The sequence below is a fragment of the Coregonus lavaretus genome (genome assembly GCF_964263955.1).
Source record: "Coregonus lavaretus genome assembly, chromosome: 13".
NCBI classification, from domain to species: domain Eukaryota; kingdom Metazoa; phylum Chordata; class Actinopteri; order Salmoniformes; family Salmonidae; genus Coregonus; species Coregonus lavaretus.
This window is the reverse complement of record NC_140000.1, coordinates 13,476,524-13,548,612: the sequence shown is the minus strand read 5'-3', so window position 1 is coordinate 13,548,612 and position 72,089 is coordinate 13,476,524. Positions and strand designations below refer to the sequence as shown.

At 44.9% G+C, this 72,089-nt stretch overlaps 2 protein-coding genes, 1 long non-coding RNA gene and 1 pseudogene across 6 annotated transcripts; 1 reads left to right on the top strand and 3 right to left on the bottom strand.

Annotated features, from left to right (window-relative positions):
* Positions 1-12,650: 12,650 nt before the first annotated feature.
* On the bottom strand, positions 12,651-40,856 carry LOC311139187 (B-cell receptor CD22-like). 3 transcript variants are annotated; one of them, XM_084174081.1, is made up of 10 exons: positions 40,795-40,838; positions 19,985-20,060; positions 18,604-18,966; positions 18,127-18,417; positions 17,619-17,870; positions 17,209-17,469; positions 16,996-17,092; positions 16,808-16,894; positions 16,593-16,668; positions 12,651-13,249 (listed from the first exon to the last, which is right to left on the bottom strand). In XM_084174081.1, the coding sequence occupies exons 2-10, from the start codon at positions 20,037-20,039 to the stop codon at positions 13,184-13,186; spliced, it is 1,548 nt and encodes a 515-aa protein (XP_084030207.1). In that variant the 5' UTR covers positions 20,040-20,060; positions 40,795-40,838; the 3' UTR covers positions 12,651-13,183. The 3 variants fall into 3 exon arrangements, with proteins under 3 accessions (XP_084030207.1, XP_084030206.1, XP_084030208.1); XM_084174080.1 differs by lacking the exon at positions 40,795-40,838 and adding an exon at positions 26,989-27,059; XM_084174082.1 differs by lacking the exon at positions 18,604-18,966 and having other exon boundaries at positions 12,654-13,249; positions 40,795-40,856.
* Positions 40,857-51,655: 10,799 nt separating this feature from the next.
* LOC311139597 lies at positions 51,656-52,132 on the bottom strand. Its single transcript, XR_014614096.1, has 3 exons — positions 52,055-52,132; positions 51,867-51,950; positions 51,656-51,727 (listed from the first exon to the last, which is right to left on the bottom strand). It is a non-coding gene; the product is annotated as an uncharacterized lncRNA (long non-coding RNA).
* Positions 52,133-52,200: 68 nt separating this feature from the next.
* On the bottom strand, positions 52,201-54,006 carry LOC311139242 (B-cell receptor CD22-like; the record flags this gene model as incomplete). The annotated part of the gene is made up of 4 exons (XM_084174139.1): positions 52,201-52,526; positions 52,657-52,908; positions 53,163-53,453; positions 53,646-54,006. The coding sequence occupies 4 exons, from the start codon at positions 54,004-54,006 to the stop codon at positions 52,201-52,203; spliced, it is 1,230 nt and encodes a 409-aa protein (XP_084030265.1).
* A 6,949-nt stretch (positions 54,007-60,955) lies between these two features.
* Positions 60,956-62,724, top strand: LOC311139241 (interferon-gamma-inducible GTPase 10-like; annotated as a pseudogene). The gene is made up of 3 exons: positions 60,956-61,022; positions 61,282-62,186; positions 62,712-62,724. The product of its transcript is annotated as an interferon-gamma-inducible GTPase 10-like (transcript).
* Positions 62,725-72,089: the final 9,365 nt, after the last annotated feature.

The following is a 72,089-nucleotide window of genomic DNA, read 5'->3' as shown; positions in this document are numbered from 1 at the left end:
GATTATATCTGAGCCTCAATTTCACAGTTTAAAACAAACAAACATGGTTAAAGAATGTGTGATTGAACCTACAATCTTCAACTCTGCAGCAAAATATTTTCAATCTAATGTGGTAAATCAGGACACAGAACACAATTTCTGAGTTATTAAAATGTTCCCATTCTCATATGCTGTGTACTAGTAACTTTTTAATGAAAAAACGCACAACATATAATTCCTAATTTTAGATGCTTGATATGGTCCCCCCTGTCCATTTTTTTATGATCTGAAAAGCAAAAGTGATTCTAGATCAGCACTCATAAACCCCATTTACACCTGGTTCTAACTTGCATCCTTTGTCCTGATCTTGTCCACATTCTGATTGTGCCCACATTTTTAGACGGGTGTAGACAATCAAAAGACACATTGTGATCAACTTTGGGTTGACAATTAGACTATAACTTAAAGCTGGGCAATAAGGACAAAAATCCATATCGGGATAAATTGACCAAAGTTTTGTGATAACGATAAATCAGAGATAAATTATGCTAAACTATATTTTGGGGAAGTGCTAGAGCTGGGTGATATGGACAAAACGTGATATCGTGATACATTTAGCTATTCTGTAATAAAAAATTGACAGTTACTTTACATTAGCGGCAGTGCTCAAGACAAACATTTTCCAGTGCCAAGTAAGATACCTGAGACAGTAGTTCATGATTAAAAAAGAAAGCTATTTCATCCAACATATCCAGGGAATGCATGAGTGATATTTTGATGTGCAACCTGTCAAAATAGGATCCAGAATGATCAGATATATTTTTGGCTCTTCAAAGAATTTGCCGACATCTTTGTGCATATCTGAATATAATACCCACTACTAGCCATGTATTTATCCAACAGTAAATGTAATGTCCTAAAAAACTTTGCAGTTGTGGGCTACTATCCATGAGGCCTATAGGCATATGTCCTTGTAACTGCCAGTGCGCATTTTGCACACGAGCCACTCCATATCTCAAAGCCTTATCAATTATATTTTTTGTAAAATAGTTGCTCTTGAGCTGAATATTGAAAATTGAGAAATAAAAATTATACCTACAGAAAGTTGAGACCCTCCTCTCCTTGACAAGAACAAAGGGATGAAGTTTCCAAAGCTGTGTTTTTCCCACAATTGCATTTTGAACTGTTAGAAATTCAAAATGCATTTTTCTCTTGAACACATCGGGGGAGAGGAGAGTGGCTCACTCATCACAGCAGCAGGCCCCAGCGAGGGCACAGGCACAGCAGCAGGGCAGAAACTGTTAGGTTGGGTGGGGGACTCAGGTGCAGAGACGGACACACGGACAAAGAGGGTGAATTAGGATGTAGTTTATTCAGCGTGTTTTGGCAGAGAGAAGCAGTTCAAGGTGGAGTAGCTTCAGGCCGGGGTAGGAGCTGAGTGGGGTGGAGAGCCAGTAGTCCTGAGAGCTGGATGACGAGGATATCAGACAACAGAGGAGCAGGTTGCGGCGTGGGAATGGCAGGCAGGCAGGCAGCAGGAACAGACGGGATCTGGTCGAAGGAGAGACAGGTTACAAACGTGGCAGAAACAACTATAATACTGAGAGAGTACAACTAAACTGAGATTTGCTGTACAGGGCCAAGTTACCACAGGTGGTGTAGGAACGAACTGCCGCTGGAGAGGTGTCCAGCCCGGGTAGATAACTGCTGTTTGATTGATGACAATGAGCCGCAGCTGGAGGTAACGGAGCATGATAGAGAATGGCCACGCCCCCTGACCTAGATCCTCTGACTGGTCTGCACAGCAGGGGGAGACAGACACAGACAACACACACACACAGGGAAAAAAGGAAAAGGGAAACAAACGGAAACAGGACCAACAGTGCCGAACCATAACAGTACCCCCCCCTCAACGGGCGCCACCCGGCGACCCACCCGGCTTGTCAGGGTGGTCCCTATGGAAGTCAGCCACTAGCTGTGGATCCAGTATAAATCGTCGGGGAATCCAGGACCTCTCCTCGGGACCGTATCCCTCCCAGTCCACCAGGTACTGAAGCCCTCTACCACGCCTCCGGACGTCCAGCAGTCTCCGCACCGTGTAGGCTGGATGGTCGTCAATAATACGCGGTGGCGGAGGGGGATCCACAGGCGGACACAAAGGGCTGGAGGAGACCAGCTTCAGCTGGGACACGTGAAATGTAGGATGGACTCTCATGGCCTGGGGAAGCTTCAACCGAACAGCCGAAGGGTTGATGATGGAGTCGATCTCGAAAGGACCCAAATACCGGGGCGACAGCTTACGGGAGTCAGTGCGCAGGGGGATGTTGCTGGAGGAGAGCCAGACTCGCTGACCAGGCTGGAACTGGGGAGCGACTACCCTGTGCCTGTCCGCCACCCTCTTGTTACGCTCTGCTGTCCGTAGAAGGGCCTCACGGGTGTCCACCCACACCTTGCGGCAGCGACGAAGGTTATCCTGAACTGACGGGACGGTTAACTCCTTTTCCTGAGACGGGAACAATGGCGGTTGGTACCCCAAAGCCGCCTCAAATGGTGAAAGGCCGGTGGCAGATGAGGTGAGGGAATTGTGGGCATATTCGACCCACGGGAGGTGTTTGGCCCAGGTGGACGGGTTTTGGGATGTCACACAGCGTAGAGCAGCCTCCAGGTCCTGATTGGTCCTCTCAGTCTGGCCATTGGACTGGGGATGGAAACCTGATGAGAGACTGACAGAGGCACCCAGAGCAGAACAAAACTCCTTCCATACCCGAGAAATGAACTGTGGACCTCTATCGGACACTATGTCCACAGGTATTCCATGGGGACGGAATACATGTAGGACAAAGAGGTCGGCTGTCTCACTGGCAGACGGTAATTTTGGTAATGCAACAAAATGGGCAGATTTAGAGAATCTGTCCACGATGGTGAGTATGGTGTCATTACCCTCAGACATAGGAAGTCCAGTGACGAAGTCCAAAGCCACGTGAGACCAAGGACGACTCGGGACTGGGAGAGGCCGCAGCAGGCCCGAAGGAGCCCGGTGGGAAGCCTTATTTTGGGCACAGATGGAACAGGCCGCCACGTACTCCCGGACGTCAGTCTCGACGGATGGCCACCAAAAGTGCCTCTTCAGTAGCGACAGTGTACGGTTCATACCAGGGTGGCAGGAGAAGCACGAGGGGTGGATCCAGTTGAACACTTGTGGCCACACGGCTGCGGGAACATAGAGAAGGTCGGGGGGGCCATCGGCCGGTCCAGGTTCCGACTCTTGTGCCGATCGGACGAGGGACTCGATTTCCCAGCGAACAGCCGCCACCAAACAGGAAGCGGGCAGAACAGGTTCAGGATTGCTGGAGTCTTCATTGTCTGTAAACTGGCGAGAGAGAGCATCAGGCTTGACATTACGTGTGCCAGGACGATATGTTAAAATAAACTTGAACCTGCTGAAGAACAGAGCCCATCTGGCCTGACGGGAGTTTAGCCTCTTGGAGGACTGGATGTAAGCCAGGTTCTTGTGGTCTGTCCAGACTATGAAGGGTTGCTCTGCTCCGTCTAGCCAGTGCCTCCACTCCTCCAACGCCAACTTGACAGCAAGCAACTCCCGGTTACCCACGTCGTAGTTCTTCTCAGCAGGGGTCAATCTCCTGGAGAAAAAGGCCACAGGATGGAGCTTCTGGTCCGTGGGGGAACGTTGTGACAGGACAGCCCCCACCCCCGAATCAGAGGCGTCCACTTCCACAATAAACTGCAAGCTAGTGTCTGGATGAATAAGAACAGGTGAGGTGGTGAACAATTCCTTCAATGTACTCACGGCTGACTCGGCCTCAGGCGTCCACAGGAATGGCACCTTTGGGGAGGTGAGCTTGGTCAGGGGGGCAACCACTCGGCTGAAACCCCTGATGAAGCGGCGGTAGAAGTTGGCGAAGCCCAGGAAGCGTTGTAGCTGCTTCCGAGACGTGGGTGTGGGCCACTCCACAACCGCTCTGATCTTGTCAGGGTCTGGTGACACTTGTCCCCGCTCAATAACAAAGCCCAAAAAGGGGACGGACTGCCGGTGGAACTCACATTTTTCTGCTTTCACATACAGTTTATTTTCCATGAGGCGTTGGAGAACCAGACGGACGTGGGAGACGTGTTCATCCTGTGACTTAGAGAATATTAGAATGTCATCCAAATAGACAAACACAAAACGGTGTAGAAAATCCCTCAACACATCGTTAACCATGGCCTGAAACACTGCTGGGGCGTTAGTGAGACCGAATGGCATGACTAGGTATTCAAAGTGTCCGAGAGGGGTATTGAACCCAGTTTTCCATTCGTCTCCCTGCCTGATCCTAACGAGGTGGTAAGCGTTACGCAGGTCGAGTTTGGTAAACACGGTGGCACCATGAAGGGGTTCAAATGCTGAGTTGATGAGAGGCAGGGGGTATGTATTTCTGACTGTGATGTTATTTAGTCCTCTGTAGTCAATGCAGGGGCGTAATGTTTTGTCCTTCTTCTCTACAAAAAAAAACCCCGCACCAACAGCGGAAGATGAGGGACGAATGATGCCAGAGGCTAGGGAGTCGCCTATGTAGGTTTCCATAGCTTCTCTCTCAGGACGGGACAGATTGAAAAGCCGACTGGACGGCAAAGGGGCTCCAGGCAGTAACTCAATAGCGCAATCGTATGGCCTATGAGGTGGTAGTGAAAGTGCCTTGGACTTACTGAATACCTCGGCCAGGTCCAAGTACTCCTCAGGGACTGAAGAGAGGTCTGGGGTTTTGACAGGGGAAGCAGGGGAACCTACCGAGGGCGGAATAGCCGACCCAAGGCAAGCAGAATGGCAGTGAGTGCTCCAACTGTGTATCTTGTGGTTTTGCCAGTCAATATGGGGATTGTGAAGGCTAAGCCAAGGGAAACCGAGGATAAGGGGGGAGGCCGAGGAGGAGACCACTTTAAACTGGATGGTTTCTTTGTGATTGCCGGACAGCATGAGAGAAACGGGGACAGTTTGGTGGGTGATGTTGGCAAACTGATGGCCGTCTATAGCGGTTACTGTAATAGGCTTAGGCAGGGGCTTAACAGGGATCTCAGCCTGAGTGACCAGGTTAACGTCAAGGAAACTATCCTCAGCACCAGAGTCAATGAGGGCAGCTAATGGGAGAGACAGATTCCTGAACTGGACTGTAGCTGGGATAACTAGACGGGGTGCTGTGGGCATTGAGTCAGGTGTAGCACTCGCAAGTACGCCCACCTTTACTTGCGAGCTTGGTCTTTTGGGCGAACCGGACAGTTAACCAGGAAATGAGTGCGGTCCCCACAGTAAATGCACTCACCAGCCCGCACGCGCCGTTCCTTTTCGGCAGGGGACAGACGAGCACGGCCCAGCTGCATGGGCTCGTCTAGTTCCGTGGAGGGATCCGCTGAGGTGTGTGGGCGGTGTCCGAGTGGTGGTGTTGCTCGGGTTGCAGAAAGCGAGGGGGCCCCGCCTGTGGTGCGGACCCGACCGCCCCTCTCCTGTCTCCTCTCCCGTAGCCTGTTGTCTATTCGTGTAGCAAGGGAAACGAGAGAATGAAGGTTAGCAGGCTCATCACGAACAGCTAGTTCATCCTTGATCGTGTCACTCAAACCGTTAACAAACGCTCCCTGAAGAGCTTCGTCATTCCACTTGGAATCGGCTGCCAAGGTCCAAAAATCAATGGCGTATTCAGCCACGCTACCCGTGCCCTGTCGTAGCTTCAACAGTCTCTTTGTGGCGGTCCCGGCATAGTCCGGGTGATCAAACACAATTTCCAATTGAGAGGAAAAATCGTCAAACGACAGGCTGGCAATCTGCTGAGTAGAACAAGCCGCTTCTGCCCAAATCAAAGCTTTGCCCCTCAGTAACCCCAGAGCGTAATGTACCTTTGAGGATTCCGTGGAGAAGGACAGGGGCTTCTGTTGGAACACCAAGCGGCACTGAAGCAGGAAACCACGGCACTTGTTCAGGTCCCCGGTGAAAGGTTCGGGTGAGGTTGTAGGGGGTTCCCGAAGGGCAGGAGCGGAAGCCGAGCCTGGAGCCACTGTAGGAGGAACAGGTGGAGGAGAAACAGAGGGAGGAAGGGTAGTGAGTGTTACCAGGTTAACTACCTGAGAGGTGAGATGAGATACTTGATCCAACAACTGCTGGTTGTTATCCAATAGAGTCCGGATGAGTTGGTCGTGTTGTCCCAATAACATTCCCTGTGAATGGAGGGCGCGTTGTACGCCATCACCCGTTGTTTCATGTGGCATCTCTGCTGAGTCCATGTTTGGCCAGTTCGTTCTGTTAGGTTGGGTGGGGGACTCAGGTGCAGAGACGGACACACGGACAAAGAGGGTGAATTAGGATGTAGTTTATTCAGCGTGTTTTGGCAGAGAGAAGCAGTTCAAGGTGGAGTAGCTTCAGGCCGGGGTAGGATCTGAGTGGGGTGGAGAGCCAGTAGTCCTGAGAGCTGGATGACGAGGATATCAGACAACAGAGGAGCAGGTTGCGGCGTGGGAATGGCAGGCAGGCAGGCAGCAGGAACAGACGGGATCTGGTCGAAGGAGAGACAGGTTACAAACGTGGCAGAAACAACTATAATACTGAGAGAGTACAACTAAACTGAGATTTGCTGTACAGGGCCAAGTTACCACAGGTGGTGTAGGAACGAACTGGCGCTGGAGAGGTGTCCAGCCCGGGTAGATAACTGCTGTTTGATTGATGACAATGAGCCGCAGCTGGAGGTAACGGAGCATGATAGAGAATGGCCACGCCCCCTGACCTAGATCCTCTGACTGGTCTGCACAGCAGGGGGAGACAGACACAGACAACACACACACACAGGGAAAAAAGGAAAAGGGAAACAAACGGAAACAGGACCAACAGTGCCGAACCGTAACAGAAACTTTCATTACAGGCATCATGATGATAGTGCACTTTACTGTTTGACCAAATCATTGTTTTAGCCACCCAAAAAATAGGACGTTTTGAATGACGTGACAATGTAGAATGTGCTCTTTCTACGTTTCTAGGCACCCTTTCCATTTTTTACCATCCATGATCTTGGCTGTCTAAGTGGACAGAGTCGGAGCAAATTTCTTTGCTGATGCCATGTTTGAATTTGAATGTGAGTTTGAATGACCTCAGCTCAGCCCATCTTGGTATGGGAGCCGGCCATGCCCACTGACCAGCCAAAAGCTCATCATAGTTAGTATAACAGAGAAATTGTGCAAAAAGCTAAAACAGAATATCTGTTTTAACAGGCCCATGGGCTGCCAGCCATGTCACCTTTTTCCATTGTTTTATTTGTATATCAAAAATACATTTTAGTGTGTGTCAATTTAGACCAGCCCACCCAACAAAAATTGCCATGTGTGTCTATATCACCTTTTAGTGTCCCTACAATACAGTCCTCAAATGTGAATTGCCATTAAATTTGCAGAGAAACATACTGGGGATGTATTCCAATATGCTTTAAGTAGCTACACATTTGCATGCTGAGAATGGTTTGGTAATTTTATGTAAAAATATTTTCTAAATGTTCTTTAAATGTTCTGATGACCTCCAAGACAAGTTAAAATGTATATTGCGTGACCATCAACAGAATATTATGTTAAACCTAAAACAAATATTATATGAAAGTCATAAAAACTGACTTATTTGGAAATTGTGGAACATTGTGCAACTTGGTGGGAATGTTCTGTGCAAACTTTTTCTAATATCACAAGAATATTCTTGCAACATCCCAGACAACTCCCATTACTGAATTAAACGTTCTGGGAACCTTTAAAGAACTTAGGCCAGGTGTTCTGTCAATTCTTAAAATATTATAGGAATGTTCTGTGCAACTTCAATTAAACATTGTATGAATATACCCACACTATTCCCACAAAGTAATTACATGTTCTGGGAACCTTTAAAGAACTCAAAGGCAACTCATTCTTGCAACATCATAGGAATGCTTTGTGCACCCTACTACAAATATTATCTGAATGTCAGCACAACTGGACAGTTTAAGTGTTTTGGAAAGCTATCTCTTGTCATGTCAATTACAATGTTCGCAGAACCTAAAAACATTTATTAAGAACTTTTAAAGAACATAAATGTTTTCTGGGAACATTATTTTAACATCAGGTTAATGTTTTTTGCACCCTAAAATAAACATTGTATAATCATCCGCACAACTGGACAGTTTTTGTGTTTTGGAAACATATATTTTGTAAGGTCGCTACAATGTTCGCACCAGACTGTTCCCACAACCTAATGAAACATTCTTGTAACCTTTTATAGAAGAGACAAAATGTGCTCTGTGAACATTCTTGCAGCATCAGTCGAATGTTTTATACAAACGTATTATAATCATCAGCACGACTTGACAGTTTTTGTGTTATGAGAACATTTGCCGCAACCTAACGAATGTTCTGGGAACTTTCACAGAACCAATTTTGGTTTGCTGGGAAAACATTACTGGCACATTGTGTTATTATCTTACAACCTAATGAGAACTTTTGGGGAATGTTCTGTGGTGGTTGTTACAGGTGTTGTGCACAACATTTTAGAGAATGTTTGGAGAACATTCCAAGGACATTTCATGTAAAACATATATTTTATATACATTTATATATTTACCTTTTTTGGTTTTTGTCATCAAAAGTATTATTTTAATGTTTTTGGTATGTTATCATCCTAATGTTAGATAAAACCCTAACTAGAACTTAATGGGAATCTAAGCTAATGTTCTGGGAATTTTCCCGTTTGCTGGGTGTATGCTAGTCATGGCTCATACTATATAACTACTGCTGTACACAACTTTTCTATTCACATACTGCCCATACTGTCTATACACACCATTCACATACATATATTTTTTATTTTCCGGGCTCAGGTCCGGATGCTAATTATCTGTAGTTCTATCCATTTGCCATGGGTTTTATACTGTGTATTTAATTACTGTTTTCTCAACATAGCTCATTTTAATATTTATTCTACTATAAATTGCATTTTAGTTACGCTATTTATACACACAGCATATTTACTTTAATACCGGATTCTTGACATAGCTCACTTTAATATATATGTGTAGAAAACATTAGGACCACCTGCTCTTTCCATGATGACAGAGAATGACCAGGTGAATCCAGGTGAAAGCTATGATCCCTTATTGATGTCACTTTAATCCACTTTAATCAGCATAGATGAAGGGGATGAGACAGGTTAAGCTCTTAAGGATTGGACCCTTTTTTTCAATTTTCGCCTAAAATGACATACCCAAATCTAACTGCCTGTAGCTCAGGACCTGAAGCAAGGATATGCATATTCTTGATACCATTTAAAAGGAAAGACCTTGAAGTTTGTGGAAATGTGAAATTAATGTAGGAGCATATAACACATTAGATGTGGTAAAACATAATACAAACAAAAAAATTTTTTTTATTTTCTTCTTTTTTTGTTCCATCATCTTTTAAATACAAGAGAAAGGCCACAGTATCATATAGGAGTTTAGGCGCAATTTAGATTTTGGCCACTAGATGGCAGCAGTGTGTGTGCAAAGTTTCAGATTGATCTAGTGAAGCGTTGCAATACTGAACTATTTTGCATCAAGTCTGCCCAAATGTGCCAAATTGGTAAATTCATACATTTTCAAGTACATAACTATAGAGAACATAAAACAATTATATGGTAATACAAAATGTAAGTTTACACACTCCCAGAAATGTCATACATGATGGATCATTAGCTTATACACTAACTTTCACACAACTAGATGGCCGGGCAGGGTGGGTATGTAGCCAGAGACAGCAAGGGTTCAAACTGTAGAACCCAGTTCCTACATTTGAATATGAAAATTGATTTTATCAAACAAAACTATGCTACATTTAATTTCTGGGACCCTCAGGATGACAAATCAGAGCAAGATTACTGAAAGTAAGTACATTATTTACCTTCAGAGGTGAATGTATCAAACCAGTTGCCGTGATAAGTGTTTTGTTTTTGTGCACTCTCCTCAAACAATAGCATAGTATTTTTTCACTGTAATAGCTACTGTAAATTGGACAGTGCAGTTAGATTAACAAGAATTTAAAGAAGGATGTTTAAGCCTTGAGACAATTGAGACATGGATTGTGTATGTGTACCATTCAAAGGTCCAATGGGCAAGACAAAGATTTAAGTGCCTTTGAACGGGGTATGGTAGTAGGTGCTAGGCGCAACGGTTTGAATGTGACAAGAACTGCAACGCTGCTGGGTCTTTCATGCTCAACAGTTGCCCGTGTGTATCAAAGAATGGTCCACCACCCAAAGGACATCCAGCCAACTTCACGCAATTGTGGGAAGCATTGGGGTCAACATGGGACAGCATCCCTGTGGAACGTTTTCGACAGCTTGTAGGGTCCATGCCACGAAGCTGTACTGAAGGCAAAAGGGGGTGCAACTCAATATTAGGAAGGTGTTCCTAATGTGTACAACACTTTTGGATTGCTGTTACAGTGCTATTTGGGTTGGTAATTTTGATTTCTTTTGACATTTCACATATATACTGTATTTCTAATTATATGGCAATATTGAAGGTTAACAATAATTCTGTTAACAGTTTCTGATACAACACACACCTTACTTTTATTTTCCTGCATAAGTAAAAGCAGGAAATGCATCACCTATGCCTCTACTGCCATTCATTCCAAATAGACTGGGTTGGATTTCTCCCTGACCACAATGGCTGCCATTTTCATACATTCTGGAACTTTGAGAGTTTATGACATAGCCCATCTAGTAATTTAATAGGATCTCTATACCTGTGACTAGGTAGACATATTTCACTAATCTATCCCTTAATATTGATAAAGATCATTAGTCACTCCCAATTCTAAATACAGTAACAGTTCCAAGCAAAAATGCTGCATATATCCTACGCTAACATAATACTAAAACAATGTCTGTTCTTCAAGTGGACATGTGTATGGTGAGAAAGTGTTGGTTCAACATAGAGCGCCCCTCCCTCGCTTGTCATGTAGGGCTTTTCTGATCAAGTTGAGCAGTGACTCATTCAGGAAGCAACAAGTGGTCTAGCTGTAGGACCTCATTCATAGAGAGTGGTTATAGCACCTGAATGCATATTGTTGGGGAGTGAGTGAGTACACTCTATGGAGAGAACAGTAGAGAATCAGACCAAAGGCCTTGTGTAAGTCTACTCTTTTCACACCACCCCTTGCTCCCTCTCATGGTCTGTCTATGTAACATATCTGATATATTCATATTCTGGGTACTGTAGTCATATAGTCAAGAGGAAAGCCTGACTTCCATGTGCAAAGTGGAGTTGGGTGGGAAATTCCAACTCAAACAAATGGGGGAAAATAAAATTGCCAGTGTGTAAAATCTCATTGTAATACTGCAAAATGTACATATTTAAATAGAGTAAACACAAGTGTATAGTAAGTCCTGACATAAAGGCATTGCTGTCAGGTGTTGGTAAAATCACTGGGGAAGAATATGATGTGGCTGTCCATGGTTCTGATTTCTGCGTGTGTATGTGTGTGTGTGCATTCGTGCAAGTAGACAAACATGTTGACTCACCCTACTTGTAGAGAAACCAATGCAATCCTCCTCTCTTTCATGTTGATGAAACGGTCTATCACTCTGTCATACAATACAAGCTTTTTTGTCCTAGGCTACCTGGCTAAAATGCTTGCTCACTAGCCTAACTTCCATTCATGGGACACGTTACCAAGTTAACATTAGCCTTCTACATCTAGCTACACATTGAACTTCCATCCTCTTAGGCCAGGGGCACAACAACGTACGTATTAATGGTTGGATCAGAATCGCCATAGAGATCCTATTAAATTACTATCGGGGCTATGTCATGAACCCTCAAAGTTCCAGAATGTATAAAAAAAATTGAAAATATTGTAAAATACCAAAATAATGATTTGAGTGCAGCATTTCCCTTGTGTATCTTTTACATCGTAGTTGTTTTATGCTGTTTGTACTCAGAGTATATAACTTCATAGGGGATCACTTTGGGATACATTGTCTAGATGGGCTTTTACTGCAAAACCATGTATTGTGATCCAGATCTACAACACAATTGTCATGACAATCTTTGATGTAAATCTATAGCAGACCAGATATAACTGGTGGTGCATTGGGTTTGTTCACCTTTCAGCCCTCTACTCCTATTGCTCATCATTCCTATTTCATATAAACACATGATGTAATACCTTCTACAAACCAACAGGAGGAGATGTGGTGATTTACAGAGGCCACCATGACCTGAGAAGAGTTTCAACCAGATAACACAGCCACAAATGCAATGGGCTATATCGTAAAAAATCTATAAAAACAAAAATGTGCTTTTTGGTCTTAATTGAAGGTTAGAGTTAGGTTTGAAATCAGATTTTAAGAAGATAATTTGTAGATATATGTTGGTTTATGACTTTGTGGGTGTGTTAACTAGTGAAGACCCCTGAGAAGAGGTAGACAAGGGGAGACTTCTGCTTGACCTTTAAAAAATGTTGTACTTGATTTATGAAGTTGATTTATGATGATAATAGATGTTTGTTTTTCCCCACACAGCAGATCAATGTGGAGCAGAGTGTCACAGTAAGAACATAAACTGTGGTAGAAAATAAGGATGAAAAATAACTCAGTAGTAGATTGGGAGATTCAGGAACAAACATTACAGACTATATTAAAATGCAATGAAACACATTGTTTTTTAATTTGATCTATGCTGTTGTTGAAAAATTACACATGTTCATATTTCATCTGAAGCAGATTTTCAAGGTACTGTAGTTTATAATTCTACATCTCAAGTACATACAGTATATCTCAATCTGGCCTGTTTTGACAAATGACACTATACTGTATCTGTCTGTACATTTAAGGGGGCCACAGAAGCACTGTGCTGACCTGAGTGTCAGTTACACATAAGTGAATTACAGGTGACTGTTTTTTCAAAGACAATCATATATATTTACTTCTCGAATATTATAACTGTATAGCCATCCATATCAGGTTCATTCTGAATCACCCAACCCATAGATAAAAACAAAAGCCTTGTAACATCCATAACACAAAGCCGCAACCCAAATAAGAATGTACCATATTCTTTAGCCATGAGAACCATATAGCTAACAAATATAAGCAGTCGCCAGCTCAGCTACATTAGGTTAAAATATTTTACTGGAACCTCTGAGCCAGACTCCCACATGCTTCCTGTTGTGTTCACATGTTAGCATAGACTCCATCATCTCCACCATCACACTCGAATGGGTCACCATCCTCTTCAGACTATAGGAAACCAGATCAGAGATATCATCAACAACAACAACAACACCTCTATTGTTATTTTAATCCTTTGTATTTAGAGCAAAGTTCTTCTCACATCTCTACAGTAGCTGTAAACATATGCAGTAGGCCTACAGTCAAGGTGTGAATTAAAGGGGAGCCAGGGGGGCTCAGCTCCCCTGAATGAGATATTAGCTCCCCTAAATGCAACAAAAGTCCAACTTTGAGGGGGTCTCTAATAAATGCTAATTTAACCATTCTCCTATTTGTTTAAACTGTAGTGGTAAATATGTTTTACAGTGGTAAATATGAAAATAAAAGCTTCCAAATGAAATGAACATTCATGGCTGTCATGGTTTAAACTATTTATTACTATGTGGCAGTGCTGTCCACCCAGTAGTGTTGAATTTTGGCCTCGGCTGAGCTCCTTGCGCATAGATTTTCCTTTGTATTTCCTGATTTTCACAATTTCTTTGCCATGCGTCCTTGATAAAAATAGCTTTTATTCCAATGCATTAGATCTATCCGTTGATTTATCATTGTTTGATTTTGTCAGTTGTTTAGAGCACTAATTGCTTTGTTTTTCAGGTGCGCATGGGTACTGGTGTTCTCTGTGCCATCTGTGGCCAGAAGTAGTACAACATTTATTTAGCTTTATCATTTTCTATTCATATTGTTTTCTTTCCTGGATCAGCTGATGATGGTCGACAATATCACTAGACAACTAGCCTACAGCTAGACACAAATGCGCATTAAATAAGGTGACTCTTTCGGTTAGAAGAGTTTAACGTTCGGTTAGAAGCATTCGATTTTGCAATGCCATAGGACAAACATTATTTTGGATTTGTGTGTCCATGAGAACTGTTTTCACGGCGAAACATAATGAAATGTTACGTAGGCATAGTTACACTTACAGTGCATTTTCCGAGACCTCCAAGATTCATGATTCATACAGGGTTTAAGTTCAATGTTCTAATTCAATTGTTAAATGCTTAATAATGACAAATAACATTGTCATAAATGTCATTAATGTAAGGAAAAGAAAGGTAGTGTTATATGTCACATGATCTATGAAGAATCAAAGAATTAACTAATGAATTATGGACAACTCATGAACTAGGGTGTAAAACATGTTTTGATTCAATTATATTGAATGTAGGCTACCTGTTCTGCGTGTGTTCGAACATGTGTGTAAAATTGCCTCGACTGAGAGGGTAGGCTAGGTGGTGTAGGCCTAGTGGAGGGTAAACGCAAGTAAACGCCGTTTACCCACCTTTTTCCGAACAATTCATTGAAAATATAGGGAGCGTTACCAATTTCTTTACCCCTTACCGGCAATCAGAGTTTACCCACATATTTTTTTATCACTACATAACTGGCTACTGGTAGGCCTATTTCAAGTTTATGGTAATACACATTGTAACCTAGTCTAGTAAGTTGACTTTGTATGTTAGGCAGTGGAGGCTCCTCAGAGGAGGAAGGGAAGGACCATCCTCCTCAGTGAATTTCATAAAAATAAAAATAGTGAAACAATAAAAAAGGTGTCCTTTTTAGATAAAACTATTCTAAATATATCCATGTCACCAAATAATTGATTAAAACACACTGTTTACTGTGAAGGTCTACAGTAGCCTCAACAGCACTCTCCAGGGTAGTACCATGGTGTAGCCGGAGGACAGCTAGTTTCCTTCCTCCCCTGGGTACATTGACTTCTAAAACAAAACCTAAGAGGCTCATGGCTCTCACCCCCTTCCATAGACTTACACAGTAATCATGACAACTTCTGGAGGACGTCCTCCAATCTATCAGAGCTCTTGCAGTGTGAACTGACATGTTGTCCACACAATCAAAGGATCAGAGAATTAATCTAGTACTGAAAGCATAAGCTTCAGCTAGCTTGCACTGCAGCGCATAAAATGTTGTGAGTAGTTGACTCAAAGAGATAGAAAGACAATAGTTGAACAGTTTTGAACAAATACATTTCTTCAAAAATGAAGGAGAAGAGAGAGATAGCTATATTTCATTATATTTTTTGTTTCACTTTCACTTACCTAGCCAGTGAATGCAGCTAGCTAGTTTAGCCTACTCAAACACCTGGCTCAAACAGAGAGGGATGCTATGTTAGCTAGCTGGCTATGGCTATCCAACACTGGAACTCTTCCAAGTCAAGGCTTTTGGTTTTATTAATTTATTGCCACCGGGGCCCGCCGGTGTAACTGCTAAACTGCTTGATTTACATTGTACTGCATGATTGTAGCGGGTTTATTAACACATTAGTTCTAGTAGCTAATGTTAGCTATGTTAACTATGATGTTAACTAATATGTTGACAACGATGTAGGCTGTGTGTTGCGGTTATGGTATGAAGCTGTTGTATTGCGTAATGAAGTTCACAAGCGAAGGGAAAAGGTGAGAGGAGGAGAGCGTGTAGATGCGAGAAGGAAATATATAATGAGAAAATTATCAAGCTGTTTGTATGTGGCTGCTATGAAAGTAAACTGTGTTTGCGGTGATCATGGGTGTATTCATTCAGTCCATAATATTGAAAAACATTTCTTAAATGGAAGCAAACGGAACGAAACAGGGATAAACATACCTGAATTTGTCCAATAGAAACTCTTGTTTGCAACTGCTGGACTAATGATTATACCTTAGATCAGCTAGATGCAGGCAAGTGTGCAAGGCGGTGTTGACTGTGTCAATGTCTGTCACCTTGATTACTCACATTATTCTCTCGACCTGTGCAGCTAGGTTGTAAACTTTCATTCATATTTTAGATTGTAGCAACCTCATGATGGGTATAGGGAACATTTTAGTATCATGTAGTAGCCTAAAATGGACTATGAATGACAGTCATCCAATATGCTGTAATAGAAATAAGACCATGCTCGTACAAAAATTAAACAATCGTCCTCCCTCATCTTAAACGGCACTGACCGCAACTGATGTTAGGGTGACCATCCCGTTTTTTCTAATAATGTAGTCCTAATCATTGGCAATCGCTGAATGTCATTGGCAAACTTTTTGGTGTTTTGTAAGAGATGTATATTTCCATTCATCAAATGGGGCAATTATAGACTACATACAGTTTGGATGCTGTAATTATTTTTGAGTGGACCAACATGCACAGGTAGCTTACTTTTTGAAGTGATTTGTTTGACAATCAGAGGAAAATATCATTACTGGTTGTGTTCATGCCACATTGCAAGGTAATACATTTTGACTGTTTAATTTACGTCTTTATTATTTATTGAAAAAAACTCTGCACGGGCAAGCGAATGCACTCAATAGAGGCCCCCCTGAATGTTATGGTGTAATTCACACTCTGTCTACAGTACATACAGTACCTCTATGTTGCCGTATAGCTGATCGTTGGTGTAGTAGTTTGTGTGGATTTCACTGCTGGAGTCTTTCTGCTCTTTCCTGTGGATAGAGTTAGGGCCACTATGTGATGCATTCTCTTTATATGACACAACAAGAGTGAATGTAGGCTAATAGTCTTTAGCAACTCAGCAGGATGTATACATTATGATCACAGATAGAACAGCCTGTAGAAAAATACCTTGATGGTGAGGGATCTGAGGAAGCACCCTTTGCTGCATCCATGTCCTGCATACTGGTTATTGGCTGGTTACTATGACTCCTTCCACTGATGAGAAAAATGCCAAGATATCAAAACAGAACAAAACAGCTATCAAGAAACACAAATCTACATAACTCCCTCCAAAAATAAATAAAAGTGTAACTTACCCCTTCTTGGTCGACAGGCAAGCTGACATGATAATTAGTATTACTACCACCACTAATGCAGCAATACCAATTGAAACGTACAGCATGAACATCTTATCTGTCCAAAAACAGATAAATATGATTTATTCAATGTACCCATACTATTCCTTATGATATAAATATAGCATAATAATAATTAATTATTGATACACTTCCCTCCACTGTTTCCCTTACCATTTGTGGGCACAGTGAAGGACAAGGTGGCATTGCCCTGTGTGTTGCTGGCATTGCAGTGGACGGTCTCTGAGAAGCCTAGTGCCCTCTGTAGGGTCACCATGGTAACTGACCCATGCATCTCTACCCTGGTACTGGGCAGGGGTCCTGCTGGAAGAGACCACTCCACAGTGCCGGGGGGCTCCGAATCCACAATGCACAGACAAGTTATCATGGAGCTGTCTGAAGTGCAGGCAGAGCCCACTTTGATCACAGGGGGGTCTGGGATGAGAATGATGAACAGTTGTTTCAACTGAACATGTAGTGCTAACTACATCCTCAAGAGCATTGTCTTAATATTATATACACAGACATGACATGCCCCTTAGTGACAACATGTGGATGAATCAACTAACTCTGGATCTACTTACACTCTACACTGAGCTTCAGTGAGCTGGATTGGCCTTGTCCCTCTGTGTTGATGGCAGTGCAGTAGAGGGCTTCAGTGAGTCTGGTCACATTCTCCAGTGTGATGGTAGGTCCCGTGGTGGGCAGAGGCCCTCTGCTGTTGTGCCATCGGTAGCTGTGGACAGCAGGGTTACTGTCACTGGAGCATCTCAGCTCTACAGAGTCTCCTTCCTTCACACTGGACACTCCCTCCACCTTCACGTCCACTGGGGCATCTATGAATAACATAATTAGCAAGAATTCCATTACTATGTAATAAACATCTTAGGACAGATTCAGTGGATCAACCACATGCCCTCAATCTATTTTAATTTCCAAAGGTTAAGAGTGGACAAAGTTTTAGTTTCCTTATCATGTAAGTTTAATTCTAGTTTCACTTTCCTCATATTCACAGAAATATTCTGTTTTCACAGAAGTGAAAGTGAAAATCTTCCGAACAGTGTTGTTAACACACAGGTGTGGACCACTTACATTTTACATTTAGCGTCTTGGAGCTTCTCACTGTCTTCCCTCCCCTGTACGCTGCTGTGCAGACCAGAGGCTGGTTGTTATCAGCGATGGTGGATCTAATAGTCAGGGATGATGTCACTTCCCACTGGCCGTTGGTCTGCTGCTGTGATTGGATGCTGGGTGTTCCAGAGTGGCTCCAGGTGAGGAGAGGGGGATCAGATGGGCAGGAGTGAGACACAGAGCAGGAGGCAGATACCTCCTCCCCCACCTTCACCTCCTCCCTCACTGACAGAGAGGGGGGGTCTGGAGAGCCTGAAATTAAGAGATGACAACAGTTATAGCAGTGTGCTTCCACTTATTCTTGGGTCTGTCCTTTCTGTACCATTACAATTATAATCAACAAGAAGCTATAGCTAATAAGATAACATTAGGTTAAATAGGATACTATAATTAATACATTTGAAAATCTTCCTTGTCAATTTTCCACGGGAAACTTACTGCTCACTGCAATGGAGACTGTGTCATCTTTGTATGAAGCTTTGCTATGATCTTTGATTTCAAGCCTGAAAGTAAATGGTCCTTTGTCACTGTGATGGAGGGGGTCGATTCTGAGTGAGCAGTTATTCTGCCGGAGGTCTCCCACCAGCTCTGTACGACCCTTGTAGTCTTTGATGACGCTGGAGCTGTCTGGGTGGTATATAACCTCATAAGCGCCTTTGAACCAGATGCCAGTGAGTTCAAAGGGCTTTATCTTTGGTTCTGGGTAGTTGAATGAGCAGGGAATCACGATGCATGAGCCATATAGGCCGGAGACTGAGCTGGGCACCTCAGCAGTCCATGACGAGGCATCAACTCCCATCACTCAAATAGCAGTGGGGGAAATGTTAGTCAGAGGTGTTGGACACAGTCAAGGAATATGAGTAAATGAATGGAATGCAGCTAGTTAGTTCAGCCTACTCAAACACCCGGCTCAAACAGAAAGGGATGCTATGTTAGCTAGCTGGCTATCCAAGGCTGGAACTCTTCCAAGTCAAGGTAAGCTTTTGGTTTTATTAATTTAAAGCCACCAGGGCCCGCCGGTGTAAATGCTAACTGCTTGCTGCTGACTGTACACTGTAGTCCATGATTGTAGCGGGTTTACTAACGCGTTGGTTCTAGCAGCTATGTTGACTATGACGTGACAACGATGTAGGCTGTGTGAGGTTAGTAGTCATGATATGAAGGTTAGGCTTGGAAAGTTTTTTTCACCTGGTCACAGACAGCTGATGTGTTGTGCACTGAAGTCCACAAACAAAGGGAAAAGGTGAAAGGAGGAGAGTGTGTAGATAGAGAAGGAATTGTATATACAATGAACTGTTTGTATATGGCTGGTATGAAAGTTAACTGTGTTTGCGTGTGATCAGGTGTGTATTCATTGTGGCGATTCTGTTGAAAAACGTTTCTTAAATGGACACAAACGGAACGAAACAGGGATAAACATACCTGAATTGGTCCAATAGAAACTCTCATTTGCAACTGTTGGACTAATGATTATACTCTAGATCAGCTAAATGCAGGCAAGAGTGTGCAAAGCGGTATTGACTGTGTCACTGTCTGTCACCTTGATTACTCAAAATTCTCTCAACCTGTGCACCTACGTTGTAAACATGAATTCCTAGGCTAGGTTGTATCAACCTCATGATGGGTACAGGGAAAACTTGAGCATCATGTAGTAGCCTAAACCAATCGATGTTACATTGAGCTGGGTGAATGGAATGTGAATGACAGTCATCCAATATGCTGTAATAGAAATAAGGCCATGTTCATAAACGGCACAGACTGCCACTGCATTTGACTACAATATTTTTTACTGTATACAGAATCTATATTTGTAGCCTACCTCCAAGCCAAATGCAATGAATAAGAAAACGGTGTGGTAATTTCTCACTCCCCATCTCCTCCCCTCAGTGCTGGACCTGAAGGAATAAGGAACATTTTATTATCACTAGAAAGTTAGCATTGCATTTGATACTTTTAATATCTAAACTCCAAATCACTTACTTGCGTAGTTTGACAATTCTTGCTCGTTCATGTCAGATAACCACCCTCCTTCAGAGACTAAGGTCTCCTTCAGAGACATCTAAAATGATTTCTTTATTTTTGCCATCACGACTTCCCATATTTTGTCTCTGACTGATGGTAGGTGAGTTAACAATTCCCTTGATGGTTAACCGGCCTCCGCTCAGTACCCTGCCCTGAACCTTAGACACCGTCACTAGCCAGCTACCACCCAGTACTGCTGCCCTATGTACATAGAGTCATTGAACACTGGTCACATTAATAATGTTAACATACTGTTTTACCCACTTTATATGTATATACGGCCCAGCATTTCAAAACTTGTTCTGTGAAAGTTCCCAAATATTCTCACAACACAAAAACTGTCCAGTCGTGCTGATGATTTTTGAATGTTTGTATAAAACATTCGCCTGATGTTGCAAGAACGTTCCTAGAACATATTTAATCTGTTCTTTAAAGGTTCCTAGAATGTTTCATTAGGTTGTGGGAACAGTCTGGTGAGAACATAGTGGGGACATCAAAAAATATATGATCCCAAAACTGTCCACTTGTGCGGGTGATTCTACAATGTTTATTTTAGGGTGCAAAAAAGCCTTTGTATTCAGGACAAAAGTTAATTGCTTTGCCAAATTTTTTCAGTATTACTTTAGTGCCTTGTTTCAAACAGGATGCATGTTTAGGAATATTTTTATTATGTACAGGCTTCCTTCTTTTCACTCTGTCAAAATGGTTAGTGTTGTGGAGTAGCTACAATGTTGTTGATCCATCCTCAGTTTTCTCCTAACATAGCCATTAAACTCTGTAACTCTTTTAAAGTGACCATTGGACTCATATTGAAATCCCTGTGCGGTTTCCTTCCTCTCCAGCAACTGAGTTAGGAAGGACACCTTTATCTTTGTAGTGACTGGGTGTATTGATATACCATCCAAGTGTAGTTAATAACGTCACCATGGTCCTCTGTAGCTCAATTGGTAGAGCATGGCGCTTGTAACGCCAGGATAGTGGCTTCGATCCCCGGGACCACCCATACGTAAAAATGTATGCACACATGACTGTAAGTCGCTTTGGATAAAAGTGTCTGCTAAATGGCTTACTATTATTATGCTCAAAGGGATATTCAATATCTGTTTGTTTTTTACCCATCTACCAATAGGTGCCCTTCTTTGCGAGGCATTGGAAAACCTCCCTGGTCTTTGTGGTTGAATCTGTTTGAAATTCACTGCTTGACGGAGGGACCTTACAGATAATTGTATGTGTGGGGTACAGAGGTAAATTCAAAATCATGTTAAACACTATTATTGCACACAGAGTGAGTCCATTCAACGTATTATGTGACTTAAGCAATGTTTTACTCCTGAACTTATTTAGGCTTGCCATAGATGTCACAGATATTTTGGGGCAGCGTGCAATTGTCATGATGACTGAAGGAATGTCCACCAGAGCTGTTGCCAGAGAATTCAATGTTCATTTCTCTACCATAAGCCATATCCAATGTAATTTTAGAACATTTGACAGTACGTACGTCCAACCGATCTCACAACTACAGATAAAATGTAACCACGCCAGCCCAGGACCTTCACATCCGGCTTCTATACCTGCGGGATCGTCTGAGGGGAGAGGGGGGGAGGGGTGCTGAGGAGTATTTCTGTCTGTAATAAAACTATTTTGTGGGGAAAAACTCATACTCATTGGCTGGGCCTGGCTCCCCATTGGCTGGGCCTGGTTCCCATGTGGGTGAGCCTATGCCCTCCCAGGCCTACTCATGGCTGAGCCCTGGCCCAGTCATGTAACATCCATAGATTAGAACCTAATTTATTTATTTCAATTGACTGAATTCCTTATATGTACTGTAACTCAGCTAAATCTTTGAAATTGTTATGTTGTGTTCAGTATACTTATTGACTCAAGACATTTAAGCTTTTAATTTTTTGTTAATTTGTAAACATTTTGAAAAACATAATTCCACTATTACATTATTTTGAATTGGCCAGTGACAAAAAAAATCTTACTTTAATCCATTTTAAATTCAGGCTGTAACACAACACAATGTGTAAAAAGTCAAGGGGTGTGAATACTTTCAGAAGGCACTGCAATTTGGCTGAATAGGCTTGTGCACATTTACATGAGTGTTTCATTAGTTAGTTAAGTTACTGACTGACTAAGCTAATTCTTATTAATGTTTTTGGTGTTGCATTTCAGGTGATGGGCCCGTTTTCATGAAGCATCTCAGCGTAGTACTGATTTAGAATCAGTTTTGCCTTTTAGACCACAATGAATATGATTAAATTGACAAGGGGGAGCTGGTCCTAGATCACTGTTCCTAATCTGAAGACTCTTTGTGAATATGGGCCCGGGAAGAAAGTTGTTGCCCAATACCTTGCACAGCAGTCGTTTCACCACAGGACCCTGGGGGTATTACAGTTAATGCTTATGAACTGAATATTCTATGTTAATTTTCATATATCAATCACACTAACAAAAGGGTTCAATTGTTCATGCTAACATTGCTTTGGTGATGAAAAGCACATAATGCATTTATGGTCATCTCACTATCATGCCACTGCATGCTGTTACATGGGCCTGGATGGTAACGCACATCCTCTTCAAGCTGCCTGACTGAATACTGGGGCCTATAGTGGTATCGAAAGCAAGGGCCTTACCTGGGAGTACAGCAACAGTCCCTCTCTCTCTCAAATCAAATTGAATGACATTTTATTTGCCACGTGCTTCATAAACTACAGGTGTAGACTAACAGTGAAATGCTTACGGGTCATTTTCCAACAATGCAGAGATAAAGATAAAGGTACAAAATGAATAATAATAGAAAGTGACATGAGGAATAAAAACACAGTGAATAATGAATAACAGTAACGAGTAAAGCCATTCTGCCAATGTATTGTATGTAACCTCTCAAATTCATACAATCTAATACAAACACAAGCACTGACTTATATACAATTTGTCTACTTGTCCCATTCTTTATTCTTGTATTGGATATATATATATTTTGGTTGACACACGTGTGATGTGTCTAATATACACTACCAGTCAAAGGTTTGGACACACCTACTCATTCAAGGGTTATTATTTATTTTTCTTACCATTTTTTACATTGTGGAATAATAGTGAAGACATCAAAACTATGAAATAACACACATGGAATCATGTAGTAACCAAAAAAGTGTAAAACGTATAACTTTGAAAGTTTCTTCAAGTGCAGTCACAAAAACCATGAAGCGCTATGATGAAACTGGATCTCATAAGGACCGCCACAGGAAAGGAAGACCCAGAGTTACCTCTGCTGCAGAGAATAAGTCATTAGAGTTACCAGCCTCAGAAATTGCAGCCCAAATAAATGCTTCACAGGGTTCAAGTCACAGACACATCTCAACATCAGCTGTTCAGAAGGGATTGTGTGAATCAGGCCTTCATGGTCGAATTGCTGCAAAGAAACCACTACTAAAGGTCATCAATAAGAAGAAGAGATCTGCTTGGGCCAAGAAACACGAGCAATGGACATTAGACCGGTGGAAATTTGTCCTTTGGTCTGGAGTCCAAATTGGAGATTTTTGGTTCCAACCGCCGTGTCTTTGTGAGACGCGGTGCGGGTGAACGGATCATCTCTGCATGTGTAGTTCCCACCGTAAAGCATGGAGGAGGAGGTGTTGTGGTGTGGGGGTGCTTTGCTGGTGACACTGTCTGTGATTTATTTAGAATTCAAGGCACACTTAACCAGCATGGCTACCACAGCATTCTGCAGCGATACGCCATCCCATCTGGTTTGGGCTTAGTGGGACTCTCATTTGTTTTTCAACAGAACAATGTCCCAACACACCTCCAGGCTGTGTAAGGGCTATTTTACCAAGAAGGAGCGTGATGGAGTGCTGCATCAGATGACCTGGCCTCCACAATCACCCGACCTCCACCCAGTTGAGATGGTTTGGGATGAGTCGGACCGCAGAGTGAAGGAAAAGCAGCCAACAAGTGCTCAGCATATGTGGGAACTCCTTCAAGACTGTTGGGAAAAGCATTCCAAGTGAAGCTGGTTGAGAGAATCCCAAGAGTGTGCAGAGTTCATCAAGGCAAAGGGTGGCTATTTGAAGAATCTCAAATACAAAATATATTTTGATTTGTTTAACACTTTTTTGCTTACCAGATGATTCCATATGTGTTATTTCATAGTTTTGATGTCTTCACTATTATTCTACAATGTAGAAAATAGTCAAAATAAATAAAAACCCTTGAATGAGTAGGTGTGTCCAAACTTTTGACTTGTACTGTACATGGATAAAAATGTTTTCACACTGGACATGAGACTTGCATTTGTTGTATTTTAGACCTGTTGAATCATAAGCTCTAAGTGTATTTGTCTTGATGTTTAAGTTACCACAGAAGTTAGTAAACGTGAAGACCAATGTGACAAACATGCTATGAAAAAGTTATTGTTTTATTAAAATTAAAATTAAAATTAGTTCTTTAAACAAAACTTTACTGCATTTGGTCATCCCCAAAATGTGGCCTTTGAAAGCCTTGATAACACCATCCTTCCTCAGTGAATGGTCTGCGGGAAGCTGACAACAGGGTGGCAGGTTTGTTGATGCGCTGCGCTAGAGTTTCATAGCCCAGTAGACTCACCTGGGGATAGGGGGGTGGACACATGTACAGTGGGGAAAACAAGTATTTAGTCAGCCACCAATTGTGCAAGTTCTGCCACTTGAAAAGATGACAGAGGCCTGTAATTTTCATCATAGGTACACGTCAACTACGACAGACAAAATGAGGGAAAAAAATGCAGAAAATCACATTGTAGGATTTTTTATGAATTTATTTGCAAATTATGGTGGAAAATAAGAATTTGGTCAATAACAAAAGTTTCTCAATACTTTGTTATATACCCTTTGTTGGCAATGACACAGGTCAAACGTTTTCTGTAAGTCTTCACAAGGTTTTCACACACTGTTGCTGGTATTTTGGCCCATTCCTCCATGCAGATCTCCTCTAGAGCAGTGATGTTTTGGGGCTGTCGCTGGGCAACACGGACTTTCAACTCCCTCCAAAGATTTTATTTTATTTATTTTATTTTATTTTCTATGGGGTTGAGATCTGGAGACTGGCTAGGCCACTCCAGGACCTTGAAATGCTTCTTACGAAGCCACTCCTTTGTTGCCCGGGCGTTGTGTTTGAGATCATTGTCATGCTGAAAGACCCAGCCACGTTTCATCTTCAATGCCCTTGCTGATGGAAAGAGGTTTTCACTCAAAATCTCACGATACATGGCCCCATTCATTCTTTCCTTTACACGGATCAGTCGTCCTGGTCCCTTTGCAGAAAAACAGCCCCAAAGCATGATGTTTCCACCCCCATGCTTCACAGTAGGTATGGTGTTCTTTGGATGCAACTCAGCATTCTTTGTCCTCCAAATACGACAAGTTGAGTTTTTACCAAAAAGTTCTATTTTGGTTTCATCTGACCATATGACATTCTCCCAATCCTCTTCTGGATCATCCAAATGCACTCTAGCAAACTTCAGACGGGCCTGGACATGTACTGGCTTAAGCAGGGGGACACGTCTGGCACTGCAGGATTTGAGTCCCTGGCGGCGTAGTGTGTTACTGATTGTAGGCTTTGTTACTTTGGTCCCAGCTCTCTGCAGGTCATTCACTAGGTCCCCCCCGTGTGGTTCTGGGATTTTTGCTCACCGTTCTTGTGATCATTTTCACCCCACGGGGTGAGATCTTGCGTGGAGCCCCAGATCGAGGGAGATTATCAGTGATCTTGTATGTCTTCCATTTCCTAATAATTGCTCCCACAGTTGATTTCTTCAAACCAAGCTGCTTACCTATTGCAGATTCAGTCTTCCCAACCTGGTGCAGGTCTACAATTTTGTTTCTGGTGTCCTTTGGCAGCTCTTTGGTCTTGGCCATAGTGGAGTTTGGAGTGTGACTGTTTGAGGTTGTGGACAGGTGTCTTTTATACTGATAACAAGTTCAAACAGGTGCCATTAATACAGGTAACGAGTGGAGGACAGAGGAGCCTCTTAAAGAAGAAGTTACAGGTCTGTGAGAGCCAGAAATCTTGCTTGTTTGTAGGTGACCAAATACTTATTTTCCACCATAATTTGCAAATAAATTCATTAAAAATCTTACAATGTGATTTTCTGGAAAAAAATGTCTCAATTTGTCTGTCATAGTTGACGTGTACCTATGATGAAAATTACAGGCCTCTCTCATCTTTTTAAGTGGGAGAACTTGCACAATTGGTGGCTGACTAAATACTTTTTTCCCCACTGTAAATTTTTCTTAAAGTCTGGGAGACATTTTCAGGGAGGAGAGAGCATGAGTACCTTCAGGCTCTGATCAGTCCCTACACCCAAACGAGGGCATTGCGTTCATCCACCTCTGGCCTGCTGGCCCCCCTACCTCTGCGGAAGCACAGTTCCCACTCAGCCCAGTCAAAACTGTTCGCTGCTCTGGCACCACAAGCTCCCTCACGAGACACTTGAAACCCCACCTCTTTAAGGAATACCTGGGATAGGATAAAGTAATCATTCTAACCCCCCCTTACCCCACCCCAAAGAATGAAAGAAAAAAAAACATATTGTAAAGTGGTTATCCCACTGGCTATAAGGTGAATGCACTAATTTGTAAGTCGCTCTGGATAAGAGCGTCTGCTAAATGACGTAAATGTAAATGAGTTTTGGAGTGAGTACAGTAAATCCAACCAATGGCCCTGGATAATATGCTATGTCATCATCACAAAGGCAGACTGCCATAGCGAAGGAGGTTTACATAGTGCATCAAGTATACTATTATGAGTGGAGCTTACTTCTCTGTGCTCGTGAGAGATTGCAGGTATTTGGTGAAAGGCACTGGAGGTCCTTGGAATATGCTGTCTTTGTAGCATCTGGAGAGAGACAAATAGAGGTAGCATGTCCTTGAAAGAGAGAGAGTCCTCATCCTTGACCTCCCACTGGCCCAGGGCCTTCTGCCTAACCCTCTAATCACACTTTATTCTGACAGGGAGTTACTCCAGGAGTAGACAGGTGTATGGTGCCTAGAGCCTCTCCACTCCTTATATGAATGGACTATTAGCTCTTGTAGTGTCGAGATAACGATGCTAATTATGCTGTGATGACAAGAAATCCGCTGACACTGTCCTTGATTATAATAGTTTATTACATCAAAGATTTCAGCGTCAATTTACAGACTCCTGCAGACATCTGGAGAACAACTGACCCAATCTCTAATATGTTGTTCCTCTCCGTCCTTTGTTCCAACCATGGTATTTATAATATGTAACATGATATGGGTGGTTCTCCCATAAACCAATCCCAGGCCTTCACATAACAGACTTCCTCTATTTTAGGGGGCCCCTATAATGCTTTCCAGATGCTTCCGCAAGCTGAGTCAACTTCCTCTAACACACCATTTGCAAACGTCAGCAAAGTCATAAACTGTTTAGACACTACACTCTTGAAATGGTATTATGCAATGTAAAGGAAACAATAATAAGCTCCATGTTCCTGTTGGTAGCAAGTCTCAACCTGGATGTGTCCTGCCTTAGAGTGGTTGCATCTATCTCCACCAGGCTATAATAAATCAGATTACAAACCTGCAGAGATAAAACTAAATAAAATGGTACCTGTATTTAGGATGTATTTAGGATAAGTTTACCAACTTCATGATTCATGTCTTTTATCCTCTGAACCAACAAGGACACTCTATTACATTTTATTTTTTCAATATATAGCCATGGCAGTACGGTCAATCAGGAATTCCATGCTTCCTTTTTAGCCTTCTTAGACATAACTAACAGGGAAATACTGGTAACTGGGTTATTCAACATCACTTCACCCGTCCTCTTTATATGCTGTGTACTTCTGGGCTCATATTTACAAAGTATCCAAGACTATGAGTGCTGATCTAGGACCACTTTTGCTTTCCAGATCATGAACAATATGACGGGGGGACCATATCAAGCGTCTAAAATTAGGAATTATATCAGGTGTGTTTTTAAAAAGTTGAAAAGTCAATTTTTACACAATGTTTTATTTTTTACAGTTATTCTCAATTCTGCATTTCTGACTGGATTTATAAAACCGGACGAAATAAAACCTTCCCCTCACTTATTAGATTATATCTGAGCCTCCTTTTCACAGTTTAAAACAAACAAACATGGTTAAAGAATGTGTGATTGAACCTGCAATCTTCAACTCTGCAGCAAAATCATTAATCCTCTGCGCCACCAGTGGATCGCTGTGGTAGTGCATGGGGATTTTCAATCTAATATGGTCAATCAGGACACAGAACACAATTTCTGAGTTATTAAAATGTTCCCATTCTCATATGCTATGTACTTGAAACGTTTTTAAAGAAAAAACGCACCCAATATCATTCCTAATTTTAGACGCTTGATATTGTCCCCCCTGTCAAATTGTATATGATCTGAAAAGCAAAGTGATTCTAGATCAGCACTCATAAACCCCATTTATACCTGGTTCTAATTTGCATCCTTTGTCCTGATCTTGTCCACATTCTGATTGTGCCCACATTTTTAGACTGGTGTAGACAATCAAAAGACACATTGTGATCAACTTTGGGTTGACAATTAGACTATAGTTTAAAGCTGGACAATATGGACAAAAATCCATATCGGGATAAATTGACACATTTTTAAGAGATAAATTACTATAAATTATATTTTTGGAAAGTGCTGAGTGATATGGACAAAACGTGATATCGTGATACATTTAGCTATTCTGCGATAATACAAAAACTGACAAATGTTTTCCAGTACCAAGTAAGATGCCTTAGATGGTAGCTTATGATTCAAAAAGCAAACTATTTCATCCAACATATCCAGGGAATGCATGATTGATATTTTGATGTGCAAGCTGTCTAAATAGGATCCAGAATGATCAGATTTATTTTAGGCTCTTCAGAGAATTTGCCGACATCTTTGTGCATATTGGCCTATAGGCTATATTATTCACCACATGAGGAAGTGGGAACTCAAAACACTTAACTAGATTGACGACTCTAAATATGATATTGTTGCTATATAGACATGTAGGCAGTAAATGTAGGCTAATAATGTTCTTCAAAAACTTGCCAGCGCTAGGCCTAAACTACTTGATGTAAGCCTATTCACTGCAAATGGCATGCTCTGCCCCGCTCCGCAAGCACATACAAAACCATACTACAGCCTACTCCTGTTGTAAAGTGGTGCCATGAACTCAATATTAAGAGGTGGGAAATAAATGACATACTCACAGAAAGCTGTGACTCTCCTCTCTGTAACTAGAACAATAGTAGTTGCTTTGAAAACTGTATTTTTCCCACAATTGCATTTTGAGCAAAGTAATCTGATTGTGCTTCTCAGAATGCATCTCTCCCTCCTCGGTGCGCACAGTGGGGGGAGGGAGAGCGGCTTGCTCACAAAGGAGCAGACAGCGAAATATGGACAGGCAGATACTTTCACAGCAGGAATCAACATAATGCATAGGCTATTAATGTTGACCAAATAATGGTTTTAGAACAATCTACAGGAACGTTGTGTAGCAATGTCACCAAAAATGACTGACATAAACAAAATGCTTTGGTAAAAGGAAGGCAATGTCTGTGTCGATAATCTTCGGTTTATCACCTGGGGTCTACTCTGGTTGCTATGTTTTACTGTCAAAATAAGACTCCAGATAAAAAATGTTTTCAATAGAGATTAATTACATACATCTTTATGAACATTAACTAATTTCATAGGCTAATTCATTTGGGGTTCAACACCTGAGGAAGTGGAAACTCAAAACACATTTACTAGATAATTAACTCTAAATATAATATCCACTGCTAGCCATGTATTCATCCAACAGTAAATGTAATGTCCTAAAAAACTTTGCAGTTGTGGGCTACTACCTACAGTGAGGGAAAAAAGTATTTGATCCCCTGCTGATTTTGTACGTTTGCCCACTGACAAAGAAATGATCAATCTATAATTTTAATGGTAGGTTTATTTGAACAGTGAGAGACAGAATAACAACAAAAAAATCCAGAAAAACGCATGTCAAAAATGTTATAAATTGATTTGCATTTTATTGAGGGAAATAAGTATTTGACCCCCTCTCAATCAGAAAGATTTCTGGCTCCCAGGTTTCTTTTATACAGGTAACGAGCTGAGATTAGAAGCACACTCTTAAAGGGAGTGCTCCTAATCTCAGCTTGTTACCTGTATAAAAGACACCTGTCCACAGAAGCAATCAATCAATCAGATTCCAAACTCTCCACCATGGCCAAGACCAAAGAGCTCTCCAAGGATGTCAGGGACAAGATTGTAGACCTACACAAGGCTGGAATGGGCTACAAGACCATCGCCAAGCAGCTTGGTGAGAAGGTGACAACAGTTGGTGCGATTATTCGCAAACGGAAGAAACACAAAATAACTGTCAATCTCCCTCGGCCTGGGGCTCCATGCAAGATCTCACCTTGTGGAGTTGCAATGATCATGAGAACAGTGAGGAATCAGCCCAGAACTACACGGGAGGATCTTGTCAATGATATCAAGGCAGCTGGGACCATAGTCACCAAGAAAACAATTGGTAACACACTACGCCGTGAAGGACTGAAATCCTGCAGCGTCCGCAAGGTCCCCCTGCTCAAGAAAGCACATATAAATGCCCGTCTGAAGTTTGCCATTGAACATCTGAATGATTTAGAGGAGAACTGGGTGAAAGTGTTGTGGTCAGATGAGACCAAAATCGAGCTCTTTGGCATCAACTCAACTCACCGTGTTTGGAGGAGGAGGAATGCTGCCTATGACCCCAAGAACACCATCCCCACCGTCAAACATGGAGGTGGAAACATTATGCTTTGGGGGTGTTTTTCTGCTAAGGGGACAGGACAACTTCACCGCATCAAAGGGACGATGGACAGGGCCATGTACTGTCAAATCTTGGGTGAGAACCTCCTTCCCTCAGCCAGGGCATTGAAAATGGGTTGGGGATGGGTATTCCAGCATGACAATGACCCAAAGCACACGGCCAAGGCAACAAAGGAATGGCTCAAGAAGAAGCACATTAAGGTCCTGGAGTGGCCTAGCCAGTCTCCAGACCTTAATCCCATAGAACATCTGTGGAGGGAGCTGAAGCTTCGAGTTGCCAAACATCAGCCTCGATACCTTAATGACTTGGAGAAGATCTGCAAAGAGGAGTGGGACAAAATCCCTCCTGAGATGTGTGCAAACCTGGTGGCCAACTACAAGAAACGTCTGACCTCTGTGATTGCCAACAAGGGTTTTGCCACCAAGTACTAAGTCATGTTTTGCAGAGGGGTCAAATACTTATTTCCCTCATTAAAATGTAAATCAATTTCTAACATTTTTGACATGCGTTTTTCTGGATTTTTTTGTTGTTATTCTGTCTCTCACTGTTCAAATAAACCTACCATTAAAATGATAGACTGATCATTTCTTTGTCAGTGGGCAAATGTACAAAATCAGCAAGGGATCAAATAGGTTTTTCCCTCACTGTATGTCCTTGCAACAGCCGGTGCGCATTTAGCACGCGAGCCGCTCAGTATCTCAAAGCCATATAAATTATATTTTTAGTAAAATAGTTGCTATTGAGCTGAATACTGAAAGTTGAGAAATAAAAATGATAGCTACAGAAAGCTGACACCCTCCTCACTTCGACAAGAACAAGGGGATGAAGCTTCCAAAGCTGTGTTTGTCCCAAATTGCATTTTGAAATGTTAAATGATCAGAACGCAAATGATCAGAAGGCATTTTTCTCTCGAACACATTGGGGGAGAGGAGAGGAGAGTGGCTCACTCATCACAGCAGCAGGCCCCAGCGAGGGCACAGGCACAGCAGGGCAGGGCAGACACTTTCATTACAGGCATCATGATGATAGTGCACTTTACTGTTTGATTCAAATCATTGTTTTAGCCAGCCAAAAAATAGGACGTTTTGAGTGACGTGACAATGTAGAATGTGCTCTTTCTATGTTTCTAGGCACCCTTTCCATTTTTTACCATCCATGATCTTGGCTGTGATCTAAGTGGACAGAGTCGGAGCAGCTTTCTTTCCTGATGCCATGTTTGAATTTGAATGTGAGTTTAAATGACCTCAGCTCAGCCCATCTTGGTATGGGAGCCAGCCATGCCCACTGACCAGCCAAAAGCTCATTATAGATAGTATAACAGAGAAATTGTGCAAAAAGCTAAAACAAAATATCTGTTTTAACTGGCCCATGGACTGCCAGCCATGTCACCTTTTCCATTGTTTTATTTTTATATAAAAAATATGTTTTTGTGTGTGTCAATTTCGACCAGCCCACCCAACAAAAAAATTGTCCAGCCCATCTGGCATTTGCCAGAATTGCCTAATGGCCAATAGGCCCCTGCACTTTTCTAATGTCCTATGAATGAAATAATGTGCAGATTGTGTATAAAGTGTATAAAATGTGGTTGTGATTGTATGATTAAATGCTGTTCAAATGTCCTATGAATTAAATAAAAACTTCAATACAGTCCTCAAATGTGAATTGCCATTAAATTAGCATGCTGAGAATGGTTTGGTAATATTATGTATAACTTAAATAGAACATTTTCTAAATGTTCTTTAAATGTTCTGAGGACCTCCAAGACAAGTTAAAAAGTATATTGCATGACCATCTACAGAATATTAGCTTAAACCTAAAACAAATATGCTATGAACGTCATAAAAACGGACTTATTTGGAAATTGTGGAACATTGTGCAACTTGGTGGGAATGTTATGCGCAAGCTTTCGCGAATATCACAAGAATATTCTTGCAACATCCCAGACAACTCCCATAACTGAATTAAATGTTCTGGGAACCTTTAAAGAACTCAGAAAGGCAACTCATTCTTGCAACATCATAGGAGTGTTTTGTGCACCCCAATACAATTTTTATCTGAATGTCAGCACAACTGGACAGTTTAAGTGTTTTGGGAACCTATCTCTTGTCATGTCACTACAATATTCCCATCCGACTGTTCCCACAACCTAATTAAACATTCTGGTAACCTTTATATCATCAGCACGACTAGACAGTTTTTGTGCTATGAGAACATTTGCTGCCAACTAACGAATGTCCTGGGAACTTTCACAGAACCAATTTTGGTTTGCTGGAAAAACATTGCTGGCACATTGTGTTATTACATTACCTGGAAACCTAATGAGAACTTTTGGGGAATGTTCTATGGTGGTTGTTACAGATGTTGTGCACAACAGTTTAGAGAGTGTTTGGAGAACATCCCAAGGATATTTCATTTGTGTCAGCTTCCTGCCTCCTGTTTGTCTCCTGGCCTCTAGAGGTCAGCTGTGTTCCCCTCTGCCTTTGTTCTTCCTCATGTGTCCTCATTAGTTTGATCCAGGTCACCTGTGCCTTGTTTTCCCTTTAGTATTTTAGCTGTGTGTTTTCCCCTTGTTTCTCACTTGGTTATTGCGTCCTGACTATGTGTCTCCTGCTTTGTCCCACCGTGTCAGTCCTAGTAAGTTGTTCGAAGTTATCTTTAGTTTGTATTTCTCCCCTCGTGGAGTTGTTTTGTTTTGCCTCCTGTTTTGGAACATTAAATCTACTTGCCTGGAGTATTGCCTTGGGTGTTTCATTTGGGTCCTACAACATCTCCTCTGTGGCTAAGGGGTAGTACCCCCAGCTCTACACATCTGAGACCGGAGTTCTAGCCCGGCTTGTGACAGAATAACCAAGTCAATCATGGACCCAGAAACACTCAGTTCCCAGGACCTGTTGGCGGTGATCACTCGACATGAGGCTTCTTTCCAGCGCCATGAAGCCGTTCTCAGCCGACAAGAGGAGCTGATGGCTAGTCATTCTCAACTCTTGGCCGAAATGATGAGTGCCCTTCGCCAGCTCTTTGAACGCCTCCCTGGTCCTCTCCCTTCCCCCAGGTCACCCCCCAGTGACGACAGGCCTTCTCGGTTGGCGGAGCCCCGACTACCACCTCCCAAGCCCTTTTCTGGGGATCCAAGCTCTTGCCAGGGTTTCCTCACCCAATGCTCCCTCACCTTCGAGCTCCAACCCTCAAGTTTTCCCACAGACCGTTCCAAGATTGCCTACATCATTACCCTTCTTTCAGAAAAGGCGCTCGCCTGGGCTTCTGCGGTGTGGCAGTCCCAGGAGGCCTGTTGTGACTCCCACGCTGCATTTGTAGAAGAGTTCAAGCGGGTGTTCGATCATCCTGTCAGTGGGCGGGAGGCTTCCAAGCGCCTACTGTCTCTCCGTCAGGGCCCCCGAAGCACGGCAGATTTTGCCATTGATTTCCGGACCATAGCAGCAAGGAGCGGATGGAATGATGAAGCGCTGAGGGTCTGCTTTCAGGGAGGGTTATCTGAGCCCCTTCAAGATGAGTTAGCCACCCGAGAACCAGCTGGAGATCTCGAGTCCCTCATAGCCTTGGCCATCCGCCTGGACAATCGTCTAAGAGAGCGGAGAACGGCTCGCCGTCAGGTGTCTCAGTCCCAAGTTCCTCTGAGCAGCTCTGTTTCTCCTGTTTGGACTCCGTCATTCAGAGCTGCCCCGGCTCCTGAACTGCCCCAGGATTCCCCGGAGAGCATGCAGTTAGGCGGGTCCAGGCTTTCTCCCAACGAAAGGGAACGTCGCATGAGGGAGCGTCGGTGCCTCTACTGCGGGGTTGCCGGCCACTTCCGCTCCACTTGCCCCGAGCTTTCGGGAAACGCCTGTCCCCGCCCAGCTACAGGAGGGTTGTGATGGGGAAAATTAGAGCTCCTCCTACTAACGCGGTCCTAGCTATTCCAGCCACTCTGTCCTGGGAGGGCCACCAGCATCGGGTCCAGGCTATGATCGATTCCGGTGCCGCAGGTGATTTTATGGATGTAACCTTGGCTAAGGAACTTAAGATCCCTACCCAACTACTTCCTCAACCCCAGGCAGTTACAGCCTTAGATGGCAGACCTCTGGAACCAGGAAAGGTTACTGAGGCGACTCAGTCCCTGCGACTTACCATCTCTCAACACCAGCAGGAGGAGACCTTCTATCTCATTGACTCTCCCGAGTATCCTATTATCCTGGGTCACCCTTGGCTATGCAGACATAATCCCCAGATCGACTGGCCTACTGGCACCATTCTAAGCTGGGGTCCCACTTGCCAACTCACCTGCATGCTTCAGAGTCCCTCAGCCCCTAGTACCCAGTTTCAAGAGTCTGTTGACGTCTCCCGAGTCCCCAGTGTTTACCATCGGTTCAAGGCAGTGTTCAGCAAGGCCCGGGCTACTGCCTTACCGCCTCATCGCACGTATGACTGTGCCATTGATCTACTCCCTGGGTGCTGCCCTCCTAGAGGTCGGATCTTTTCCTTGTCCTCCCCCGAGCACGCAGCTATGGACACCTACATTAAGGAGTCCTTGGCAGCCGGCCTCATCTATGCCTCTACTTCCCCGGCTGGGGCGGGCTTCTTTTTTGTTGAAAAGAAAGACGGGGGTCTTAGGCCTTGTATTGATTACCGGGGACTCAACAAGATCACGGTTCGGAATCGATACCCCCTTCCTCTCATGGCCACTGCTTTTGAGCTGCTTCAAGGGGCTTCCATTTTTACTAAGCTGGATCTCCGCAATGCTTACCATCTCGTGCGGATCCGGCCAGGAGACGAATGGAAGACGGCGTTCAACACGCCCACGGGGCACTATGAATATCGGGTGATGCCGTTCGGGCTCACCAATGCCCCCGCAGTATTCCAAGCCCTGATTAATGATGTTCTCCGGGATATGCTTAATCTGTTCGTCTTCGTGTACCTGGACGATATCCTCATCTTCTCGAGGTCACTGAAGGAGCATGAGGGGCATGTTAGCCGGGTTCTCCAGAGGCTCCTTGACAATCACCTCTACGTTAAGCCTGAGAAGTGTGAATTTCATGTTTCTCAGACTCAGTTTCTCGGGTTTATTGTCACTCCCGGGCACCTAGAGATGGATCCCAAGAAGGTCAAGGCGGTCCACGATTGGCCCACACCTGCCACGGTCAAGGAGGTTCAACGGTTCATTGGCTTTTCTAACTTCTATCGGAAGTTCATCAAGAATTTCAGCTCGGTGGTAGCCCCCTTGACGACGCTTACCAAGGGAGGAGGGACCAAGATTCACTGGGGTCCGGAAGCAGCAGGGGCCTTCGAGGATCTCAAGCGCCGCTTCACTTCTGCTCCGATTCTGGTGACCCCTGACCCAGAAAGACCTTTCGTGGTGGAGGTGGACGCCTCAGAAGTGGGGGTAGGAGCCGTCCTGTCACAGAGGGGTGCGGATGGGAGATTACACCCTTGTGCCTTCATGTCTCGCCGCCTGTCTGAGGCCGAGCGCAACTACCACGTGGGGGATCTAGAGTTGCTTGCGGTAAAACTGGCCTTGGAGGAGTGGCGCCATTGGCTTGAGGGGGCTCAGCACCCTTTCCAGGTTCTCACAGACCACAAGAACCTGGAATATCTCCAACAGGCTAAGCGGATGAACCCTCGGCAAGCACGATGGTCTCTTTTCTTTAATCGATTCCAGTTCCTCCTGACTTACCGACCTGGCACCAAGAACGTCAAGCCGGATGCTCTGTCTCGAGTCTACTCTCCCGAGGTACAAGAGAAGCCCTTGGCATCGATTATTCCGAGGTCTAGGATCGTCGCACCTCTTCAGTGGGAACTAGAAAGAGGGGTACGAGAAGCTCTTGTCCAGGAGCCCGATCCAGGCGGTGGTCCTGCCGGTCGCCTGTACGTTCCTCTCTCTGTTCGGGCCCGCGTCTTGCAGTGGGGTCATGAGTCGCCCTTGACATGCCATCCAGGCAGTGCTCGCACACTGGAGTTCCTCCGACGGCGGTTTTGGTGGCCGTCCATCAAGAAGGACGTGCAGGTCTATGTTGAGGCCTGCCCTGTGTGCAACCAGGGAAAGTCGACACGCCAGCGACCCCAGGGACTGCTCCATCCCTTACCTGTTCCTCGAAGGCCATGGTCACACCTTTCTCTGGACTTTGTTACGGGACTTCCTCTATCCCAGGGCAACACCGTCATCCTAGTGGTGGTAGACCGGTTCTCTAAGGCTGCCCGGTTTATCCCCCTGCCCAAGCTGCCCTCGGCTAAGGAGACTGCTGAGCTCCTCATGAACCATGTCTTCCGGATATTTGGTATTCCCCTGGACGTGGTCTCTGACCGAGGTCCCCAATTCTCGTCCCGGTTTTGGGGGGCCTTCTGCAGGCTTGTTGGGGCCACAGCCAGCCTATCGTCGGGGTTCCATCCAGAGTCTAATGGCCAAACGGAACGGATTAATCAGGATCTGGAGACCACCCTGCGGTGTATGGCGGCCAGTAATCCCACGTCTTGGGCCACCTATATCATTTGGGCTGAATATGCCCACAACACCCTCCAGTCCTCAGCCACCGGATTGTCCCCATTCGAATGCCAGTTCGGTTACAACCCTCCATTATTTCCAGAGGAGGAGGCGCAGGTTGGTGTTCCCTCGGCCCAGCGCTTTGTCCAACGCTGTAGGCGGACCTGGAAGAAGGCCAGGCGTGCCCTCCTTCGGACCTCCCAGAGATACCAAAGTCAGGCTAATCGCCACCGCCGGACGGCCCCTAGTTTCCGAGCTGGTCAGAGAGTTTGGTTGGCCACTAAGAACCTGCCCCTCCGGGTCGAATCCAAGAAGCTTTCCCAGAGATACATCGGCCCTTTCCGCATTGCTAGAAAGGTTAACCCTGTGTCTTATCGTTTGGTTCTCCCTCGCTCCCTTCGTATTAACCCCACTTTCCATGTTTCACTTATTAAACCTGTCTTGTCTTCTCCCTTTGCCCCCCCACGCAGACCCCCGCCACCTCCCAGGATTATTGACGGCCAGCCAGCCTACACAGTCCGCCGGATACTGGACTCCCGGAGGGTCCAGAACTCTCTGCAGTATCTGGTGGACTGGGAGGGCTACGGGCCAGAGGAGCGCTCCTGGGTTCCAGCCAGGGACATCCTGGATCCAGGGTTGGTCCGAGATTTTCGCACCCTGAGGCCAGGGTGTTCTGGAAGGAACGTCAGGAGTCGTTCCTAGAGGAGGGGGTCCTGTCAGCTTCCTGCCTCCTGTTTGTCTCCTGGCCTCTAGAGGTCAGCTGTGTTCCCCTCTGCCTTTGTTCTTCCTCATGTGTCCTCATTAGTTTGATCCAGGTCACCTGTGCCTTGTTTTCCCTTTAGTATTTTAGCTGTGTGTTTTCCCCTTGTTTCTCACTTGGTTATTGCGTCCTGACTATGTGTCTCCTGCTTTGTCCCACCGTGTCAGTCCTAGTAAGTTGTTCGAAGTTATCTTTAGTTTGTATTTCTCCCCTCGTGGAGTTGTTTTGTTTTGCCTCCTGTTTTGGAACATTAAATCTACTTGCCTGGAGTATTGCCTTGGGTGTTTCATTTGGGTCCTACAACATCTCCTCTGTGGCTAAGGGGTAGTACCCCCAGCTCTACACATCTGAGACCGGAGTTCTAGCCCGGCTTGTGACAATTTGAAACATTTATATTTTATATACAGTACAAGTCAAATGTTTGGACAAACCTACTCATTCCAGGGTTTTTCTTTATTTTTTGCTATTTTCTACATTGTAGAATGATAGTGAAGACACTATGAAATAACACATATGGAATCATGTAGTAACCAAAGAAGTGTTAAACAAATCAAATTTAAGATTCTTCAAAGTAGACACCCTTTGCCTTGATGACGCTGTTTATACACACAGCATAATTACTTTTATTCGGATTCTTGACATAGCTCACTTTAATATATATGGGTACAAAACAGTGTACAAAAGATTAGGAACACCTTCTCTTTTCATGATGACATAGACTGACCTGGTGAATCCAGGTGAAAGCTATGATCCCTTACTAATGTCACTTGTTAAATCCACTTTAATCAGTGTAGATAAAGGGGAGGAGACAGGTTATAGAATGATTTTTAAGCCTTGAGACAATTGAGACATGGATTGTGTGTGTGTGCCATTCAGAGGTTCAATGGGAAAGACAAAGATTTAAGTGCCTTTGAACAGGGTATGGTAGTAGGTGCCAGGCGCACCGGTTTGAGTGTGACAACAACTGCAACGCTGCTGGGTTTTTCACGCTCAACAGTTTCCCTTGTGTATCAAAAATGGTCCACCACCCAAAGGACATCCAGCCAACTTTACCCAATTGTGGGAAGCTTTGGGGTCAACATGGGCCAGCATCCCTGTGGAACGTTTTCGACAGCTTGTAGGGTCCATGCCCCAACGAATTGAGGCTGTTCTGAAGGCAAAAAGGGGTGCAACGCAATATTAGGAAGTTGTTCGTAATGTTTTGTTCACTCAGTTTATATAGATTGCTTTTGGATTACTGTTACAGTGCTATTTGGGTTGTTAATTTGATTCGTTCTGACATTTCTTGATTTATTTATTATTAATATTTATTTTTTTGTACTTGTTTGACATTTTGTTTGGAGCTTGTTACCTAACAATTTCGCAGCACCCGCTATAACATCTGCTAAACTGTGTACGTGTCCAATAAACCTTTATTTGATTGAACCTCTTAAAGTGTAATGTCCTTTACAATATTTATTTTGACTTTGCTTTCCACATTCCAAACTCAAAGGTTTTCAGAAGCTACGGGTAAAATCTCTTGAAATTAGTATTAAATCTTATACAATTGTATCCTGTACCATTCCCCCATGTTCACTTTAGTCAGGGCTATTACTCACACTCAGTTAGTACCACTAAAACCCACACAATTAAATCAAACTGTTTATCATATGCATTGTAATTCACAATTTCTTTCAAACAATGTACTTGTTATCAAGTGATTCACAGTCTGTATCATGATCTGTGCTGTGACCATAGAATTGGGAAGATAATACTAGAATGGACATGAAAGGTCTTATAAAAGGTCAGCCATTTTGTTGAGGGAGTTGGTCAACAATGGTCAGCCAGTGTGGTCAACAATGGTCAGCCAGTGTGCTATGATAAGATATTGTTTAAAACAATCAACTTCAAGAATATCTGCACAGTATGTTTATAAGCTAGCTAGCCAGCCAGTTTAAGTGGAATGATTCCAACATTATTTTAAAATTACTGCCAATATGCCAACATTCCATTCAAACAATGCAGTCAATCCACAGCCATACACTGGCTGAAATCAGTTGATGATAGGACTTACATACCTCTGTTTACATATTTAAGAGGCTATTTATACTGAAAATGTGTATAAAACCTGTATATACAGTATTTCAAATTATATGGCAATATTGAAGGTTAACAATAATTCTGTTACACAGTTTCTGATACATCACATGCCTTACTTTTATTTTCCTGCATAAGTAAAAGCAGGAAATGCATCACCTATGCCTCTACTGCCATTAATTCCAAATAGACTGGGTTGGATTTCTCCCTGACCACAATGGCTGGCATTTTCATACATTCTGGAACTTTGAGGGTTTATGACATAGCCCCTCTAGTAATTTAATAGGATCTCTATGGCTGTGACTAGGTAGACATATTTCACTAATCTATCCCTTAATATTGATAAAGATCAGTAGTCATGCCCAATTCTAAATACAGTAACAGTTCCAAGCAAAAATGCTGCATACAGTATATATCCTACACTAACACGATTATTAAAATGGTCTTTACCTTATAACAATGTCTGGTCTTCGAGTAGATATGTGTATGGTCAGAAAGTGCTGGTTCAACATAGAGCGCCCCTCCCTCGCTTGTCATGTAGGGCTTTTCCTGCATCAAGTTGAGCAGTGACTCAATCAGGAAGTGGTCTAACTGTAGGACCTCATACATACAGTAGATAGTGGTTATAGCACCTGAATGCATCAACTAAACATTACCATTAAGATGATAAAGTGTTGAATGTAACAGTGAGTAATTAACAGATTACAAGTAAAGAATGTGCTAAACACAAATGCTGTAACACTTTTTGGTATTCCTGAGTGTAGCCTGACCCTTCAATGCTATCACTATCAAAACCCCTATGGGTGTCCTATTTTCATCTTTCAGTGGCTATGCGTTGCATGTAGTAGCCTACACAGGATGTGTCTTCATTATTCTATGTATTCTTGAGGAGTGAGTGAGTACACTCTATGGAGAGAACAGTAGAGAATCAGACCAAAGGCCTTGTGTAAATCTACTATTTTCACACCACCCCTTGCTCCCTCTCATGGTCTGTCTATGTAACATATCTGATATATTCATATTCTGGGTACTGTAGTCATATGGTCAAGAGGAAATCCTGACTTCCATGTGCAAAGAAATTCCAACTCAAACAAAAGAAGTGGAGAAAAAAACCATGTAATTTTAATACTGCAAAATTAACATATTTAAATAGAGTAAAAACAAGTGTACAGTAAGTCCTGACCTAAAGACATTGCTGTCCCGAGTTTCAATGTCCCAACAGGCTCAGAAATGAGTGTCACGACCGTCTTCAAAAGGAGCAGACCAAAGCGCAGCGCGTTGAGTGAACATAACTTTATTAGAGTAAAGACACGAACGACAAAAAACAATAAACAAAGACGGCTAGTGAAGTCCACAGTTACAAATACTGAATACGGAACAAAAACCCACAACCCTCATGAGAACACAAACAGTTTAAATATGGCTCCCAATCAGAGATAACGAGCCGACAGCTGACACTCGTTACCTCCGATTGGGAGTCACACGACACTACAATTACTCACCCAAAACACAACCAAACGAATACACCCTATACAACAAAACCCCACAACAAAACCCAACAAAACAAATACACCCTGGCTCAAATACAAAAGTCCCGGAGCCAGAGTGTCACAGTACCCCCCCCTAAAGGTGCGACCTCCGGGCGCACCAGCATACAGTCTAGGGGAGGGTCTGGGTGGGCGTCTGTCCACGGTGGCGGTTCTGGCCCTGGTCGTGGTCCCCACCCCACCTTAGTCACCACCCGCTTCCCTAGCCTCCTCCACATGACCACCCTCCAACTTACCCCACCTGGATTTAGGGGCAGCACCGGGCTAAGGGACAGCACCGGACTCAATGGCGGATCCTGGCTGGCTGGCTCTGGCGGATCCTGGCTGGACGGCTCTGGCGGATCCTGGCTGGACGGCTCATGGCTGGCTGAAAGATCTGGCTGCTCATGGCTGGCTGACGGATCTGGCTGCTCATGGCTGGCTGACGGATCTGGCTGCTCATGGCTGGCTGACGGATCTGGCTGCTCATGGCTGGCTGACGGATCTGGCTGCTCATGGCTGGCTGACGGATCTGGCTGCTCATGACTGGCCGACGGATCTGGCTGCTCATGGCTGGCTGACGGATCTGGCTGCTCATGGCTGGCCGACGGATCTGGCTGCTCATGGCTGGCGGAAGGCTCTGGCTGATCCTGTCTGGCGGAAGGCTCTGGCTGATCCTGTCTGGCGGAAGGCTCTAGCGGCTCCGGTCTGGCGGACGGCTTTGAAGGCTCATGGCAGACGGGCGGCTTTGCAGGCTCAGTACAGATGGCCAGTTCAAGCGCCTTAGGGCAGACGGGCAGTTCAGGCCCCGTTGGGCAGACGGCAGACTCTGGCCGTCTGAGGCGCACCGTAGGCCTGGTGCGTGGTGCCGGAACTGGAGGTACCGGGCTGAGGACACGCATCTCAGGGCTAGTGCGGGGAGAAGCAACAGGGCATGCTGGACCCTGGGGACGCACATAAGGCCTAGTGCGGAGAGCAGGAACAGGGCATGCTGGACCCTGGGGACGCACATAAGGCCTAGTGCGGAGAGCAGCAACAGGACGCACAGGACTCGGGGGACACACAGGAGGCTTGGTGCGTGGTGTAGGCACTGGTGGGAAAGGGCTGGCGACGCGCACCGTATCCCTGGTGCGAGTGGCCGGAACAGGCCGGGCCGGGCTGGCGAAGCGCACCGTATCCCTGGTGCGAGTGGCCGGAACAGGCCGGGCTGGGCTGGCGAAGCGCACCGTATCCCTGGTGCGAGTGGCCGGAACAGGCCGGGCTGGGCTGGCGAAGCGCACCGTATCCCTGGTGCGAGTGGCCGGAACAGGCCGGGCCGGGCTGGCGCAGCGCACCGTATCCTTGGTGCGAGGGGTCGTAACAGGCCGGACCGTACTGGAGGCACACACCACTGGCTCTACCCCGGGAACTGGAACGGGCCGGACCGGACTGGTAATACACCCCAGTACCACTCGCCGTGCCCCTACATCTCCTTTCCCTACTTTGACCAGTGACCCCCGTAACCTGGTTGCCTCTTGAATTCGCCCCTTCTCTGCCTCCGTCAGCCCTGTGGCAGCCTCCTGCTGCCCAGCCGCCCAAGCCATGTGCCCCCCCCAAAAAACTTTTTGGGGTTGCCTCTCGTCCTTCCGACGATGGCCCTGCTGACGCCGTTGCTCCTCTCGCCGTCGCCTCTCCACCGTTTCGCTCCATGGACGGCGATCCATCCCATCCAGGATCTCCTCCCAAGTCCAGGACCCCTTTCCGTCCAAAATCTCCTCCCATGTCCAGGAAGCCTTTGGAGCTGGGTCCTGTTGCCGCTTGACACGCTGCTTGGTCCTTTTAGGGTGGGTTTTTCTGTCACGACCGTCTTCAAAAGGAGCAGACCAAAGCGCAGCGCGTTGAGTGAACATGACTTTATTAGAGTAAAGACACGAACGACAAAAAACAATAAACAAAGACGGCTAGTGAAGTCCACAGTTACAAATACTGAATACGGAACAAAAACCCACAACCCTCATGAGAACACAAACAGTTTAAATATGGCTCCCAATCAGAGATAACGAGCCGACAGCTGACACTCGTTACCTCCGATTGGGAGTCACACGACACTACAATTACTCACCCAAAACACAACCAAACGAATACACCCTATACAACAAAACCCCACAACAAAACCCAACAAAACAAATACACCCTGGCTCAAATACAAAAGTCCCGGAGCCAGAGTGTCACAATGAGACTACAGGTTTAGTTCATTTCGGACAAGTTCTTCCCAATATTCTAAGCATCAGAGGTATTCTTCCAGTTTTCAAATTAGTGTATAGCTGTCCATGGAAAACAGAAGTCAATGGTTCTTTCCTGGATGACTCAGGAGTTCTGGTCATCTACAAAGGCTGGTTTACACATCTCTCCCCTGTTAAAACAGAAACTGCTGGTCTGAGGGCATGAAATGGGCAGGTGGACGTAACGGATGCAGCTGCTCCTAGTGAGATGCTCCAGCTTGTTCCCGGCACAGCCGTACTTGGGGACCGCCCACAGATCCTCTTCCTGTTTAGCCAGGAATTCCTCCAGCTTGGCCTTGTCCTCCTTGTGGCGGCCCTGGGACAGCTTCCCAAGAGAGTGGGACATGTGGCCGCTGGACCCTCTGGGACAGGAGGAGATGACTGTTACTGGTATATTCTTATAGAGCGGGTCAATAAACCTAAAGCCACAGTATATTGACAAAAGCAGTATTGTGAAATAGCTCAAACCCTATGGAAATAAACAGACATTGAAAATCTCAATAAATGAAAGAGCAACCCCAAGTGGAGAAACACTGAAAGTCCCACACTCGTATTCAGATCCTCAGATTACCCTCAAGACACAATTGCAACAGACAGCTGGGGAAGTGTGAAACAAGCTATTGTTAAATACTGGATATTTGATTGTGCATATTTAACGTTTAGTAAAAACATTGCTGAATTACCCAAGCCATAGATATTAAACAAAAGCCTTGTAAAAGCCAATTCACAAAGCCACAGCCCAAATAAGAATGTACCATATTCATTAGCCACAAGAACCATAAAGCTAACAGATACAGTGGGGAAAACATTTATTTAGTCAGCCACCAACTGTGCAAGTTCTGCCACTTAAAAAGATGAGAGAGGCCTGTAATTTTCATCATAGGTACACGTCAACTATGACAGACAAAATGAGAAAAAAAAATCTAGAAAATCACATTGTAGGATTTTTAATGAATTTATTTGCAAATTATGGTGGAAAATAAGTATTTGGTCAATATCAAAAGTTTCTCAATACTTTGATAAATACCCTTTGTTGGCAATGACACAGGTCAAACGTTTTCTGTAAGTCTTCACAAGGTTTTCACACACTGTTGCTGGTATTTTGGCCCATTCCTCCATGCAGATCTCCTCTAGAGCAGTGATGTTTTGGGGCTGTCGCTGGGCAACACGGACTTTCAACTCCCTCCAAAGATTTTCTATGGGGTTGAGATCTGGAGACTGGCTAGGCCACTAAGCCACTCCTTCATTGCCCGGGCGGTGTGTTTGGGATCATTGTCATGCTGAAAGACCCAGCCACGTTTCATCTTCAATGCCCTTGCTGATGGAAGGAGGTTTTCACTCAAAATCTCACGATACATGGCCCCATTCATTCTTTCCTTTACACGGATCAGTCGTCCTGGTCCCTTTGCAGAAAAACAGCCCCAAAGCATGATGTTTCCACCCCCATGCTTCACAGTAGGTATGGTGTTCTTTGGATGCAACTCAGCATTCTTTGTCCCCCAAACACGACGAGTTGAGTTTTTACCAAAAAGTTATATTTTGGTTTCATCTGACCATATGACATTCTCCCAATCCTCTTCTGGATCATCCAAATGCACTCTAGCAAACTTCAGACGGGCCTGGACATGTACTGGCTTAAGCAGGGGGACACGTCTGGCACTGCAGCATTTGAGTCCCTGGAGGCGTAGTGTGTTACTGATGGTAGGCTTTGTTACTTTGGTCCCAGCTCTCTGCAGGTCATTCACTAGGTCCACCCGTGTGGTTCTGGGATTTTTGCTCACCGTTCTTGTGATCATTTTGACCCCACGGGGTGAGATCTTGCGGTGAGCCCCAGATCGAGGGAGATTATCAGTGGTCTTGTATGTCTTCCATTTCCTAATAATTGCTCCCACAGTTGATTTCTTCAAACCAAGCTGCTTACCTATTGCAGATTCAGTCTTCCCAGCCTGGTGCAGGTCTACAATTTTGTTTCTGGTGTCCTTTGACAGCTCTTTGGTCTTGGCCATAGTGGAGTTTGGAGTGTGACTGTTTGAGGTTGTGGACAGGTGTCTTTTATACTGATAACAAGTTCAAACAGTTGCCATTAATACAGGTAACGAGTGGAGGACAGAGGAGCCTCTTAAAGAAGAAGTTACAGGTCTGTGAGAGCCAGAAATCTTGCTTGTTTGTAGGTGACCAAATACTTATTTTCCACCATAATTTGCAAATAAATTCATTAAAAATCCTACAATGTGATTTTCTGGATTTTTTTTTCTCAATTTGTCTGTCATAGTTGACGTGTACCTATGATGAAAATTACAGGCCTCTCTCATCTTTTTAAGTGGGAGAACTTGCACAATTGGTGGCTGACTAAATACTTTTTTTCCCCACTGTATAAGCAGTCACCTGTTCTGCTACATTGGGTTAAAATGTTAATATTTTACTGGAACCTTTAAAAGACTGAGGACCATGCCCACTGAGCCAGTTGACTTCCACATTCTTCTTGTTGGGTTCACACGTTAGCATAGACTGCATCGTCTCCACCATCACACTGGTATGGGTCGCCATCCTCTTCAGCCTACAGGAAACCAGATCAGAGATATCGTATCATCATCATCATCAACAACACCTCTATTGTTTTTTAAATCCTTTGTATTTAGAGCAAAGTTCTTCTCAGATATCTACTGTAAATGTCTGCAGTAGGCCTACAGTACATACCTCCATGTTGCCATATAGGTGATTGTTGGTGTAGTAGTTTGTGTGGATTTCACTGCTGGAGTCTTTCTGCTCTTTCCTGTGGATAGAGTTAGGGCCACTATGTGATGCATTCTCTTCATATGACACAACAAGAGTGAATGTAGGCTAATGGTCTTTAGCAACTCAGCAAGGGTTCTAGGTTATGATCACAGACATAGCCACGGGAGGTAGGGGTGCTGATGGGTGCTGCAGCACCTCCTGATAAATCAGAATAAATAAACAAATTAAATAATAATAATATGTACTGAACAAAACTATAAACACAACATGTAAAGTGTTGGTCCCATGTTTCATGAGCTGAAATAAAATATCCCAGAAATGTTCCATATGCACAAAAAGCTTATTTCTCTCAAAAGTTGTGCACAAATTTGTTTACATCCTTGTTAGTGAGCATTTCTCCTTTGCCAAGATAATCCATCCACCTGACAGGTGTGGCATATCAAGAAGCTGATTAAACAGCATGATCATTACACAGGTGTACATTGTACTGGGGACAATAAAAGGCCACTCTGAAATGTGCAATTTTGTCACACAACACAATGCCACAGATGTCTCAAGTTTTGGGGGAGCGTGCAATTGTCATGCTGACTGCAGAAATGTCCACAGAGCTGTTGCCAGATAATGTAATGTTCAGTTCTCTACCACAGGCTGCCTCCAACGTCGTTTTAGAGAATTTGACAGTATGTCCAACCGGCCTCACAATTGCAGACCACATGTAACCAAGCCAGCCCAGGACCTCCACATCCGGCTTCTTCAACTGTGGGATCGTCTGAGACCAGCCACCCAGACAGCTGATGAAACTGAGTATTTCTGTCCAATGTTCCCTCTATGCTGCGCGTGAGTAGCCACGAGCCTGCCGCTCAGCCCCCCCGGGACTGCTGCACAGAAATATCAGCCCACAGAGAGAGAAGCATGAGATTGAACTTCACTGAACTCTCTAGAGCTGGTCGATCTCCAAGGCATTCCTAGTTGACCGCCAAACATTTCTGTAAAAAACCCAATGATAAAGCCTTGTGTTCCTACTTGTTGGTAGGTGCACCCGAATCAGCTGCCCTGCACACCGGGTAGGCGAACTGTTGCCATTTTGAACCATTTCATGTGTCTGAAGGCACAAACTCTGCCTTCCTGGTGGGCCCAGAGAGCAAATTAGGTGCACTATAGGTCTACCGCTGGCCAATCGGATGGCTCAGATAACGGTGTCTGCAGTAAAGTAGCAGACATATAAGAAAGCTACAGATACTGTGAGATTTCAAAACGTTTAAAACCATGACTAGAGAGACTAGCAAAGAGATTGATTTTATAAGTGAGTTCATGTTTAAGTTCTTACTCAGCACAGTCAACACTTTGTATTCAACACTTTTATAAGCCATAAAATGCACGTTCTTCCTACCCTTACAAAAAAAGATTGCAGTTTTGTAACTGCAGAAAAAAGTCAATTGTGGTATTTTGGACGCAGTAATTGCAGAATAACTACAGAGTATTGCAGTTGAACTGCAGTTATACTGCACTTTAACTGCAGTTACACTGCAAAATTACTGCACAAAAAAAACTGTGTTATATTGGATACAGTATTTGCAGCATACTGCAGTTATACTGCACTCTAACTGCAGTTATACTGTGCTCTGACTGCAATCTGTTTTCGTAAGGGTATTTCCACTCAGCACTACAACAAGCACTGCAGCAGTAATGAATGAGTAGGAAAGTGTATCTATAGGCTTGCGTTGTTGTTATTATTAGTGGCTTTGGACTTTCTTAATATCGAGGAATATTTCACTTTCTCTGTTCATAGGAGTAACAACATGAATTTGTACATGAGGCAGAAATAATGCGATGCGATTCGAGTTTCGCCATCAACTGGAAGACGGTGTCCCTTTATGGTCAGTGTCAGCGGAGGAAAGGGAGAGCGGTGGCGGACCTCAGTCTGCTGCTCTCTCCCTCTGCTGAGACTGGCCATCAGATGCTGTCACCATCAGCCCAGTAAATAAAGAAATGGCCGAACAACAATGCATTGGCAGGGCAATTCAAGCAAAGACAATATGCAGTGATAATATATCGGGCCTAGAGCTCACTGCACAAACCTCATTGCTGTAGTACTGTTTTTAATTGGTTAATGTTGCATAGGCTTCCATTTTTTAAGTCATGTTAAAAAATAATCTGAGCGGTAGATCTCGGCTTGGATTTTGACTCAAATTGATCTTGACTCAGAAAAGGTTGGTGACCGCAGTTCTAGAGTTTTCCCTGTTAACACTATCAACGTTGCCATTTACTGTGGCAATTGTGATCGAATCAATGCAATATTAGCCACTTTCATTGCAACATACCGAAACAAAACAAACTATAAAACAGATTTTGTTGTAGGCAGAACACATCGGAGTAGGATTCTATTGTCTTGACATGCACTACTCTACCATACTCTGCACAGACCGTACTCTACACAAACTGTTGCGGCATAAACAATCAGAGCTGCAGTAGGCTTATATGCAAATAGACCATTGCCATATATGGATCTGTGCCATTTACTTTGAACTGGACTGTGTTTACAGCATTAGCGGTCGTGTGTAGATGAGCTTGTTTTGAGATCAAAGTGAGAGCTGCATGTAGCCATGTGTGCACATTTTGTTCATATCCTTTGCAAGTTAGTGAGTTATTAGCCCAGTTATAGATCATTTGTAGTCAGAAATAGGGGAGTGATTGCTTCCTACAAGAGCACAAAACGTATTCATCTTTGAAAAGTGAGTCAGGTAAAGAGCTTTTTAATTGTCTTAAAGGTGCAGTGTCATATTTTGAGACAGGCTTGAATAAGCTAAGTAGCCAATAGGCAGAGGGTAGCATAATTCTGTAATAATGGTATGGGAATAATAACGCATTTTATTTTGTAAAGTGGTTTCTTGCATCAAACAACAACAACATTTTTAGTCACCTCCTTGTCTGAAGGACAAGTGGATAAACAGGTTAATGCCTACATTGAACACCACACATTGGATGCTACTGTAGGCTGAATGATAGAACAGCTATTTCCATGTTAAAATGTTATGAGATGCATTCTCTCCACTGTTTTTGATGGTAAGCCACTTTGGTAGGCCTACATTATGATCAAATAGCCACATTAGCCTACATGGCCACTGTTAAAACTAACTGAAAACTGGTACAGCCTCAGTGTTCACAGTAAACGCACACTGGAAGTTGCACAGAATTTTCACAACGTTCAAGTATGCGCTCAGTAGACCTGAAATTTCCTCAGTGCCTAAAAAAAATAGAGGGAACATTGCTCCACACTATATCAAAGCGTAGGTTTAGGTCTTGTGCTTCAATTGAGTGGAATTGTACAGCTCTACAGTGGATGGTTAGGACAAATCCACTTGAACGGCCCTCCAACTGGTAATTACTAGTTAAATCAGCCATGAATCCCCTTGTGACAAGAAGAATGGAAGCTTGTTGAGTGCAACAAGGAGGGGCAATTGAATGCAATATTCACACATACTTTTAAATTGTTAAAACATTTCTAGCCTGTCTATCTATGGGTAACAGGGTTGACGTGTTATGCTAGACCCGCTCAGTTTTTTACCACAAAACACCAGAAAATGGCCAAAAGAGTAAAACCAGCTCAACTGCTTTTACACTATAATTTAAAAAGGAATAGTTTCACCATATTAAAATGAGAGTTCACGTAACAGGGTTGACCTTAAAATGAGGGACAGACAAATGAATCACTATTCACATAAAATAAATAATAATCTTCTGAAATAACTTTGTCAAAGCAACGAAATCACTAGGGCTTTACAATGATGGTGAAAACTTTGAGTATTTTGGGGGTTAGTGGGTTAAAATCTTTCTAGAAGTCACAGAGGGTGCATGGAGTGCAAAATGCAGAATTATGGCACTTTAGCAAGTCTCTATTCATATTTAAATCTGATTTATTGAATTCTCCATGTGGTCTATATTAAAGGGCACTTCATTTCATATAATAGGGTTTTCAAATGCAATATTGGTGCATCATTTCTACTTTACATATCAAAGGGATGCAAAAACAATTCATTTCTGCCCATTGGACGTTGGTTGCAACGCTCTCATCAAGTTTGTTTGTTTCTTTGTTATACACATGAAAGACATGGAGTCACTACATGAGAGATAATGTATCATTTCTGTAGTAATTTAAGTGCATTTAAATGCATGTTATGCTTTTGGTATGTGTCAAGTACAATAAAAATGCATTTTGACTAATGAGACGGATTGTCATGCCAGTTAATGTGTTATGTTGTGTTCTGTAATTAAAGGTGAAGTTTGCACACAGTTCTGCAGTCTTAATGAGACTGACATAAGTGTATGTGATACCAAAGAGCCTGAACTACCCAAGCATTAGCCCTTTTTTTTTTTGTACTGTAAAAGCCATAACACAAAGCCACAACACAAATAAGAATGTACCATATTCTTTAGCCACAAGAACCATAAAGCTAACAAATATAAGCAGTCGCCAGCTCTGCTACATTGGGTTAAAATGTTAATGTTAAACTGGAAACCTTGACAGACTGAGTACCATGGCCTCTGAGCCAGACTCCCACATGCTTCCTATTGTGTTCACAAGTTGGCATAGACTGCATCGTCTCCACCAACACTCTCGTATGGGTCGCCATCCTCTTCAGCCTACAGGAAACCAGATCAGAGATATCGTATCATCATCATCATCATCAACAACACCTCTATTGTTTTTTTAATCCTTTGTATTTAGAGCAAAGTTCTTCTCAGATATCTACTGTAAATGTCTGCAGTAGGCCTACAGTACATACCTTCATGTTGCCATATAGGTGATCGTTGGTGTAGTAGTTTGTGTGGATTTCACTGCTGGAGTCTTTCTGCTCTTTCCTGTGGATAGAGTTAGGGCCAGTATGTGATGCATTCTCTTCATATGACACAACAAGAGTGAATGTAGGCTAATGGTCTTTAGCAACTCAGCAGGATGTATACATTATGATCACAGATAGAACAGCCTGTAGAAAAATACCTTGATGTTGAGGGATCTAAAAAAGCACCCTTGGCTGTATCCACGTCCTGCTTGCTGGTTACTGGCTGGTCACTACGACAACTCCTACAGTTGAGAAAAATAATGCGAAGTTATCAAAACAGAACAAAACAGCTAAAAACAAATACAAATCCATGTAACTCCCTCCAAAAACAAAAAGAGCAACTTACCCATTCTTGGTCAACAGGCAAGCTGACATGGGAATTAGTATTACTACCACCACTAATGCAGCAATACCAATTGAAACGTACAGCATCAACATCTTATCTGTCCAAAAACAAATAATTATGATTTATTCATGTACCCATAATATCCTTTATGATGTAAATATAGTATATAATACTTCATTTAAGATACACTTTTCCCCACTGTTTCCCTTACCATTTGTGGGCACAGTGAAGGACAAGGTGGCATTGCCCTGTGTGTTGCTGGCATTGCAGTGGACGGTCTCTGAGAAGCCTAGTGCCCTCTGTAGGGTCACCATGGTAACTGACCCATGCCTCTCCACCCTGGTACTGGGCAGGGGTCCTGCTGGAAGAGACCACTCCACAGTGCCGGGGGGCTCCGAATACACAATGCACAGACAGGTTACCATGGAGATGTCTAATGTGCATGCAGAGCCCACTTTGATCTCAGGGGGGTCTGGGATGAGAATGATATACAGTTTGGTTTCAACTGAACATGTAGTGCTACATCCTGAAGAGTATTGTCTTCATATTATATACACAGAAAGGACATGATCCTTATTGACAGAACATCGGCATCTACTTACACTCTACATTGAGTTTCAGTGGGCTGGATTGGCCTCGTCCCTCTGTGTTGATGGCAGTGCAGAAGAGGGTTTCAGTGAGTCTGGTCACATTCTCCAGTGTGATGGTAGGTCCCGTGGTGGGCAGAGGCCCTCTGCTGTTGTGCCAGCGGTAGCTGTGGGCAGCAGGGTTACTGTCACTGGAGCATCTCAGCTCTACAGAGTCTCCCTCCTTCACACTGGACACTCCCTCAACCTTCACATCCACTGGGGCATCTATAAATATCAACATTAGTAAGAATGATATTACTATGTAATACAGATCTTAGGACAGATTCAGTGTATCATGATCCAGGATCTGGACAAGTATGCCAAATCCAGGATCTGGACAAAGTTCATGATTCATTTTCAAATTAGTTCAATTTAATTTATTGTTTCACTTTTGTCATATGCACAGAAGCATTCTGTTTTCACAGAAATCAAAGTGTACATCTTCCAGTGTTATTAACACACAGGTGTGGTCCACTTACATTTGACATTGAGTATTTTGGACCTTTTCACTGTCTTCCCTCCCATGTACGCTGCTGTGCAGACAAGAGACTGGTTGTGATCAGTGATGCTAGGGGTAAAGGTCAGGGATGATGTCACTTCCCACTGGCCGTTGGTCAGCTGCTGTGATTGGACACTGGGTGTTCCAGAATGGCTCCAGGTGAGGAGAGGGGGATCAGATGGGCAGGATTGAGACACAGAGCAGGAGGCAGATACCTCCTCCCCCACTTTCACCTCCTCCCTCACTGACAGAGAGGGGGGATCTGGAGAGCCTGAAATCAGCAAAGAGAAGAAAACAGTTATTGCAGTTCTTTTGAGGTGTGCATCCACTAGTTCTTGGGTCTGTCCTTTCAGCACTGTAATTGTAATCTAGAAGAAGCTATAGCTATCAATAGGGTAAATAATGGGATACTCTACTACATAAATTGAAATTCTCCTTGTCAATTCTTCCCAAGGGAACTTACTGGTCACTGCAATGGAGACTGTGTCACGTATGTAGGAATACTTTTTATGGTCTTCTATTTCAATCCTGAAATAAAAGGGTCCTTTGTCACTGCGATGGAGCGGGTGGATTCTGAGTGAGCAGTTCTTCTGCCGGAGGTCTCCCACCAGCTCTGTACGACCCTTGTAGTCTTTGAATACTTTGGAACTGTCTGGGTGGTATATAACATCATTGGTGTCTTTGAACCAGATGCCAGTGAATTCAGAGGGCTTCTCCTCTGGTTCTGGGTAGTTGAATGAGCAGGGAATCACGATGCACGAGCCCTGCAGGCCGGATACTGAGCTGGGCACCTCAGCAGTCCATGACGAGGCATCAACTCCCATCACTCAAATCGCAGTGGGGGAAATGTTAGTAAGAGGTGTTGGACACAGTCAAGGAATATGAGTATAAGTCACAGGGGTTGATTTGAACAAATTGTTCATTTTGCCATTTTATTGTTCATTTTGTTCTATTAATATTTGAAAGGGGGAGGTTCCCTCCCCTGCACATGTACTTTTCGCTTCTCTTTTTAACTCTCCTCACATAGTTATCTATTTTCTTGTGTAAAACTGAATAAATAAATACAATATTTTATACTGTATACATCTATATTTGTATCCTACCTCCAAGCCAAATGCAATGAATAAGAAAAGGCCACGGTAATGCTTCACTCCGCATCCCCTCCTCTTTGTACAGGACCTGAGGGAATAAGAAACATTTGATTATCACTAGAATGTTAGCATTGCATATGATACTTTTACTGTCTAAAAGACAATCACTTACTTGCTTAGCAGGATCTTTCTTTCTCTTGTCAGTTAACCACTCTCCTTCAGAGACTAATGGCATTGACATATAAAGGAAATATTACCATCCTGCTCACACTTCCCATTTCACATATAACGTGATTTCTTTATTTTTGCTATCAGGACTTCCCATATTTTGTCTCTGACTGACGGTGGGGTGATTTAACTCTTCCCTTGAGGGAAGCATTAAATGTAATGTTTTTGAGAATATTTATTTTGATTATGTTTTCCACATTGCAAAACTCAAAGGTTTTCAGAAGCTGAAGGTGAAATCTCTTGAAATTAGTATAAAATCTTATAAGATTGTTACTGTACCATTCCGCCACGTTAACTTTAGTCAGGGCTATTACTCACACTCAGTCAGTAGATCTAAAACCACATTATTAAATATAACTTTTTGTCATATGCATTGCAATTCACGATTTCCTTCAAACAATGTACGTGTGATCAAGTCTTTCACATCCTGTATCATGATCTGTGCTGTGACCATTATAGATGCGATGATAGTCACGTCTATTATAGGGATTGGATGAAGCTCAGTGTTAAATTCAAATCTCCCTATCACCATAACTAAGCCAATATGACACCAATTTCTGAAAATTCGCAAATGAACTATATTGGAGGTAGTCAACACACATCTCAACCAAAAAAAAAGGGGGTGGGGGGGGGGTATGAATTAGGCTGTTTGAGAAGGTTTGAATCCTAAGCAAACTGCCTACACATAGTTTGAAGTACAATAGACCCTTTTCAGCACACAACACACTGACGTCACGCACAGATGCGCGCAACGTGGATTTATGTTTTTATTACTTCTAAACAAAATAACTATTTGGGGTTCTCATACGCTTACAATGATGCTTTGATTCTTGCTAGAACATTTGCTACGATTATTTTAGGTTGTGATCGTTGTTAAATAACTATTTTGGTGCAGCAGTTGTTAGCTAGAAGGCTAACGCTCATTGATATCGGCTGTAGCAGAAGCTAGCCAAAAAGCCTTTTTACTGGTTGAAGTTGAAGTGTTTTTTTAAGTATAATGCAGTTGATTTGTGAAGATGACAAAACAATATACACTGCTCAAAAAAATAAAGGGAACACTAAAATAACACATCCTAGATCTGAATGAATTAAATAATCTTATTAAATACTTTTTTCTTTACATAGTTGAATGTGCTGACAACAAAATCACACAAAAATTATCAATGGAAATCAAAATTATCAACCCATGTAGGTCTGGATTTGGAGTCACCCTCAAAATTAAAGTGGAAAACCACACTACAGGCTGATCCAACTTTGATGTAATGTCCTTAAAACAAGTCAAAATGAGGCTCAGTAGTGTGTGTGGCCTCCACGTGCCTGTATGACCTCCCTACAACGCCTGGGCATGCTCCTGATGAGGTGGCGGATGGTCTCCTGAGGGATCTCCTCCCAGACCTGGACTAAAGCATCCGCCAACTCCTGGACAGTCTGTTGCGCAACGTGGCGTTGGTGGATGGAGCGAGACATGATGTCCCAGATGTGCTCAATTGGATTCAGGTCTGGGGAACGGGCGGGCCAGTCCATAGCATCAATGCCTTCCTCTTGCAGGAACTGCTGACACACTCAAGCCACATGAGGTCTAGCATTGTCTTGCATTAGGAGGAACCCAGGGCCAACCGCACCAGGATATGGTCTCACAAGGGGTCTGAGGATCTCATCTCGGTACCTAATGGCAGTCAGGCTACCTCTGGCGAGCACATGGAGGGCTGTGCGGCCCCCCAAAGAAATGCCACCCCACACCATGACTGACCCACCGCCAAACCGGTCATGCTGGAGGATGTTGCAGGCAGCAGAACGTTCTCCACGGCATCTCCAGACTCTGTCACGTGCTCAGTGTGAACCTGCTTTCATCTGTGAAGAGCACAGGGCGCCAGTGGCGAATCTTGGTGTTCTCTGGCAAATGCCAAACGTCCTGCACGGTGTTGGGCTGTAAGCACAACCCCCACCTGTGGACGTCGGGCCCTCATACCACCCTCATGGAGTCTGTTTCTGACCGTTTGAGCAGACACATGCACATTTGTGGCCTGCTGGAGGTCATTTTGCAGGGCTCTGGCAGTGCTCCTCCTGCTCCTCCTTGCACAAAGGCGGAGGTAGCAGTCCTGCTGCTGTGTTGTTGCCCTCCTACGGCCTCCACCACGTCTCCTGATGTACTGGCCTGTCTCCTGGTAGCGCCTCCATGCTCTGGACACTACGCTGACAGACACAGCAAACCTTCTTGCCACAGCTCGCATTGATGTGCCATCCTGGATGAGCTGCACTACCTGAGCCACTTGTGTGGGTTGTAGACTCCGTCTCATGCTACCACTAGAGTGAAAGCACCGCCAGCATTCAAAAGTGACCAAAACATCAGCCAGGAAGCATAGAAACTGAGAAGTGGTCTGTAGTCACCACCTGCAAAACCAGTCCTTTATTGGGGGTGTCTTGCTAATTGCCTATAATTTCCACCTGTTGTCTATTCCATTTGCACAACAGCATGTGACATTTATTGTCAATCAGTGTTGCTTCCTAAGTGGACAGTTTGATTTCACAGAAGTGTGATTGACTTGGAGTTACATTGTGTTGTTTAAGTGTTCCCTTTATTTTTTTGAGCAGTGTATATTGGCCATACCCATACATACCCCCTTGTGCCTTATTGCTTAATCATAGCAGTCAAACGAGTTAAATAAACATCCATTGATGGAAAATGATCTGGCGAGTTTAATAAGGGCACACTATCTTTTGTCTTGCCACATATTCAAATTCCTTTATTAGGTCATGTCATAGCTTGCAATAATTATTATTTTGAGGAAACCTGAATTTAGCTTCTAATGCTGTTACAAGTTACTATGATATTCCTTCTTAATTGGCACGATAAAGTTATGGAGAAAGGGTTTATTGTATAAATATGGCAACTCCTCTATTGCTGTGACAAAAAGAAAATGGGGTAGTTTTCAGGCTTTTGGGCGGGTTTTGAGTGGTCATTGGGTTGTACAAGTTTTTGCTTGACCTACCAACCCTGTGTTACTGTCATTTTGGGGCAGTTGACTTGATGTATGGTATGGCCCCTGCATAGAACACAGATTGTTCTGTGCTGGAGCTAGTCAGTCCTTAAACGTGTGTCGTTTGTGTACAATAAACAGCACGGAAAGAAGGTTTGTTGTGGTACCTCCACCCACGTCCTCCACATGAGCTGTACAGTGAGTTATTAGTTACAGTGGCTTGCGAAAGTATTCACCCCCTTGGCATTTTTTCTATTTTGTTGCCTTACAACCTGGAATTAAAATAGATTTTGGGGGGGGATTGTATCATTTGATTTACACAACATGCCTACCACTTTGAAGATGCAAAATATGTTTTATTGTGAAACAAACAAGAAATAAGACCAAAAAAAATGAAAACTTGAGCGTGCATAACTATTCACCCCCCCAAAGTCAATACTTTGTAGAGCCATATTTTGCAGCAATTACAGCTGCAAGTCTCTTGGGGTATGTCTCTATAAGCTTGGCACATCTAGCCACTGGGATTTTTGCCCATTCTTCAAGGAAAAACTGCTCCAGCTCCTTCAAGTTGGATGGGTTCCACTGGTGTACAGCAATCTTTAAGTCATACCACAGATTCTCAATTGGATTGTGGTATTTTTTAATTTTTTTATTTTCTTTCCAAAATGGTATGTGAAGTTGAGCGCGTCCCTGCTTGGCTTCCAGCATACCTGGAGGAGAAGATTGAGAGGACTGGGACCTGATAGCAGCTACCCAGTCCTAGCAGCAAAGCCAGAGAAGTGCTAGTGCTGCCCACGGCAACGTTGTCCCCAGCGACAGTGAGCCCTCCAGTGACCAGCCCAGCGGTGGTGACCCCAGAACAGTGACCTCATCTGTGGTGAGCCCCCCAGCAACATGCAACCAGCAACGGTGAACCCCCCAGCAATGGTGACCCCAGCGCCCCAGCAATGTTGAGCCCAGCGACGGTGAGATCTCCAAGGATGCACCCTGCTGCTGGCGCCGAGGTCACTGCCCTCGACACCAGGCAAGGTCCCCACCCTGCGGCTTGTGTTGTTTGTGTACAATAAACATAATGGAAAGAAGAATGTTTGTTGTGGTCCTTCCACCCATGTCCTCCACATCAGCTGTACAGTGAGTTATTAGTTAGCTAAATTCACAGTGCTATCCAGGTTAAGATTAGCTGCTGAGGTGATTGAGCATTAGCTAACATTAGCTCACAACTCTGCACCCTCTGCTGCAACTTGCCCATGCCCCCCCGCTTCTCCTTCACACAAATTCAGACAGCTGATGTTTTGAAAGCGCTGCAAAATCTGGACCCCTACAAATCAGCTGGGCTAGACAATCTGGACCCGTTTCTTTCTAAAACTAGCCGCCGAAATTGTCGCTACCCCTATTACTAGTCTGTTCAACCTCTCTTTCATAACGTCTGAGATCCCCAGAGATTGGAAAGCTGCCGCGGTCATCCCCCTCTTCAAAGGGGATGACACTCTAGATCCAAACTGCTACAGACCTATATCCATCCTGCCCTGCCTTTCGAAAGTATTCGAAAGCCAAGTTAACAAACAGATCATCGACCATTTCGAATACCACCGTACCTTCTCCGCTATGCAATCCGGTTTCCGAGCTGGTCACGGGTGCACTTCAGCCACGCTCAAGGTCCTAAACGATATTATAACCGCGATTGATAATAGACAGTACTGTGCAGCCGTCTTCATCGACCTGGCCAAGGCTTTCGACTCTGTCAACCACCGCATTCTTATTGGCAGACTAAATAGCCTTGGTTTCTCAAATGACTGCCTCGCCTGGTTCACCAACTACTTCTCAGATAGAGTTCAGTGTGTCAAATCGGAGGGCCTGTTGTCTGGACCTATGGCAGTCTCTATGGGGGTGCCACAGGGTTCAATTCTTGGGCCAACACTTTTCTCCGTGTATATCAATGATGTCGCTCTTGCTGCTGGTGACTCTCAGATCCACCTCTACGCAGACGACACCATTTTGTATACATCTGGCCCTTCATTGGACACTGTGTTAACAAACCTCCAAACGAGCTTCAATGCCATACAACAATCCTTCAGTAGCCTCCAACTGCTCTTAAACACTAGTAAAACTAAATGCATGCTTTTCAATCGAACGCTGCTGGCACCCGCCCACCCGACTAGAATCACCACTCTCGACGGGTCTGACCTAGAGTATGTGGACAACTACAAATACCTAGGTGTCTGGTTAGACTGTAAAATCAACTTCCAGACTCACATAAAGAATCTCCAATCCAAAGTTAAATCTAGAATCGGCTTCCTATTTCGCAATAAAGCCTCCTTCACTCATGCTGCCAAACATGCCCTTGTAAAACTGACTATCCTACCGATCCTTGACTTCGGCGATGTAATTTACAAAATAGCCTCCAACACTCTACTCAGCAAATTGGATGTAGTCTATCACAGTGCCATCCGTTTTGTCTCCAAAGCCCCATACACTACCCTCCACTGTGACCTGTACGCTCTTGTTGGCTGGTCCTCACTACATGTTCGTCGTCAAACCCACTGGCTCCAGGCCATCTATAAATCACTGCTAGGCAAATCCCCGCCTTATCTTAGCTCATTGGTCACCATAGCAGCACCCACCCGTAGTCTGCGCTCCAGCAGGTATATCTCACTGGTCATTCCCAAAGCCAACACCTCCTTTGGCCGCCATTCCTTCCAGTTCTCTGCTGCCAATGACTGGAACGAATTGCAAAAATCTCTGAAGCTGGAGACTCTTATCTCCCTCAATAACTTTAAGCATCAGTTGTCAGAGCACCTTACCGATCACTGCACCTGTACACAGCCCATCTGAAATTAGCCCACCCAACTACCTCATCCCTATATTGTTATTTATTTTGCTCTTTTGCACCCCAGTATCTCTATTTGCACATAATCTCTTGCACATCTAGCATTCCAGTGTTAATACTATTGTAATTATTCTGCACTATAGCCTATTTATTGCCTTACCTCCATAACTTGCTACATTTGCACACACTGTATATATATTTTCTGTTGTATTTCTGACTTTATGTTTTTTACCCCATATGTAACTCTGTGTTGTTTTTATTGCACTACTTTGCTTTATCTTGGCCAGGTCGCAGTTGTAAATGAGAACCTGTTCTCAACTGGCTTACCTGGTTAAATAAAGGTGAAATAAAAAAAATAAAAATAAACAACAATATTTATAAATAAAGAAAGTTATTTTAGGATAATAAGACAACCAGATGAAATCAGAGAGAAATCCTTTTCCCTTTTCAAGTGCGTGTCATCCTTCAATGTTATCTGACCAGTAAAACCTAGTTATAACTAGGTCCAATAGTTTCCCCCTGGCAACAAGGCCTGACCAGGAAAACTCTTGGCCCTAACATGACACATTGTAGTAACACAATGGTCCTTCAGGGGGCGACACACACCTGCAATGGGAAACTGGCATGGATTATTGTACACAGTGGCAAAAATAGTTTCACTTTTGAGCTTTAGTTGTCATTGGTTTCTCTAGTATCTGCTATCTGGAGGTAGTGACGTGAGTCTTGAATACATTTTAATCATCAAAATTGATAGTACATTTAAAAACGTAGGGTATTTTATGTCAATCCTGTTTAAGAGAAATTCGGAACTCTAAACTGTTACGTAATGAAATGATAACACTACTGTTGTTTGCCAACTAGACCGGTATGTTCAGTCATTGCCATGTACTCAAAGAAAGTAATTCTGTAATTTATAAACTGTAATTTATTGTTAATTTTCCCTGACTTTTGACTATGATATTGTTCACATTACAGGCTTGTATCAACAGCTCAAAGTATTTTCACAATATCCCATTCGGAACATTTCTACAATGTCCAGAATGTTGACCATCAGTGAAGCAGATATAGAGGAGATGAGCAGTGTCCTCCAGTCCCGTGTTGTGACAGAGGTTGTATCGCAGGTACAGGGCATGCTAAAACAGCTGGGCTCTGTCACACTCAACATTGCAGTCACCGGGGAGTCTGGCTCTGGAAAGTCCTCTTTTGTTAATGTGTTCCGCGGTGTTGCCGATGACAGTCCAGGGGCAGCACAGACAGGTGTCACTGAAATCACCAGTGAGGCTCTGGCCTACACTCACCCCAGTGTACCCACTATCACTCTATGGGACCTATGGGACTTTCAAACCTGACACCTACCTAGAGCAAGTTGGTTTCCTGCAGTATGACTTTTTCATCATTGTAGGGTCTGAGAGGTTCAGAGAAAACCACATTCAGCTGGCCAACGCCATAAGGCAGGCTGGGAAAAGGCTCTATTTTGTCCGGAACAAAGTGGACAGTGACCTGGAGGCCTCATTCAGGCGCAGGAGCGGCAAGGGTCTCACTGAAGCTGATATTCTGAGTCAGATAAGAGCTGATTGTGAGGTGAATCTGAGGAAGGCTGGGGTAAAGCAGGCCAAAGTGTTCTTACTGTCCTGCTTTCAACCACAGAGCTTTTACTTCCACCTCTTGCAGACCACCATTGAGAAGGAGCTTGAGGGCCACAAACGCTACATTTTCCTCCTGTCACTGCCTAATCTCTCATCTGCCGTGATAGAGAGTAAGAAGACAGCTCTGGCTGGGACTGTGTGGAAGAGAGCCATAGAGGCATGTCTGACTGTTGTAACAGGAGACCCTGGCCATGGTGTTGTGTCTCTGTTGATGAACTTACCAGCAGAACTTTGGTCTGGATGCAGAGTCCTTACATTTTTACATTTACGTCATTTAGCAGACACTCTTATCCAGAGCGACTTACAAATAGGTGCATTCACCTTATAGCCAGTGGGATAACCATATTTGTATTTTTTATTATTCTTTTTTTTGGGGGGGATGGGGTTGGGGTAGGGGGGGGGGGGTAGAAGGATTACTTTATCCTATCCCAGGTATTCCTTAAAGAGGTGGGGTTTCAAATGTCTCCGGAAGGTGGTGAGTGACTCCGCTGTCCTGGCGTCGTGAGGGAGCTTGTTCCACCATTGGGGTGCCAGAGCAGCGAACAGTTTTGACTGGGCTGAGCGGGAACTATGCTTCCGCAGAGGTAGGGGAGCCAGCAGGCCAGAGGTGGATGAACGCAATGCCCTCGTTTGGGTGTAGGGACTGATCAGAGCCTGAAGGTACGGAGGTGCCGTTCCCCTCACAGCTCCGTAGGCAAGCACCATGGTCTTGTAGCAGATGCGAGCTTCAACTGGAAGCCAGTGGAGTGTGCGGAGGAGCGGGGTGACGTGAGAGAACTTGGGAAGGTTGAACACCAGACGGGCTGCGGCATTCTGGATGAGTTGTAGGGGTTTAATGGCACAGGCAGGGAGCCCAGTCAACAGCGAGTTGCAGTAATCCAGACGGGAGATGACAAGTGCCTGGATTAGGACCTGTACATCAGTTAGCTGCACTGACAGGAAAGACATATCAGGTAAAGGAGCCGATGTCCTTTAATATCAGATAGCAACAATATTAAACATTTTGATAATAATTGATAAATCAATAATAATCTATAATAATTTATCACTTTAAAAACAAATCTCTCCAAAAGGTAGATTTTCTTTGCTATCCATAATCACTTACTTCTTTTTCTGTCACCCCAAAATCCCCTCCCACCCCCTTTAGGTGCTCTTTGAGGAGGTGCACTCAACCATTGGAAGAGATCTTTCAGAGATCAAAATGCAAGGTATTCTAAGCCAGGTTGCAGTAGCACAGCAGACATTCACTTCTTTGCTTGAGAAACGTATCCCAGTGCTGGGTACTGTAGCATCAGCTGGGGTCACCTTCACTGCTTGTTACTACCTGCTGACATCTGCCCTCAATGACCTGAGTGAAGACGCAGAGAGAGTGATGCGTAAGGAACTTGGAACATCTGTCACTGAGTAGACTGAGAGCATATGAAGTTACTAGACTTCATATAGAAGTGAAGAAAGGCTTACATAAATGTAAATCGGTAGTACAGAATTTTTCAGGCACATTCCATACATGTATGTATGCTATTTACACATGATTGTAAGTCAAGTCGCTTTGGATAAAAGCGTCTGGTAAATAGCATATAATATATTATACTAATCAAGGTACCGGTAATATCTGCATACAGTATGTCACCAGATTTACAAGACAAGGTTCTTGAACCTGTTGGTTTTGGTTGAGAATAATAAAATACTTACTTAAACAACTTGTTCTTCTTTGTTCTTACCTTTTAGGTATGTGAACAGTTATTTGAATATTCGAATGAATGTTAGTATTCGATTACTTTGGAGAGTGTTCCTTTTTTAGGAGAAAAGAAATAGGCCTATTTTAATGAAAAGGCTTTGTCTAAATTGTTATTAAATTGTCTATGTGACATTGCTATATACAAGAATAGACCATAACCTTAGAATTTTTTATAAAACAACAGTTTTATGACCGTTTTTAGGAGTGTGCCCCATAAATGTTCAGGTAGCCTACACACTTTTTATGCGTGTAGCTTGTTATTGTCGGTCAATCAAAGTAGCACTATTTGTCAGAGGCTCCATGTGTGTCACGCTCGTTGAAGAGAGTGGACCAATGCGCAGCGTGATAAGTGAACATACTTTTATTTAGATTCACCACACGAACAAAAACAAAACGATAACGTGAAGTCCTTGGTTACAATACAAAACCAACACGGAACAAGATCCCACAAAACACTGTGGAAAACAAGCTACCTAAGTATGGTTCCCAATCAGAGACAACAAGCAACAGCTGATACTCGTTGCCTCTGATTGAGAACCACCCCGGCCAACACAGAAACACATGAGCTAGATAAACCTAGAACACAAAACACATAGAAACAACACACCCTGGCTCAACATAACAGAGTCCCAGAGCCAGGGCGTGACAGTACCCCCCCCCCAAAGGCGCGGACTGCGACCGCGCCAAACATAAACCGAACAGGGGAGGGCCGGGTGGGACCACCACCCTCCGTAGCGCCCCTGTTCCGGTCTGGCCCCGCTGGCTGGAGCTGGACTGGACATCGGTGGAGCGGATTGCTTAGGCTCCGATGTGGAGCAGCTGACCGGTACCTGACCAGGCACCGGTGACCCAGGCACGGGCTGTGCCGGACTGACGACGCACACCACAGGCTTGGTGCGGGGCGCAGGAATGGGCCGGACCGGGCTGACGACGCGCACCACAGGCTTGGTGCGGGGAGCAGGGACGGGCCGAACCGGGCTGACGAAGCGCACCACAGGCTTGGTGCGGGGAGCAGGAACGGGCCGGACCGGGCTGATGATGCGCACCACAGGCTTGGTGCGGGGAGCAGGAATGGGCCGGACCGGGCTGACGACGCGCACCCCTGGCTTGGTGCGGGGAGCAGGAACGGGCCGGACCGGGCTGGCGACGCACACCATAGGCTTGGTGCGGGGAGCAGGAACAGGCCGGGCCGGGCTGGCGACGCGCACCATTGTCTTGGTGCGGGGAGCAGGAACAGGCCGGGCCGGGCTGGCGACGCGCACCATAGGCTTGGTGCGGGGAGCAGGAACAGGCCGTGCCGGGCTGGCGACGCGCACCATTGGCTTGGTGCGGGGAGCAGGAACAGGCCGGGCCGGGCTGGCGACGCGCATCACAGGCTTGGTGCGAGGGACAGGAACAGGCCGGACCGCACTGGGAACACACACCACTGGCCTTACCCGGGGATCAGGAACGGGCCGGACCGGACTGGCAACACACCTCAGTACCTCTCGCCGTGCCTCTACATTTTCCTTCCCTCTACTCGCCAATGGCTCCCGTAACCCGGTGGCCTTCTCTCCTCGTCCACTAACTCGCCCCTTATCTGCCTCCAGCAGCCCCGTCGTCCACGGTGTGAGCCCCCCCCCCTAAAAATTTATTGGGTTTGTCTCTCCCCCGTGGCTATGGCCTTCATGGCTCTCTCATGACTCTGCATCCTCTGCTCCCAAGTCCAACCTCTCTCCTCCTCACGCGGCTTGACCCAGTCGAGGTGGACATCCATCAGAGTCACCTCTGGCGTTGGCTCCTGGACACGCTGCTTGGTCCAGTTATGGTGGGATCTTCTGTCACGCTCGTTGAAGAGAGTGGACCAATGCGCAGCGTGAGAAGTGAACATACTTTTATTTAGATTCACCACACGAACAAAAACAAAACGATAACGTGAAGTCCTTGGTTACAATACAAAACCAACATGGAACAAGATCCCACAAAACACTGTGGAAAACAGGCTGCCTAAGTATGGTGCCCAATCAGAGACAACAAGCAACAGCTGATACTCGTTGCCTCTGATTGAGAACCACCCCGGCCAACACAGAAACACATGAGCTAGATAAACCTAGAACACAAAACACATAGAAACAACACACCCTGGCTCAACATAACAGAGTCCCAGAGCCAGGGCGTGACAATGTGTAGCAAGTCTAGTGGGAGATTTCTAATCAATGTCAAATGGAATTACAATTACGGAATAAAGTTGGCTAGGAGGAGGCTACAATTATCAACCAACAGGTAGGCTGTTGTTTAATATAAATGGAGTTGTTGTAGACAAGTACGAGAGGGAGCTCTTTAAAGTAGCCTCAATTAGCCTTGCTAGCAGGCTAACTAATTTGGCTGTCTAGTGTAGCTAGCTTCTTTACATCGTTTTGATGCTGTCAAGACAGACACTACCAGATGAGATGATAGATAACCTATTGCAGCAACAAGTTTGTCTAACTTGAGCGAGCCAGTTTGGCTACTTTCTCGCTCTCTCTCTCCCTCTGTGTCAGACACACCGGCTCCTGCTCCTCTCACGCCCCTCCCCCAACTCCCCTGTGCTGAAACAACAAGAGTGCACCGCCACTCCTGAGTCTTACGAGCAAGTCCCCATTGAAGTTACAAAATAATATAAAAACATTTCTTTAAGATACCTGTATTTCAACTATCCGGATATCCGAAAAAAATATCATGATATTATTTGAATAGTGAAATAATTTCCTATTACCTTTTAAGTGATTGCAAAACTTGATAGGAGAAATAACTGTTGTAAGACCGAGAATGAAACATGTTACATCATAGTTTCATAGGACAGTGTCAACAGCATAACCAGCTTTGATTTCAAAGGTCAAAGCAAGAATGGGATAGTCTGGCTGAGGTATAACGTGGTCCCGGTTCCAGGATAGAAAATCACTGGATAGAAAATCCAATATGGCTGCCAACGCAATGCAATATATGTGTCAAGAATGCTGTAGGTGGGTGTAGTAGTGGAATCAAGCGCAGGACACCGAAGTATAGTCCAAAAGACTTTAGTTCAAATTCCAACAAGGAAAATACGAACGAAACTACGCACGAAGGCGACACAAACAAAAGGCGCACTAAACATGTGCGTAAACGCTCCAAATACAGTGGAGTGAAGCTCAACCGAGCGAATAAGCAAATACAAGCACAACACACGACAGAAATAATCACACACAAACACAGACACACCCAACGAGACTTAAATAGAACACTAATGAGGACTAACTAGACACAGGTGTACAACATCAAGACCAAACCAAACGAACATGAAACATAGATCGGTGAAAGCTAGTACTCCGGGGACGACGACCGCCGATGCCTACCCGAACCAGGAGGAGGAGCAGCCTCGGCCGAAACCGTGACAGTACCCCCCCCTTGACGCGCGGCTCCAGCCGTGCGCCGACCCCGGCCTCGGGGACGACCAGGAGGACGCGGAGCAGGGCGCGCGGGATGGTCCCGGTGGAACTCCGACAGGAGAGATGGGTCTAGGATGTCCCTCCGCAGCACCCAGCACCGCTCCTCCGGGCCGTACCCCTCCCACTCCACGAGATACTGGAGACCCCCCATCCGGCGTCTGGAGTCCAAGATGGACCGAACGGTGTACGCCGGAGCCCCCTCGATGTCCAATGGGGGCGGAGGAGTCTCTCCTATCTCATTGTCCTGGAGTGGACCAGCTACCACCGGCCTGAGAAGAGACACATGGAACGAGGGGTTAATATTCTTATATTCAACAGGTAGATGTAACCTATAACACACCTCGTTCAATCTTCTCAGGACTTTAAAGGGCCCCACAAACTGCCGACCCAGCTTCCGGCAGGGCATGCGGAGGGGCAGGTTTCTGGTAGAGAGCCAGACTCGATCTCCGGGTGCGTACACCGGCCCCTCACTGCGGTGGAGATCGGCGCTCGCCTTGTGACGAAGGACGGCCCGCTGCAGGTGGACGTGGGCAGCGTTCCACGTCTCTTCAGAGCGCCTCATCCAATCATCCACCGCAGGGGCCTCGATCTGGCTCTGCTGCCATGGTGCCAGAACCGGCTGGTAACCCAATACACATTGGAAAGGGGTTAGGTTAGTAGAGGAGTGGCGGAGAGAGTTCTGGGCCATCTCGGCCCAGGGAATGTAACGCGCCCACTCCTCAGGCCGGTCCTGGCAATACGACCTCAGAAACCTACCCACATCCTGGTTAACACGTTCTACCTGCCCGTTACTCTCCGGGTGGTACCCCGAGGTAAGGCTAACCGAGACCCCCAACCGCTCCATAAACGCTCTCCACACACGGGAGGTAAACTGAGGGCCTCGATCAGACACTATATCCTCGGGGACCCCGTAATGCCGGAAGACGTGGGTAAATAGGGCCTCAGCGGTCTGTAGGGCATTAGGAAGACCCGACATAGGGAGAAGATGACAGGCCTTAGAGAACCGGTCCACAACGACCAGGATGGTGGTATTCCCCTGAGAGAGGGGAAGGTCTGTTACAAAATCCACCGAGAGGTGGGACCATGGTCGTTGTGGAACGGGTAGGGGCTGTAACTTACCCCTGGGCAGATGTCGGGGCGCCTTACACTGGGCGCACACCGAGCAGGAGGAGACGTAAACCCTCACATCCCTAGCCAAAGTAGGCCACCAGTATTTAGTGCTAAGGCAATGCACTGTCCGGCCAATACCCGGATGTCCAGAGGAGGGTGACGTGTGAGCCCAGTAGATGAGTCGATCCCGAATCTCAAGCGGAACGTACCTCCGACCCTCAGGACATTGTGGAGGGCTGGGGTCTGTACGCAACGCTCGCTCGATCTCGGCATCGACCTCCCACACCACCGGTGCCACAAGGCAAGACTCCGGTAGTATGGGAGTAGGCTCAACGGACCTCTCCTCCGTGTCATACCGCCGGGACAGTGCATCTGCCTTACCATTCTGGGACCCAGGGATGTACGTGATTTTAAATACGAACCTGGTGAGAAACATACTCCATCGAGCCTGGCGAGGGTTCAGTCTCCTCGCTGCCCGGATGTACTCCAGGTTCCGATGGTCAGTCAAAATGAGGAAAGGGTGTTGAGCCCCCTCAAGCCAATGCCTCCACACCTTAAGGGCTTGAACTACAGCTAACAGCTCCCTGTCCCCAACGTCATAGTTACGCTCCGCCGGGCTGAGCTTTTTGGAGTAAAAAGCACAGGGGCGGAGTTTAGGTGGCGAGCCGGACCGTTGAGAGAGAACGGCCCCTATCCCAGCCTCAGACGCGTCCACCTCAACCTGAAATGGAATTGTGGGATCCGGATGCGCCAGCACCGGAGCCGACGTAAACAGGTCCTTCAGTCTCCCAAAGGCCCCGTCCGCATCAGCTGACCACTGCAGGCGCACCAGACCCCCCTTCAGAAGGGACGTGATGGGAGCTGCCACCTGTCCAAAACCCCAGATAAACCTCCGGTAGTAATTCGCAAAGCCCAAGAACTGCTGCACCTCTTTTACAGTGGTCTCCTCTTGAGACAAAGGATACACATGGCTCCGTGGGAGCGCTGCTCCTGCCTGGAGATCAATCGCACAATCCCCCTGTCTATGGGGAGGCAACTGCGTCGCCCTAGTTTTGCTAAACACAAGAGCTAAATCCCCATATTCAGGCGGAATGTGCAGTGCGGGCACTTGGTTTGGACTTTCCACCGAAGTCGCCCCCACGGAAACACCCAGACATCGCCCCTCACACTGAGCAGACCACCCATCGAGAGCCCTCTGTTGCCACGAAATAGCAGGGTTATGGGTGCTTAACCAGGGAATCCCCAGCACCACTGGGTACGCAGGAGAGTCGATCAGATACAGCTGTATAGTCTCTTCATGACCCCCCTGCGCACACATCCTAAGTGGCGCTGTGACCTCCCTGATCAACCCCGACCCCAACGGGCGGCTATCTAAGGCATGTACGGGAAAAGGTTTGTCAACAGGTAGGAGAGGGATCCCTAACTCTAAACAAAACTTTCGATCAACAAAATTCCCAGCTGCGCCTGAATCTACTAGCGCCTTATGCTGGGAATGAGGTGCAACCTGTGGAAAACCAACAGGTATACAAAAGTGCGCAACAGAAAGCTCTGGGTAAGCGGGGCGTCTACTCACCTGGGAGGCCCCCCCAGTGCGTGGCCTGTTGTCCTCTCCCTCTGAGAACCCTCCCCAGCACCTGGCCGCAGTGTGCCCTCCACGACCGCACTTGGTGCAGGAGACAGGCCCCCTCGGGCTCTTCCTCCTCCGCTCTCTAGCGCCAGCGCCCCCGAGCTCCATGGGGCACGGCTCGGAGGCGCTGGAGGGTGAAATGGACGGACCCCCCTCGGAACGTCCGCGGGTAGCTAGCAGGTTATCCAGCCTGATGGACATGTCGACCAACTGGTCGAACGAGAGGCTGGTGTCCCTACAGGCCAGCTCCCGACGGACGTCCTCGCGAAGACCACATCTGTAGTGATCGACGAGAGCCCGCTCATTCCACCCTGCATCTGCCGCTAGAGTACGGAATTCTAGGGCGAACTCCTGGGCACTCCTCCTCCCCTGCCGGAGGAAGACCAGACGCTCCCCCGCCGCTTTCCCCTCCGGGGGATGGTCAAACACCGCCCTGAAGCGGCGGGAGAACTCGTCGTAGGTGATGGTATCCGCGTCGATCCTCCTCCACTCCGCGTTGGCCCATTCCAACGCCTTCCCGGAAAGGCAGGAGATCAGGGCGGACACGCTCTCATGTCCCGAGGGCGCCGGGTGCACGGTGGCCAGCTACAGCTCCACCTGGAGAAGGAATCCCTGACACCCGGCCGCGGTCCCATCGTAGGCCCTCGGGAGCGAGAGTCGAACTCCTCGGGGTTCCGGAACGGGAATGGGCTGACTGGCCGATGGTGCTGGCAGGGAGGATGGCGGTGGAGGAGTCCCCCAGCCTCAGATGGTGGTGATCATCTCCTGCAGTGCGGACCCCATCTGCAGGATCTGGTCACTTTGTTCACGGACCTTGTCCTCCAGCGTCGCCTGGGCTGCTGCGGCTCCTGCTGATTCCATTCTTGGTGGTATGTGATTCTGTCAAGAATGCTGTAGGTGGGTGTAGTGGTGGAATCAAGCGCAGGACACCGAAGTATAGTCCAAAATACTTTAGTTCAAATTCCAACAAGGAAAATACGAACGAAACTACGCACGAAGGCGACACAAACAAAAGGCGCACTAAACATGTGCGTAAACGCTCCAAATACAGTGGAGTGAAGCTCAACCGAGCGAATAAGCAAATACAAGCACAACACACGACAGAAATAATCACACACAAACACAGACACACCCAACGAGACTTAAATAGAACACTAATGAGGACTAACTAGACACAGGTGTACAACATCAAGACCAAACCAAACGAACATGAAACATAGATCGGTGGCAGCTAGTACTCCGGGGACGACGACCGCCGATGCCTGCCCGAACCAGGAGGAGGAGCAGCCTCGGCCGAAACCGTGACAATATGGACATGTGTGTGTGTGATGTCCAAACTCAGTAGCTCAACTCTCATTGGTCCTAACGATTTGTTTATGTTTTTTGCATTTAGCTTGCGACACAGCCATCAAGACATCATGGATGAAATCAATGGATCATCAGAAATTGGTATAGAGAGATAGCTAAATAGATATCTACTTAGTCAGTTTGCAACAACTAAATTAAATTTAAAAAGCAAATTTGAATGCGATGCTCACGAGTTCTGTTCACTAAATGATCAGCTAGCTAGCTAGCTTGGTTAGCTAACATTAGCTAGCTAGCTATGTTTAACTAGCTACAAATAGTTAGATAGATGTGTAATGGCACATATTTAAGGTGTTAAACAGGGGAAATAGTGTTAGAAGTGGTTTTATATATCTCTCCTCCATTGTCCATACATTCACACAAACACACACATACACACACACACCAAAGGATTGGGATAACCTGGCTAGTTGCTCACCTGTCTGTCATTGTAAAGTGTTTGTGTACCCAGGCTGTGTTCAGTAGAGAACAACATTGTCGAAAGTTCAGATATAAATGTATTGTCTAGATATGATCTTATGTGTTTCTCTGCCAAGTAGGTCTAGCAATTAATCAGATAATCTCTATTCATTACATTAGGCCTACTACTATCTTCAACGTGTACATTGTCATCCACCTGAACTCAACCCTGTTGATGCTGTCCTCTTGATGTTCTTTATTGAAGCTGGGTTGTGTTTATTAGAGCACACACCATAACAAAACGTGTTGCAACGAAAACAAATAAACAAGCATTTGATATTGCACAAGTTCAGATAGTATTCTACCTCCTGTTTTACTGTGTTTTCTTATGTGTTGTGCCTTCTGAACATTACCCTGTCCTTTATTGACTTATTCTCTGTCTGTCTCTGTTGTGG

What these genes read in the sequence shown, in the direction of transcription:
- LOC311139187 (XM_084174081.1), bottom strand. Translation starts at nt 20,039, where the DNA reads ATGGGGAGTGAGAAATTACCACACCGTTTTCTTATTCATTGCATTTGG. An exon ending in CAAGACGCTAAATGTAAAAT is followed by an intron (nt 17,871 to 18,126) that starts GTAAGTGGTCCA and finishes TGTTATTCATAG; the next exon opens with ATGCCCCAGTGGACGTGAAG. An exon ending in AGCTATACGGCAACATAGAG is followed by an intron (nt 13,250 to 16,592) that starts GTACTGTATGTA and finishes GGTTTCCTATAG; the next exon opens with TCTGAAGAGGATGGTGACCC.